We start from the raw sequence: 68,520 nt of genomic DNA on the forward strand, positions 1-68,520 counted from the left end.
GAATTAGCTTCTTTGGTAGTTTTTTCTTCTGCAAAAACCTTGTGGTTAAATCAAACATGTTTTATAGGTCGATGATTTTGAGGTGTTCACATGCATGAATCAACAATAAGTGTGTTGCCTCTTTCTTTCTTAACACCCAGCAGGCTTCTCCATTCATAGCCGTTAGCACTGGACAGTTTGGTGTTTGATTCTGAAAAGGCTGCCAGGAAATAAAAATTGTTGGCTCTTACAATAAACTCCAACTAATATACATAGCAAGACAACTTTTTATGAGTTGTTGCCATATTAATCATATATTGTGCGTTTTTTTTAATTAAATAAAAATTATAATTCATTTACTCTTAGATGTCGGCACAGATAGCAAGTAAATATTTAATTTGAATTAACTACCACATAGGTACATGATATACATAATCTTTTCTTACATTTATATAGCATTTTTTTTTTATTTTTTTTTCAAGGCGGTTTTAAAAACACTACTACCTAGCATAGTTGTAGTCTAAAATGCAGGCGGAGACCACTCAGCATGAAAAGTGGAAGGAGGTGAGCGGGGGGCAACACGGTAATTCACTAAAAAATGGGCCTCGATTCATGGGCCAGCCGGAATTGGTGTGTGTGACTCCTTAACAATATTTATCGAACGATGTGTCGAACAGAGAGCCGCCCGTGTTTGTTTCTTTCGTCCACTTGCGGTGTGTTTAATACTGCTTCTGCTCTTGGTTTCAGATGATTCTTGGAAGTGTTTTTTTATTAATATTAAATTAATAATTTTTAAATAATTTTGATATGCCAATATTAATAATTTAATATATTTTAAAATGGAAAACTAATTTAAAAAGCTTTTTAAATAGATTGTTTAATGTTTTAGCAGACATTTTCTATGTAGTACATTATTTTAAATGTTAATTTGAACGGTTTCCCTGCTCTGTCTCTATTGAGTACAGATACCCATGCTGCTTCCGTACAGAAAGTGACACCAAATTTAGCAGAATTTTGTGCAACTTGCTTTTCCTTCCTGAATCCTGATCATATCATCCTCTACTACTTGACCACACCTTTTTTTATTCCTTCAAATTTTTGTTTTCTATTGCAACGCCGAAGATATAAAAAAATGGGGACTTTTTTATTTTTATTTTTTACTGTTTAGATTGGTTGTGCCAGGCTTTTGTTATGAGCAAAAGGGTGGTAATTATCCTGTAGATTTTGTTTTTTTTAATATTTTTTTATTTAAAAATACATTTAAAAAAAAATGATTGGATGGTCATACTCCTCACTCCTCAGTATCACTGCTGGGATTTTTTTGTCAAGAGAGTGCTTTGAATAATATAGCCCCTATCTAAGCTGTTGCTCATATCTATCAGGTTAAAAAGCACTTTAAAATGTATCACGGGGGTTTCTTCATGCTGTACAGCTATGCTTCTTAAGAATTTTCAGTTTTTTTTGTTTTAAATTAAGTATTTCTGTGTTTTGTTATTGTTAAATCAAAAATAAATTTTAAAATATAAAAAAAATATTATTTTTATATTATTTTCAATCGAAAACCATAATATCACAACGTTTAGATAAAATAAAATGGATTTATATGTTAAAAAACAGAAGCAGTAAACCTGTTTGTTTTAATATTATGTTTTCAGAATATTTTAATGTGTTTATATTAAAAATAATTTAAAAATATATATTATTTTAATATATTTTCAAATAATTTTTTAAAAAAAGAATAACTATCCTAAATAAAAATAAAAATAAAAGGAGGCTGAGAAGGGAAAGAAAATCAAACAATTCCTCAATCATTTGCCGTTTTGTTTTTTAATAAATTTTGGATCATGCACCAAAGGCTAGCCTTTTAGATCGACATGTATACATTCCTGTACTCTCTCCGCAATTTTGATGGATAGTTACGTCTTTGTTGACATTCAAGGGGACTTGATTAGCTTGAATAAGTAGTAGCTAGGGTTCCTAATTATCCATGGGTGGCACGTACTTATGAAACAGACCAGTCATGACCATGACAGCTTGAACATGGACGTGTTTTCATGGCATGGAAGCTAGCCAGCGGCAGTACACGTACGACTTGAATAGAAAAGATCACAGAAAAACAATAGAATTGTCTTACATATACCAGAGTATCAACCCTTTTAGAACAGGCTTTAGCTACGGAAACACAACACTTAAATCAATTAATTAAATGTTTAGTGGTGAGTGTCTGAGTGGTATCCCTTTTACCTAGCATTGCTAATGTTGTCAAGAAGAGATTATCATGCATACCCGTTTCGTTTCATTTGTTAATTAATGATATCATGCTTATATAAACTAAGTATGAAAATACATAATATACATGACAATTAACAAAAACAATATTATAAAAGCAATAATAATAAAAATAATTCTTGAATATAAAAATAACACAACATAATAATACTTTTGAGCCTATCTATATCATCTGCAACGATGAGTGGATGGACAAGCTTCATCAATATCACAACTTCCACCTGTCTTTGTGGTCTCATCCTTTGAGACAACATCTAAGCTCAAACTCTCTCATAATAAGTCAAGTGTAGTATAACATGTCTCGAACCAAGAAGATACATAATAACGAGCATATTCTTCACCATCGCCGAGATCATGAAGATCAACAACAACATATCGACCATCATGTAGTAACTGTTCAACCTAATATAAAGCAAATAGAAATTATTTATCCATAAATAAAATACAATGTTTTTTGTCAAAACCTATAAAAAAAAACAAATATTTACAACATTTTGAATCTGACGTGCATGTGGCTTATGCTCCATCTCCTTGCGTGGAGGAACTTACGCTGAGTAAGGTGTAATGATGTGACGTATTCTACTCAAGTACCAGCTCATGTATTCCTTCTCATAAATTGTAGGATGCACTTCTCTAAAAATAAAATTTCTCCGTGCATCCTCTCATTTTTTTTTTGGCGTGTCTTTTCGTTTAGTAAACCCATCGGTGAAACTATTGCCGGCAAATCACAAATTACCAACAATCATTTTTTATAGTGATTTCTCTTATCATTTTTTACTGTGATTAAATGGTGACTCAAACCATATCTTAGAGATCCTTCCAAGTCAATGGCGCACCATCTCCGAGATGCAAATTCAAATGCAATCTTCGAGCCTCACAATAGCGAAAAATTCCATATCATGAGTATTAATGTTGGTTGGTGGTTTTGATTATTAAGAGCAAGAAAGGACATCCTAACAAGTTGTTGAACAAGTCAAGGAGCACTGTGACCTAGATATGCACTTGTTCCTATTTCAAACTATTATTACATAATCATAAAAGTTTATGAAACTTGAGAGTTCGATAGGGATTGTGTTTCTTCTTTTGTTTTGCCATCCTGCTTGATGCAACCTTCTAGATAATGCCTTTCAGTTCCATTGATTTGTCTTGAAGGACACAAGATTATTCTTAATTCCACCAACAAATCAGTTTGTCAACGAGGTCCATTGATTTCTACAACGAAGCGCAGTAATTCATTAGGGCGTGTGTACAACATTCAAATTGGCACTCCATACTATAGTATAGTTGTTAGACTCCATGCGGTTTGGAGTTTAAATTAATTAAATCATTAGATTATATGTGTTTATTTGCGTGATTAAATATAGATTAAGCATTCATTAATTGGAGCATTATTGACAGGACCCATAACCTGCCTTATGGTCGTAGCAGAGAAAACCACTTGCTCTTGTCTTTCAACGTATACTATATGCTTTCCCTCTGGTCAAAAACTGCTGTTGAAGTGTACTTCGTCCACTCGGTGAGCCTAAATTGAACTTGAGCCAGCTCCCTGTGGCAGAAGTGTGGTTCCCCGCTGTATCATCATTTTTTTTTTTTAATTTCTTGTTAAATTATTTATTTACACTTGTTAATCCATTATTCTTTTATTCGTTTTTTTAAGTGCGCTTACCGAAATAAAAAGAAAATGGTTTTGGTGGAGAGGCTTGACCACGGGGCGTGGTCCTGTTTCGGAAATCGAAGACAGCCGATGACCGTTTGAGACATGGAATTAGTGGGCCCAACTAGGAACTCGCCGTTTTCAAACGGCATCATACATGAATATCAAGACAATTTTTTTATAGATTTTTTTTTTTAATTTTTTACTTCAATAAATTAAAATTATAGAAAAATATTTTATTAAAATCAAACAGAATTCTAAAAGCATCCCCGAACATACCATAGTGTTGTAGCGGATAGGCACTACTATTAAAGGAAGAAACTTTACAGTTAAAAGCCGTAGCTATACCAAAAAGATCTGAATCTCTCAATCAATTCTCATATGGATGTTTATCTTCCTACTAATGCATTAATGGAAATTCTCTATATAGAGCAACCTTTTTACGATCTAGAATTGAATTGACGGGAATAGAAGTAAAATTACTTAATTGCCACCTAATTTAAAACTTAAACCCATAAGGTAATATTGAGATATTACTAGTGAGTTTATAGCCCAACCGACACCTGCGTAATCCTCCTCTTCAAGAGGTCTTAAATTGGTTCAAAAATGCCTCATTTGTAAATAGAAAAAAAAAGGGTGTTAATTAAATATATTTTATTTATAATATGCAAACAGATCAGACGTTGTTGCCCAAGTATACAAGATTCATAGAAGGAAAAGGGGAGGGAAAGGGTGGAGAGACCTTTTGTTCTTATATACATAGACTTTCTAAAGCGGTGGTTGTTGCAAGCTAAATGTTGGATTAATGTAGTTGAAAGCGGGTGCCAAGCCCTCAGATTTAGGGTTTAGGTAGCCATAAAAAACAAGAGGGGCAAATAAACTAATAAAGGAAGTTCTAGTTCATCACAATTGTGACGGGGTTAGGTGTAAGTTTTGAATGCCCACTACCATCATTATTATTATTATTATTATTATTATTATTAATAATAGAGAGTACCTTTTTTGGATGCCCCCTAATCAATGCATCATTATTTCTGTGTTCTTCGATTTGTTTGTTTTTAGTTTTAAAAAAAAAATTAAAAATTTTTTTTATTTAAAATTAATTTTTTTATTTGTATTTTAAGATCGCTTTGATGTGCTGATATCAAAAATAACTTTTTAAAAATAAAAAATATTATTTTGATGCATTTCCGAACAAAAAATACTTTGAAAAACAAGCGCTACTACACTCTCAAGCACCACAATTAATTCTCCTTACTTGTTAGGCACAGTTTTCTTCTCGCTATGAATACAAGTTAAGCATCAATGGTGGTGCAAGATCAATGCAACTTGAGAGTCTAAGTTGCTCTCAAAGGTACGTATGTGTGGCAGCGGTGGAATTGGGGACGTCTTAATTAACTCTTCGTTACAAAATGTTGGCTACAAATATAAGTAGCAGACCTCCATTTCCTTGCTCTTATCTTAAAATGAAAGGACTTGCTCTCCTCTCCTTCCATAAATTAGCAGTCAAATTAATAGCATTGATGGCACCCCATCATCTTGATTTCAATGCACAGCAATGTGTTAGGCGTTATGTTAATTAAACCCAAGCACAGCCCCGAAAGGCCACAAAGAGCGAATGTTTCAGAGCACGTACTCTTTAATTTTAGAAATAAAATCATGGATATTTATGTGATTAGAGAGCAAGGGAATAGGAATAATCTGATACTGATTTTTAATCCTGAACCAGAGGTGATGATATCTAGATTAGCATTAATACAGAGATTCCATCTCGCTCTGATCGATCGAGGGCAATAATTTGAAAGAATTGTTAATGATAATAAAGTCAACGAAACGTACATGCATGCCACCCAAGCACACAACCTCTGAAGGTCACAACCAGCAGAAGGTTTCAGCTAGCGAGAGTTCTTAAGAAGGGAAATAATAGATATTCAGTGAATGATTAGAAAGAGAGTGAGGAATGATCATTTTGTTGCATAATGGGTTTGTTAATACTAAAACTCAATCAGTCTCTTACACTTCCAGCTCAGCAACTGCTTTGCAAACATGTGGCGACTCGACAATGGCCACATCATCCACTACTGAGATATTGAGTGGGGGTCAGCTTGTTCTTGTCATTCTCGTCTCCGGTTGAGACAAACCCTAATTAAGCAGATGAAACGGTGATTAGTTTAGGGGTTTGGGTACCCTTAATTTAGGACGCTAATTAAGCTGACTTTCCAGCTCGTGTGCACGACTCCTTTGCCGGGACTTAAATTTGAATTCTTTTTCATTCATTATTAGGGTTTACACGTGCATGCAATTCTCAAATCGGAAAAGATCACCTGTGTGTGTGTGTGTGTGTTAACTTGATTAATTAAATACTCCAAATACAATGATTCTAGACATGATGAAAACACAGGGGTCACAGTGCCCGGTGAAAATACAACTAATTAAGTGAATAGGAAGTTGAAGTCGACATATATTTGTTGCATTCAAATGGAATAAAAGGCATGGACTTCTCTTGTGTTTAATTCATTTGGGGGGTTGATATTTGTGTTTAATTCATTTGGGGGGTTGATATTGATATGTTCCATGTGCAGTTACCTAGCAGATATATATATATATAGTTTTATCTGCTTGTCTTATTTTTTTATAATTATAGAAAGAAAAAAGTGGATGAAACAACCAACAGATGTGGTATTTATTTAATGGAAATCAGCGGTTGGATTTTAATTAATTATCAGCGGTTGGATTTTAAATATATAATTTATTTGCTTAAGATGACCACGATAGGAAGGGCCAAAGATAAGCTGCTACTCTAATATACACCAGTGTTGCAAGATATCAAGTTGAAGTGTATATGGGTCTGGAAAAATATCAAGTTGTCAGTGAGGGAAGTTTATTAACTTCTAGTTCCTAAAATTCTCTATAAAAAGAGACTGAAGAATAATGTTTAAGGTTGTAAATTCTGCATTGTATTGACAATCTTCTTCACCTTATTTTCCAACATTTTTTTTTTGTTTTAAACCTCTGTTTTCTCTCTAAATTTCCTTTTAATTTAAAGCTTAGGTTTATTGAGTATTATTTTCTTAATTCGTTATACTTTATCTAGGAGTGAACCTAAGCAAATTGTGTTGTTGGAATTCCGGGAAGTTTAGTGAAGAAAGTCATGTTGGACCAAGTGAGGAGTAAGAAAACTTTAAGAATAAAAACATGATCATTGATAACAACAAAACTTGATAAATTTTAAAGTATTTCAACAAATAAGTGTATTTTTTTCATTTATGTTTTAACATATATAAAAATATATTGTATGATTAGTATGCTTGTTAGAAGTTTTTTTATATCAATTACAAGTTTGATATATGTTTAATGTGCATGATAGAATATATATAGTTTTTTTTTTTTCATGATTGCAAGTTACTATATTCTAATTAAATTGCATATTTATAGACTAAATATATTTTTATCACTTTTCCAGTTTTATTTGTCAATCTTGAACAACAATTAATTGCTCACAAATGAATCAACCAGGCATTGTGAGCTTGTGTCGTGTTGTCCTCGTTATTCATGTGATGAGGCTCTAAGTGGTTAGGCTTTCAGTTTGTTTCATGCTGTCGTTTCGGGTTGGCCCAGAAACGTTTTAGTTCGGCATCTGCTTGTAGTAACTTGGATACAGATATTGCTAGTGTCCCAAAGTGTTGACTGTCGAATGCATGCTTTATTGCTTTCGTGTTCTTTCTGCCAAAATCTTTCTTTCTTCTCTTTCCTCTCCCTTCCTGATTCGAAGCAAGAACAACTTTTGAAATATAGCATTATTTGTTCCTTGGGAGTCTCTCCCTCCTACAGACCTGGTCTAGGCAACATTTTATTAACCCCATATGGTTAGCCCTGTACCAGTGGTAAGAGCCTATTAGTTTGCTCATCATAATCTGAAGCTTCGGAGTTAAGGCCCAGGTCCAGGGACAAAGAGCCTGTCTTGCCTGCAGGTTCTGCTACCCAAACCACGAAACACGCAGCCAGCAGCCAGCAGCCAGTTGCTTTATTGATTTTGTTGATGCCTTTTGCCCTTGGTCAGATTGTCTGTAAATAGTAAATACCCTAGATCCTTCTCTCTTTCGCGTGTTCTTTTCTTGTTCTTCTTTTTCTGGCATTTTCCTTTTTATATTAAAATAAAAAGGAAATCTTTACTGAATTTTTCCAAAACCTGTTTTTAGTAAACAAGAATCTTCTCCGATTCCCATGCAAAGAATAATCATGATGCATTTTAAGAATTTATTGCTGCAAGTTCAAAAGCAACCCTGTTCCCGGACTTCAACATTTCCGGTAATGGAAGAAGGAAAACAAGGACTGCAATCACTCGTGTGATGCAGGTGTGCCATGGCGGATGAGGTTCATCCTCCAAGTGGTCTCTGAACATGGTTTTGAAAATAGGGATGTAAGGTTGACACTGTAGGATATTTAAGACATTTTCTTCAAAGTTCTAAAGACAATTTCTCATACAAACAATTAAAGCAGCAAATGTATATCAGGATGGGCAGTAATCAATCCTCTCCCTTTTGGTCCACTCATAAGAGGCACAGATCACACTTCTTCATTATACATGATAATTTAAAGACCAAAGGCACTGGGAAAGAAGCCCTCCCTATCACACACATGGCAGCACATTAACCCATTGCATACTTCTGGGTCCAGCTCCTTGCAGTTGTCTCGTATTTGCTCCTATCAGTCTTGTACATGTGGGCAATCTCAGGCACCAGAGGGTCATCAGGATTTGGGTCCGTCAATAAAGAACAAATCGAAAGCAACACCTGAAAACATATGAATGAGAAACTTTCTCCTTTTGCATAGCATAAGCAAATCAACCACAACTCGCAGAAAATGAATACAGCAGCACATCAGCGAATGATTTCAAGAGATTATGAATTATGATGCCATCAGGCCGTGCACTGACTGCTCCAATGTCCCAAGCAAATATCTAAAACTATAGAAAGAAAACAAGGAATTGGAGAAAGAATCCGCAACCATGATGGAATCATCTACAGAACTGAAGACCACAAACTTCAGGGAAACCCTTCTTGCATTTGACAAGTGTGCACAACGAGCAGATTTTAGAACTTTTATTTCAACTTAAAAATGGGAATAACAGCTAGTAAAAATCTCTTACATCTGCCTGTTTGTTCGCCGGAAAGTAGTTTTTTATGGAAAATGAATTCCTGGAAAGCATATTATTTTCTGATATTTGGCAGTATCATGAAAAATAATTTGGAATTAACTATGCCATAGAAAATAAACTGAAAAATAACTAATAAATATTTTAATTTTTTTTTTGAAGTTTATCTAATATATATATCTATACCATTGAATCTAACTATCTGACCACTTACAATAAAAAAAAGAGATATAAAAAGTATAATTATGGGGAAAAAAAGAATTTATTATATCATATATTTATATATAGCTTATTTTATAAAATATAAATATACATATAATATAAATATTTTAAATATAATATTATAGACATATAACCTTGTTAAATATTTTTTAAGTAAATTTCATTTTTAAAACCTCAAAATATTTTTTTTTTAAATTAATGAAAAAGCCAAATTAGTTAATATTATTGCTTGAGAGTTAGATATTTGGGTTTTTTTAGTACGAAAACAAGGAAAGTGAGATTTGTGTAAGGTGTTATGTGTGTAAAGACAAGGAAAGTGTTTTCCGGAATTAAAAAGAGAAAAACACTTTCCTTGTGGGAAAGGGTTATTTTTGCTTTTGTTGGTAAACTACTTTCCTGGAAAGTAGTTTCTTAGAGCTCACCAAATATGGGAAAGCTTGGAAACTTGAAACAAGGCCTTAAAATTTTAAAATTTTTATAATGTGTTCAGACTCTCATGCAAATCAAATGACTATATCACTCCTCTGCACTCTAGATAACATTTAAAGACAAAAAAGAATCACGAATGAGACCTCAAATAGATTGGAGTCTAACAGCAGACTTTGTAGCATGTGATCAATTTCATGACTACATAAATTATTTTCTGGTGGTGCATTTATATAGGACGTGACAATCAAAACATAAACACAAGCAAGTAAAACAAATTTTCCATGTAAATGCAGCAAAACTCAGAAGTGTATTTTTCCTTATTTTGCTCAGTATATCTTTTTTTAAGCACAAAAGTATTAGGCATTATTATATCAGACAGCCTATCTGCAAAATAACAACCTTGGATATGGTAAGGGCAGGGCTCCACTGCTCTTTCAAGATATCAAGGCAAATGCTACCGTTGCTGTTGATATTCGGATGAAAGACCTTTGTCCTGAATGCAACCTGCAAGAACATCCAAGAGAATGGCAACACAGTGAGTAAAATAGAACTGTAAGAAAATAAACTCACCCGTTTTATGAAAGCTTCTCAAAATGTAAAACCAAACGATGATAACCAATGAAGCCATTTCAAAGACAGATCAAAGAAGAATGAGAAACCTCTCGCTGGTTATTAGAATTTGATACCAGGAGATTCCAAATTTGATGAGGTGAAGCACAAAGTGCCCACAAATGCACTGATTGTTTGCTCTTCAAAGGGATATAATAGTATCCTTCTATTCGTCTGCATTGAGCACTGCTCACAGATATTAGGACTAACAAGAATGATATCTACCTTGAATTCCCAATAAAAAAAAGAATAAAAATCTTCCAATAACAATTTTTTTAGAAATCTAGAACATGTTCCAGACTGTGGACATGACTCTCTCTCCAGGCAGAAGTTCTCGAGCTCCTATTATCTGTTTTGGCACTGGTTTCACTATGGGCCTCAGTGAAAAGAAAATACTCATCTCCAAAGGAAAGGCAGCAGCTTGGTTGGGGCAGACAAGAGAAAAATCCTTCAAACTAAACCCTTGTTTTGATGCCAGCAGATGCTCTTCATAAATCCACAGTTTAAATCTTATGGAACCGATAAGCAGAAATTCCACAAAATGGTATTCTTGAGGTCCGCATGAATACAGCTTAGCTATGAACGTTCCCAACAATCAAAGAGCACCAGTTAATGCAATTGCAGTCACAACTCTAAACCATAACCACCAGTTTTAAGTTGGGTATGATGTCTATGCAGAGCGCTTCAGCAACAGGCGTATCAGCTTACACATAACATTTCAAGATGAACTCCAGTTATGTTTTCCTAGAAGGAAAACAAAATCCTGCCATCTTTCTTAATGACTCAGGTATAATGTTCATGCAATATACCCAAAATATGAAGCTACCATAATTTGGAGTGTCTAATCAAATGATGGTAGTGTTGAAAGGAAATGACAAACTAGGGAAGAACAAATGAATAAGACATGTGATGACGACATTGTTAAAGTGAATCAAGTACCTTGGGAGGTTTAAATGGATAGTCTGGAGGAAAATGAATTGTGACTAGAAAGACTCCTCCTGCATACGGACTATCAGGAGGACCCATAATCGTAGCTTGCCAATGGAACATGTCTTCAGCAACAGGGCCTGAAGATGCATATCAACCAAAGCAGAGAAAATAAGAACTATTTTGTTCTAAAACTAGCAAAAAAACACCGGTTTGGAAGTTATTCATAATAAACCAGAAACAAAGACAAGCAAAAGAAGCAGATAGAAGTGCAGTGTTCGCAACATAAAAAGAATTGATGTGCGTTTCCAATCAGAAGTTTTCCAATAGAATGGAAAAAAATGACTATTACGTTTGTGGGCAGAGCTTTTTACTTGCCCTTATAGCTACTCCATGCATTTCGAACGAAGAATTATCATAGGTCCCGAAAGAAAAATTCTTTAATTTTGAGATTTAACAAGATTTAGTACCATAAAAAATTAAAGGAAACAGTAGAAGAAACACTGCAGATTGAGGCTCGGCCAAAAAAAGAAAGAGGAAGACAATGGTCCCTGATTCATATTGCTCGGTATATAGGTATAGAGCTTAGAACATCCTTATCTTATTAGCACAAACATATAGACCGATTTCGTCTCAAGCTAAAACACCATTTAAACAAAATAACCAAACGATCACAACTCTCGAAAAATAAATAACCTTTTTTCTTTCAAAACCAGGATACATCATACATGTAAACAAAAACTTATGAGACCTTATTTTATCAGAAGAAAAAACACTAAATCTTTCCATAAATTCCAAAAATCAAAACATTTGCATATAAAGTCAGCTCCTTTCTTACACAAATGAAAACGAAAACCAAAACCCAGAAATAAAAAGCGATTAGATCTCGATTTGAACCTGCGCTGCAAGAAGTAGGAGGGTCTTTCTGGAGATCCTTGAGTTCTTTCAAGATCCGCTTCGATGCCATCACTCAACAAAATCTCCCTGTAAATTCACACCAGATCTTTCAATCAATCAAAACTTAAAAATACCATACCACAGTTGCATGTGATCAGAGATAGAACGCGGAGTACCTGGGAGATCCTCCTTGTTATTATTCTTGACCGGAGATTCTTCGCAATGGGAAAACGAAATGAGAGAGAGAGAGAGAGATTTCAGTTTTATATGACCAGAGAGTTATTGGATGATGGTGTTGATGTTAGTGTGTATTGTCTTGCTTGTGATTGGTTGATTCCCTTATGTGGGACCGAGTGATTTTTTGAGATAGACTCTTTTAAATCCTTGGTGTTCATGTAAATTACACGCGTGTCTCTCAAGTTTTTTCTTTTCTTTTTTCTGTCCTTTTTCCTTTCCTTTTTGTTTTAATCCCTTTACTTGAATTCTGGGCACCCTTTACCCTTACAAGTATTAATAATAATATGATAAAAGAAATAAAACAATTACAAAGAAGAGAAAAAAAATATTTATAAATTCAACGGTCCCTTTATTTGCTAACTTAGGTGACTAGTGAGTTGGTAGATAAAAAATCACACAATAATTTGAAGGGTGAAGGGCGGCGATAGCCATTTCCAAAACTAGACTATAAGGATTAAAATGCTAGAAGGAACAAAATTGAGGGACGAGAATGTAATTCACTAAACGCGGTTTCAATGGTTGATGTGTCTTTTCCACGCGTTTAATGTTTCGAAGTTCAAGTGGTCGAGGTCGGGGACGGGGAACTTATTAAACGACGTCATCTGCTTGTTTCTGATAGCATGCATTGTGTAAGTAACAAGTAATGATTGCTATCATATCACATCCTGATTTCTTTTATTGATGATAATTGTGGACTTTTTACAATTAATTAAATTGAATTCAAACTAAAAGAAAGAAAAAAAAAAACTAGAAGAGGGGTGGTTCAATCATGAGTATAATAGGATAACTTAACTTGATTTAAGTAATTTTTTTTTTTTTTTGATATTTTAAAAATTTATTTTTCAACACTGAGTTAATTGGAGATTAAACTTCATGATTTGTTTTTTATTGGGTTATCATGATCTCATGATCCAAGTTACGTGTTTGGCAAGTTAACTCGGGTTATTTTTTTTTTGTTTTTTTAATTGATTTTTTTTTAATTTCATCGTTCAACATTAAATTTAAATTGGGCTTTATTATTTGTTTTGATTTATTTTTTATGAGGATATTATGGTCTTATAACACGACATGCAGATTGATATGTTAACCTAAAATAATCACAATTGATCCAATATGTTATAGTTTTAATATTTATATAAAACAAATATCATCTTGAATATTTATTTCGATTCAAACTATATTTTTACCAGTTATTTGAGTTGTATTTAGACTCGTTAAGTTGATTGATCCACATCGAGTTAATCCATAACAGTTTAAATTTTTTACCCACAAAAAAATAATATTAAGAACACCTAAATATTGTTTTTACATAGAAAAAAAAAAGATACAACTCGCAGTGTAATGAAGCCAACAATCTAGTTTATCCTCTGTAACTGGTTGTGTTTTCTTGTAAATGTGGGCTAAAAGGGAGAAAAATAGAAAGAGTAACCGTAAAGGTGCTGAGGATAATTGAGGAAAAGGTAACGGTTCGCCGAATGCAATGATTGGAATTAGAGAATGATTAGATATTTTTTTTGGTTACAGGTTGCGGGTAAGATATTTTTTAAAAATAAAAAATTTATATATATATATAGTTTTTTCAATATACTTTTATAATTAAATAAATCAGAAACCATATGTGTTAATAAAAAAATAAAAATAAAAAAATCAAGAAATAGATATAAATCAAAATATTTAATCTTGCAAGTCGGGACATTTACTTTGTTGTATTTTCTAAAATTGTTTATTAAGATAATTTTTTTATTCAAGCAAACAATAATAAAAATAAAAACACAAATTAAATTGATTGAATAAAATAAAAGAAAAAAACAATATTATGCAAGGCTGCATATATTACAAATAATTTTTGAAAATATTTTTTTTTGCTTTTAAGAATAAAGTTCTTCTATACAAAAGATAAAAACAAATTAATCTATATAACTCTTCAAAATTAATAATAGAAAGACTCTTCAAAATTTAAATATATAACAAAAAAATAATAATTGTCATTTAAAAGAGGTTTTCTAAACAAAATAAAAAAGAAAATGGGTATTAATCTAAATATAAATAAAACAATTAGAGAAAAAAACTATCTATAAAAAAAAAGCATTAATTTTAAAAAATAATTAGAAAAAAAATAGAGAAAAAAACAATGGTTGGGCGTTGTTGGGTCTAGTAAGCCAAGCCAGCCCACCTGACCCATTTTGTTAGGGTTCACGCGACTGAGCCTTTATTTTGTTGAATTGCAACTGAGGTGTATAGCATTTTGTCCTCCCTAATTTTTTTCATAAACAAAAGGAATCAGAAGATGCATCGTCTGATTTGCCTATAAAATGGTTAGAAAATCAAGGTTTTTGTTTTTTAACCCAAAACTTGTTTTTCAACTTTTTTTTTTACCAAAAACACCTTAGTAACCGTGATAAATCTATCATTGTCTTAAACCAAAAAATCATCCCAAAAAACAAAATCAACTCACAACTAAAAATCAAATTGATCTCATATCTGATTTTCACGAACTTTAAAGGTAAAAAAACACTTAATATGAACCCCCCTTATCAAATAGAACCATTTGACACGAATATTGATAATTATGGTAGCTTGAATTAGTGTTAATGATATTTGTTTCTCTCTATTACTAGAATCTGGTGACCTCTCTCTCTCCTCTTTCAATCAGGGGTTAAAAATAACAAAAATAATTTTTTATACTAAAATTGAACTTGGAAGAAATTGAGGCACCAAAATTATATAATTTGTGTTATTTTTAAAGTTAGAGGACCAAAATATATATTTCTTAAAACTTTTGGCACATCATCAATGTTTGACACCTTTTTAATTTTGGTTCCTATTCTTTCAATTTTACTATTGTCTAAAAAATCAAAATCAATGGGCCTTCAATCAGGATGAAATCGTCCAAAATAAAACTTTTAATACCAAAATAATTTTTTTTAAATGAACAAGTCCATCCACAATGTTATATTCATTAAAAAACAAATCATGTAGTCCAAGTCAACTACAATCACTCTATTTTATTTGTATCTCTACTTTATGGAAGATGATCCTTTTCATTTTAAATCTTTAATTTTTTCTTATTTATTTGATATTTCATTATATTATTTAACTTTTAGTTATTTTGATCCCCCGTTTCCTTTTCTTATTATCTCATTACCTAATCTTTATGTGGGTGTGTGTATATAATTTTATAAAAACATGTAATACAATAACAAACTACGCGGAGGTGTAGAAATTATGAAACAATCACAAATTGATTGATTTGCATTAAAAGGTTTTTTTATAAATTTTTGTTTTTCTAAAATATATTAAAAAATGAAGGTCAAAATGGGTTATCACGGTTGGTATGCTTGTGTGATGCTTTTTAAAATATATTTTTATTTAATTTTATAGTAATTAAAATAAATATTTATAAGAAACTTGAATATTTAAATTCTAAAGGAAAATGTATCTTTTCTTAGTCAAAAATCATCTTTCCTATTCGCATATTCTTTTTTATTTTGATTAATCATGTCTTTTTTTACCATCAAAATTGTTTTTTAAATAAGAACGTAAAGCAACTAAAATAAATACTTTAGAAATAATAATGTTTTAAGTTAAATATAAAAAATACATTTATTTAATAAATACCCTTTTATTTTATAACAAAACAAAATAAAATGAGAATGCTATAACTTATAAAAAGAAAAAAAATTAGAAGCTCAGTTACCAGCAAATTAAACGCCGATGGTTAAATTGATAAAAAAAATCAATTTCAAAAAAGGATAAAAAAATTTAACTCAAGTTAGCATGTCAAATTCATGACCGGTTATGAGATTGGGATAAACCATACAAAAAAAATTGAATGAAACAACAGAGGTTAACCCTTAAGCAAATTAAATAATGAAAGGCGAAACATAAAAAAATAGATAAAAAAAATGCTGGAAAAAAATCTGGAGTTGACTAGGTTAACTTGACAAACCTATGATTCATGATATAAGAATAAGATAACTCCATTTAAAGGATGAAACCAGAAGATAATAATTTAAAAAAAAAAACTAAAAAAAAGATCGAAGTAAAATCAAGTTAATTTTTAAAACCTCATAACCTGGATCACGAAATCGGATTACCCCATATAAGGCAAGTCCAAAAAAATCACGAAACAAATTTCTCAATCATCCAAAAATAAAAAAGAAAATCAAATAACAACCAAAAGACTAAGAACCAAATCTGATATAAAAAATAAATGAAATAAAACATCGAGGGATAAAATTAAAAAATAAAATAAATCAAGAAAAAAAATAGCAATCAGACGAATAAGAACCAAATTTGGTATCAAAATTAAAAAAAAAAAGGATTGAATTGAAAAGGAAAATAAATCAAGGTAAGGACAAAATACAAAAAAAAAATAGCAATAAAAATAATAGGAACCAAATATGATAAATGAAAAAAATTAAAGGAGGATGAAATTAACAAAAAAATAATTTCATGAATTATTTCAAATAAAAAAAATAATAATCAAAAGAATAGAGAACAAAATTGAAAGAAAAACAAATTGAAGAGCTGTTTTGAGAAAAATACAAGGGCTATCATGGAAAGCGTGAGGAAGAGAAAAAAAAAAGTTATTGATGCGATTATAGAGGTTTTTAGGCCACATGTGCTGTTCTGGGACGGAGAAGTTGACGAGAGGAATTGAATGATGCCTTGGAAGCCACTATTGGGTCATTCTAAGAGGCAGAACGTCATTTACACATTAGCACACGCATGCGGTATATACTTTTTCCTTTAAGATAATATTTTATATTTATAAAAACACTAAATTTCCCATTCTTTCATTTTAATATATATAAAACAAGGTGAAAAGGAAAAAAAAAAATACTGCGTTTAATGATTTTTTCTTTCAAATGTAATCTTGCTATTTTAGTGTCCTTAAGAAAAAAATGAATAAGCCACTAAGATTAGTTTTTTTTATTGCTTTTAAGATAATGAAGTAATTTTACTATATTAACAAAATAAAAAGAAATAAAAAGATAAAATCTAACTCAATCAAGTTGATAATCATTAATGTATCGTGTGAAAGAAGATGATTTGATTTTTCTCTGAACCGCAAAGCCATGGTTTTTTTTTTTTTGTAGAGAAAAGCAAAAACATAAATACATTATTCTAATCAATAATATTGTGTCCTGAGTCTTTGGTGTTTTCCTCAGTTTTTTTAGTTTTTGATAATATTATAAATTAAAAAAAAATAGCAGCCACCGCACCCTTTTATCCTAGCCGGAATCCGGCAACCCAAACCCAACAAACCAAAACAGTAGCACAACAGACCCACACAGATCCATCACTAGCCTTTAGCACAACGTCCTCACCACTGGACAACCCCCCCTTTCTCCTCCACGCCACCATCGCAAACCTAATCAACGTTGACCAAAACGAACCCAACCACTATTCCTGGATAGCCCCCCTTTCTCCTCCATGCCACCACCTCAAACCACCATGACACAGAAACTAATCCAGACCGACCGGACCCATCTCTTCTGTCCCTCTCTTTTCAATCGGCCACTAGTCACTATGCCAACCACCACTATCAATTCCTTATCTCATTGTGACTCATAATAACCCAGTCCACTATCCCCCGATCAACAACCAAACCATAGATCCAAGATAAACCACTAGTACAAGTCAAGGAGCAAAAACCCATCTCTCACAAATATTTTTTTGCAAAAATGTTCGCCTTTTCTCTTTTCATTACTCTCCAGACCTGAGAAACCCCCCCCCCCCCCCCTCCCTCTCTTTCAGTACTCTTTTTGCAAAACCCCTAGTGCAATCTCCCTACACATTCCTGCAAGAATCGTTGCACTTGTTCTTGAAGTTGTCGTTAGGGTGTAAAAACAATCATCATCTGCTAAAACTAATAATAATAATAATAATGACGAGGCGCAATCTTTCTGTGATCTGGACGATATGGGAGAGAAGATGAAAAATAAAAGCTAAAAACAAAGAATGAACGTGTCCTCTTCTTAATTTATTCAACTAAAAAAGAGAGTATTGATCTTTTCTATCATTTTGGCTTAGGGGAGGAGGAGGAGGTGGCCAGTGATGCTAACTGAATTATAGACTCGCTTCGCTTCCCCCTTCTAGTTCTACCACATTACACTTTGTTTTTCACCGAAAATAAATAAATACAACTCTAAGCTTGGAAGGACATGAGACCCTAGCAAAAAATAATGGCTAGGGTTTCAAGTTGACAGAAGAAAGGCATTTGCGTGAAATTCACTAGTAATTAATGCAGCTTCAATCTTTATTTTTTAAATGAAAAATGACTTTTTTTTTATGTTATTATCACACATCTACTTGGTTGAGGCTGGTCTGTGAAGACCTTGATGGTGGGCTGGCTTTGCAAAAAGAAGCCTATAGCTATGGAACCTGAGCCTCATAATTGTTGCAGGCGAAAGCAAAGAGATGCAACCAGATGATCAATTCTGCCAGTACAGGAAACTTGGTAAACAAATCAACAGTTACACTCTCAGAATATCAGTTTTTAGCACCAAAGCAAACTGGTTTTCAGACGATCAATCACAGTGGGGCATCAATATTTGCCCTGCGAAGTAATAATTCATGAAATATGCAACTAGCATGATTTTGCATTCAATCAATCATATCAGTTGAGAGAGAATGTTTTAACATTTACATGGATCAATAAGCTGCTGATGTACAGAACCACTTTCTCGGGCGTCAACAGTCCACTGATATGCTGATTTGACCTACCTCACCTCTCTAGGTTCTAGATGATAAAAGTTTCATCGGAATTATTTATTGGAACAGTTCGGAAAAATTGAGATGATGATAAACATTACACTCCCAGAATATCAGTTTTTAGCACCAAAGCAAACTGGTTTTCAGACGATCAATCACAGTGGGGCATCAATATTTGCCCTGCGAAGTAATAATTCATGAAATATGCAACTAGCATGATTTTGCATTCAATCAATCATATCAGTTGAGAGAGAATGTTTTAACATTTACATGGATCAATAAGCTGCTGATGTACAGAACCACTTTCTCGGGCGTCAACAGTCCACTGATATGCTGATTTGACCTACCTCACCTCTCTAGATTCTAGATGATAAAAGTTTCATCGGAATTAGTTCATTGGAACAGTTCGGAAAAATTGAGATGATGATAAACAACCAGACTGGAGAAAATAATAATAAAAAGATTTAAAAAATAAAGAAAAAGGCAGACCCGGTGGCTCAGCTTGCTCTTACTGAGATTCAGGATTCTCTTTCAATCACCAGAGGTGGTGGTGTAGAACTTTCAGATCTGTTTTGAGGAGATTGGTGATTCTCAGTGTCCATCTGTCGGACATTCTCTATCATTCTCACCACATCCGTCATTTTAGGTCTTTTATCTGGCATCCTCGCCACGCAGGACATTGCTATCTGCAACATCTCCACCATCTCTTCTTCGATATTAGGATACCTCATCAGCTCAACGTCAAACACTTCAGCTGTCCACTCCTCTCTAACAACAGAATGAACCCACCTGACTAAGTGGATAATCTCATCACCACCCGTGGTATGAATTGGGGACTTCCCAGTAAGAAGCTCCAATAACACCACTCCAAAGCTGTAGACATCAGAAGGCTGCGCAGCTTTCCGGGTGTCTGCTACTTCAGGGGCACGATAACCAGCAGCGCGAGCAATAGGTGGGGCTAATGGGCTTGTTATAGTCGCTAAACCAAGATCAGATACACATCCATACTGCTGAGAATTAAGAAAGATGTTTGAGGATTTGATGTTTCCATGGACAAATTTCCCGCCATTCTCTGCATGGATACAGGCAATGCCTCTTGCTGCACCTATCGCAATTCTCATTCTGGTGTCCCAATCAAGTGGGACTCGCTCACCTCCTCTTTTTCCTGCAAAAGTTACCTATGCATCAGAGGATACATGCAACTCTCAAGTCATTAACCAATTTACACACGATGAAAATAGGATGGAGGAGATCAACAAGCATCCACCACAGAGTGTGTCCTACTAGAAAATTCTCAAGGTCGAGGAAAAGCCATACTTGATCGCAAGTTTGGACTGTTCCACAATCAGAAAACCACGCTAGAAAGTTGTATGCAGTTCAATGATGGCTTATATGACTAACCAACCTTCACCTGCACTTAGATGAATCTTCATGTGACAAGTACTCAACTAAAGAGCAAAGCAACCTATAATGGAAGTATTGTAGTGTTTTAGAAAATTAAATTGTATTAGAACTTATATGTCATAGTTTTTCAGTCATGTTTCACATTGATCTCGCCACTAAAATGATACTAACAGATATCGTGGATTTTCTGTTAATTATACATCCTCTAACCGCATAGTGTTCACATATGGGAAGAAGAAAAATCAACATACTTCAGAAAATCATGCCTCCTACATTATCTCAACAAGTCCATCTAACCTCTGAAAAAAAGTATGAAAATCTATTTCCTTTTCAAGAATCTCAGTACTCAATTCAACCACAAGCTTAACTACAGTTTAGGAAAGGATTCCCCTTTTGATTGCACTCAAGGGCCACAGTTTCTGTTAAATCTTACAGCTTTGCCAAATTATCCCTAATTAGGACATAGCATATACTTCACTGTCACTATTACTTGCAGACGTTCTTTTGGCAAGTAAGAGTCACAATCCATAGAGGATGAAACGACAACTCCATATGTACTTCTCCAAAGTACACTACGCTTAGCAAGGCCAGCAGGACATATCAAGCATGAACTGAAGCCCATTTCAAAATAGCAACAGAAGTAGGCCACCTTGCCCTTGAGTTGTGGTCCTAATGGAGATGTGTTTCAACAAGCATATATCATATATTAAGCAAATATGTATTAGAGTATTAACCCATCTAGAGGATGAGAGTAGTGAATTTCCTCCAGTTAAGTTAAATCAGAATTCTCATATGAATAATCACAGCCATGTCAATAACTCAAACAGAACCTGCATGCATGCTGAATGAATAGGATTTGAAAGCATCTGCTTCCCAAAGTGAAGATTAAAAATATTGGCATTTTTAATTTTGCTGTTTTAGAAATGGCAAGCATAATTGAACTCCTAGCATATAAGAGAACAAAGAATATTGGAAAAGGCAACGTACCATGTAGCATGGAAGAAATGCTCCCCTGATTGTAATAATCATACACCATCAGCTTCTCATCTTTGGAATAGTAATAAGCTTTCAGTTCAACCACATTCTCCTGCCGAATACTTCCAACAACCTCCATCTGCTGCTCGAAGTCCCTCTTGCCAACACTCACTTCCTTCAACCTCTTCACGACCACCGTGGTTGCATCCTCCAGAATCGCCTTGTAAGCCATACCAAATGTACCCTTTCCCAATACCTCTGCAGAAGCCCTCAACAAATCCTCCAAATCAAATGCATAGTTACACCCCTCAAAGAAAGTCAATCTATTATTAGCATCCTGACTCCTTGACACCATTTTCTCCGGTGACATTCCTCCTTTAAGCAACTTCCCTGGAAACTGAGCCTCGCCCTTCTTTCTCGAGCAACAAACAGCTATGAAGAAAACAAATGCTAAAAGCCCCAAAACACAAGAAGCAACTATAATCCCTAGCAAAGTTTTTTCACCAAGTCCCCTCTTATTCCTAGATCTTGGATAAGGTGTGTCAGATGGAGTAACAACCGGCGAAGCATGAGGAGGAAAAGTTTCAAATGGAATATTGTTACCAGAAAACACTGAGTTAGGGAATCTTCTAAGTGACCTTGGTACACTCCCACTAAGATTATTATTAGACAAGTTTATCTGATGCAGATTTGACAAATTAAAATCAGGGACTTCACCGGAAAGCGAATTGTTTGCGAGATTCAAAGCAGCAAGGTGACTCAAGTTCGAAAACGAATATGGAATACTACCATTAAACCGATTATTGGACAGATTAACAATTGTAAGATTAGGCCAAAGTGAGAAATCAACTGGCAGTGACCCAGATAAATTATTATATTGAAGATAAAGAAAAGACAAGTTCTTTAAATTAGAGATATCGAAAGGAAACTCCCCACTAATACCATTGGATCTAAGGCTCAAAATCTGCAATGCTGAGAGACGACTAAGAGTGTTTGGTGGAATTGGGCCATGAAATCCAACACCAGGCAATCTGACAGCAATCACACGAGTCCCATCTCCACTGCAAATGACTCCAGTCCAGTTATTGCAAACAGGAGAGCTCTCATTCCAGTTCAAAGACCGAGAATGTGGCAAATTGTTCACAAAATCAAGCAATGCCTGCTTATCCTCAACTGGGTCTGAATTTACTTGAAAGAAAACAAACTCCACCAGTAAAATGAGACACAAAATGTGCGTAGCTTCCATGGAAGCAAAAAACGAGCTGTTTCTTGCTTTTACTTTGGAGGGTTTTGTTTCACTTTCTTTCTCTCTTTCCCTGCAAAAATGGTATATATGGTTTCAAGCCAAGAAAAAAATAACCAAAGAAAATCCCAAAAAATAAAATAAAAAAGTCACGAAATTTTAAAAATTGAACACACAACGTGGATAAACGAGGGAAAAAGAGAAAAAAATCCAGACTCCAAGATAATTGTCTAAAAAAGTAGAGATGAACTCTGGGTTGTTTTAAACATTAAAGAATGAAACTTTTGCAGGCTTTGAATAATGGGTTTTGGTCAAAAAGCGGATTCATTTCATTTTTTAAGGCAAAAAATTCTTCACCAGATTCAATGCTCTTCTCTTTTTGTTCTTTGCTTTCCCAACTTCTTAGCTCCATTTCTCAAAACCCCAAAAACACACATCACAAAACCCAACATAAGGTAAGCCACCACAACCATACTCACAACCACATCGCACACACACTTAACGCACACCTTAATTTGTCAGATCCGTAACAAAGCACCCTCAAGCCGAACCCTGTTGAAACACCAACAAAACAAACTAGTCACATACTAAGAAAATGCATTGCAATGAATGACACGTTGCATGACAAAGATGAAATAGATAGAAAAGGAAAAAAAAATGAACAAAAGAAATGTGAAAATGTACAAGCTATGATTTCTTTGAAGGGTAAAGCAGCATGACAACAATAGTGCTCTCAGTTCTGAAAAAGTACTCTTAGAGAAAATCTGTCAAGATTTTCCATGATAAAAAAATATAAATACATGGAGAGAAAGCTGAAAAATGCGAGAGAAATAAATTGACAACGGCTCTGTTTCATAGTTTTTTTCAGTAACCGAAAGTAGAAATATGTGAGTTTCTGGCTTAAAATTATTATGGTTCTTCAATTTTTTATTTTTAGTCAAATCAAGTCCTTCACTTTAAATTTTTTCAAATGAACACTTATATTTCAAATTCAAATCGGTTTATCCTATACTAGCCCATTGGCAAGCGTACTGCATGCCAAACTAAATTTTTTCAAATGAAAAAAAACATATGACGATTTTTTGCATTACTATTAAAAATCTATCTAACACAAGTTTTTAACAAAACTATATAACAACTAACTCGATGTAAATTGATTTATTTAATAAATTCAAAGAAAATCTAGATGACTAGTTTTTATTTTAAAAAATTAATATTAAACGATAAAATAAAAAAAAACAATAAGTCAAAAAATAAAAGAGAATATTGAGTCACATAAACTTTTAAAACTAGTAACCCAGATTATTAGACTGAAAATATCATATATGAAAAAACGATGAAACTCAATCTCCAACAACAAATCTAATATTGAATGATGAATTATCACTATTATTACTATCATTATTGTTATTTTCATCTTCATTATTATCATTGTAACTAATATTACTATCATTACAACTATTATTAATACTACTATAATAATAATAACAATAATAACAATAATAATAATAATAATTATTATTATTATGCTAAATAAGTTTTAGGAAACTCTGTATCGTCCAAAGAGATAAATATGATCTTAAAAGAGTCTCATGATATTAATCTTTTTAAACCACCTGATTCCCCATCAATCATGTTTGATGTCCAACACATCAAAGGTTTAAAACAACATGCTCCTCACCCCTTCATGTTTGACATCCAACATATCATAGGTTTAAAGCAACATATTGAGCTCCCAGATTCCTTACCCCTGATACGTGATAAAAAAGATGAAGATAATCCTAATTTACATCCAAACTATATATATTAAAGTTTTAAATAGTATTTATTCCAATCCACACCCTCAATCATATAGTTTTCATAGTTACAAACCTAAGAATCTTGTAGATCTTCTTCCTATGTCTCCTTACTCTAAAATATCTGATTCAATTGAGTCTTTTATACGTAGAGTTTATAATTTGCATGTTAAGATTATAGAAAAAAAATTCAAGCAAGTAATGAACAATATAAATTTTGAGTTAATTTACATAAGTATCATGATTTACTTAATGTTGAAGATTATTTCGTGATATAGATTAGATCTAAATGGTGTCCTTTAAAAAACCAGTTATAAATTGCAAATAAATAGTGCTAGACTATTCAAAGTGTTGCAAGTGATTGAATTAAATAATTATGTCATTAAATTATCACTAAACTTTAATATTAGTTCCACTTTTGACATGAAGGATCTTGTTATATATAAAACACAACAATCTTTTCTTGATGATCATTTTGAAACTTTTGCCCCATTATCCTTATCTTTGGCAAAGAAACATATTAATGTTACTTTAGATGCACAAGTTGTTTTTACTAGGGATGAGAAACTTCAATAAATCCCAGTAAATAAGCTAGACGACCATATTCATACTATACTTGGATTATCATATAGACATCACATCAATTTGATCAAGATCTTTGAGAGTATTATTGGAGCCGTCTTGAACTACACTCGAAGGGGTCGAGTTTTTCTAACCCCAAGAGAGTTGGTGGGAACACCGGACCCGAGATATTATTTACGTATTCGTATGATCATAAATGATAGAGGATATCAAAAACCATTGAGACATTGAGCTTTAATTTATATTTTATTTTAATTTATTTAAAATTTTAGTTGAAATTTATTAATTAAACTTTATTTATCGAGCTTTATTTAATTATTGTTGAGTATTTTATTTAATGGGCTATAAGCCCTTACTTGTTTCTAGTTAGAGTTTTAATATTTATATCGTATTTTTTCTAAATGTTAGAAAATTGATGATTAATAAAGTTGTAGACTTTTCTATTCCATATTCTTTTTTTTTTCTTTGATTTCTTCTTCTTAACTTATTACTTTATCTTCAAATTTCTTTTACCTAGCATCACTAATTTACCTTAAATGAGGAATATAATATTGTTTTGTAATTTTGAGACTTGCTTTTTATCATGGCAAGCAATTTTCCATGACATCTGATGACAAGTGACAATAGACTGCTTTGCTTAAAAAGAATTTACTTCAGTAAATGTGAATCCTTTGCTCAAATCCTTTCCTTTTCTTTCTTCGACCCTCTTCTTTTAAAAAAGTCTTGAATTCAAAATTTTCATTAGGGCAAAAAAAAATTCTCTAAATATTGGCATGCTTCTGTCAAAGGACCCATGCCCTAAAAATTTATTGCGAAATTACAATTATCCTCCTCTTCACATAACAATTTTTGTGGTCTTTACAAACAATAACCACTTAAGCACGGGCTATATTTGATTTTCTGAGTAATGTATAGTAGAGTGGTATCAAGAAGATCTTAACTCACCTTCTCAAAAAAAAAAAAAAAAAAAAAAAAAAAACAAGAAGAAGAAGAAGAAGATGTTGACTTGAATATCAACAGATTCACTTTATATATATGTATATAGATTTTTTGCAGGAAAAGTCACGATGATGCAGAATAAGAATTAAGCAATCTAACTTAGATTACAATATCTCAACTAATTTCCTATGAAATTATAAACCTTGGAATTGATGAACCAAATAAAGTGAAAGGGAGAATTAAAGAAATCCCTCTTCATTTTCAATTCTTGTCCAAACCAAACCATTGCGGGAAAAAAATTTGATTTCGATGAGCTTTTCCACATTGAAGATGTGACCTAATTTAATAGTATAAAAAAACCCAGTTAGGTTTTCACTTTTCACTTCGTGTTCCTCTCATTTTCACTAGCAACCTACTACATTAAGTAGTGCATGTCTCCATCTTTGTTCAACCAATTCTTAACCACCTCTTCAGGGTTTCTGGCTCTTGTCCCAAAATCTCTTAGATCATCGGCCTACCTTGTTGTCAACATGGTTTGATCAAACGTTACAAAATTGTGCACAGGTTGCTTGTCAAGGTCAAACAAGCTTAAGCTACTCATGCCATGACAAGTGTCTCAAAACCCTTTGGGCAACACTGTTCATTCTTGATGAGAAGCATCCAAGATTCCAAATGGGATTATTATGAATTCAAGAAGAAGAACAGAAGAGCATCCAATTATTAAAGTTGTTCGAATAAAAAGTTGCAAATGGATCTTTCCATGGCTCCTTATTGGCTGGACCAATGCCCTTGTACATGAGTGAAAGAAAGGAGGATTTTATTAGTACTGTGTGTTCAATCGGGGGAAGAACACATGCATCATGACACGGTCTACCGATTGCAAAAGCAATAATTCAATTTTGATTTGGTAAAAACTTGGCCTCATCTGTTATAGGCGGGGGATATTGAAGTAGGCTTGATGTAGCAAGTATTAGCACCCTCTGTTTTCTTAGATTGAAGTATTATTTTTATGTTTTTTAAGAAAATAATTTTTTTTATTTCAAATTAATTTTTTTTTTATGTTTTCAAAAAATAAAATTTTAAAAAGAAAAAAAATATTATTTAAATATATATTTAAACAAAATCTACTTTAAAAAAACAAAAACAACTATAACCGTTACAATACCCGAACATTATCCTTAACAATAGCTCCTTTTTTCGGCTCTATCTTGATGTCCATTGTGTATTATTATGAAATGCAATCTATTAAATTATTTTGGGCTTTCGGTACACATCGTAGCCTAATTAGGTGAAGGGTATCTGTCTAGGCCACAGCCCACAAGGAAAAATCTACTGGTTGCTGTTGCGTTAAGATTACCATTTCCCAGGAGCTGAAATATTACATTTAGCTTTGTTTAAATACAACCTGCAAAACAAAGTGTACAGTGGATCAGAGTGGCGCAGCGGAAGCGTGGTGGGCCCATAACCCACAGGTCCCAGGATCGAAACCTGGCTCTGATAACAGAGTAGCTTCTTTGGCCATTAATTTTCTTTGACTTGACACAGGGGGATTTATTTTTTCACCCCTGTAAATTTAAAATGTTTCACTTCGAGCACTGAAGTTTAGCATTTCTTAATTTCAACGTTAAAGCTAAAGCTTCCGTGCCCGTTAAATAAATGTATTAATTAACCAATATTAGATAGTGTCAAATGTATGTAAAAACTTTTGATAATATTAACTACTATACTAAAAGAATTGTATAGTTGTCACTGTTCATAGTGAAACTGTCTCAATTATTTTGGTAACTTTTTAAGGATACATACTTATTTTTGTTTAATTGAATCATTTTGTGAGCTAATTTCATAAGATAAAGTTTTAAATTATGACAAAAAGAAAAAATTAAAAGAGAAAGGACCACAATGTAAAACATGGAGAAAAAACGTGAACAATCTCAAATTCATGAAAAAAGAGCTTTTCATTCCATTTATTTTTTATCTTAAAGTTTATTTTGTAATCTCTATATTTGAGAGATAAGAGAGAAACTTGTTAAAAAATAAAGAAGAAGAGAGAAAGTTGTTAGTTGATCACTACATTACGATAACAAAAAAAAAATCAATCTTAGTTTCAACGAGTTCCATTTAAAGAAAGAATACATATTTATTTTGTTTAATTGAATCACTCTGTGACCTAATTTTATAAGATAAATTTTTAAATCACAATAAAATTATAAAATTAAAAGAGAGATGACCACAATATAAAATACGGTGAAAACACGTGATCAATCTCAAATTAAAAAGTGCTTTTCAATCCATATATTCTCCTTTCTCCTGCAATTTAGTTCCTTAAGTTTTTGAAATCTTAATTTTGATCTTAAAATTTATTTTGTTTATTTTTTAGCTCCTATGTTTGAGAGGAGGGGGAGAAACTAGTAGAAGAATGATGAAGGAGATAAAATGTTGTTGGTTGGCCTATATATTTTAGTGTTTTTGTTAATTTAAATCAACATCTCTTTCTAATATTTATTTGTGTATATAATTCTTAATTTATTTGATTAAATACATGTCTATATTTTGGTTCACAATAAAAAGAAGTTCTATAAGCTAGAAAATGCTTTGGTATTTTTTTATATATATTAAAAGACAACTTTTAATTTGACCCACAACGAAGAATTAATAAGTTTTTTTTTATATGAAATACTAGAGTTTTATTAATCAATTGTTTAAGTCAATAAAAATATGGCTTAAATGAAAAGAAGAATACAAAATTACAAATTGTTCAAAAAATATACTCACAACAAATAATCTCAAAACAAATTCATACTAAAATAGACTTTGGATAAATGCTATAATCATGCAACAAAATCAACTTCCATCAAAACTCCTTACTTTGTTAAATGATCCATAACATGATTCTTCTCTCTAAGAACACGCTCAAAAAACTAAATAATGAAGCAAATTACATGCATTGAAGATATCATTAAATTCACCTTGCAAACGCCATAGTCGCATGATGTTTTAACCTTTAATCCAAATAGCCATAAAAAGATATCTTCTGTTTCTTAAATAAAACATTAGTTAAAACTATAATCCAAATCATAAAGTATTTTTTTAACGTGCTTACATTATCTACACATTGTTTTTTATAAAAGAAAATAATGCGGAAACATGGGATAGTCGGGGCCACGTCTAGATTCATTCTGTATCTTATTTGGATGCCAATATATAGCTTAATTACATAAACCATCCTTTATTTTTGCTTAGTGAAACATCATGCACAAATGAGAAAAATCACAAAGAAATTAATTAATTAATTTAACAAACACACCACTAAAAAAAGAAAATCCAGGGAAGTAACCAAACAATCTTGTAATTAAGTATATACAATTCTTGGGGGTACATATGTTTGATGCACTTCATTTTTTGGTAATTGCTACAATGGAGAAACAATAAAACAAATATCTCCACTCAGACTACCAGCCACCACACCAGAAATTAGTGACTATGGGTTTTATTTTCTGCACAAGAACTACAGAATGAAATAAATATTTGTATAATCGTACGGGCCAGCATGCAAATATTAAGTGGCTTATTTGTATAATATGCCTTTCATCAACGATTTTAATTTCAAGTGGGTAGCAACTTCATCATCCTGAATGCACAACAGAGAGCTCTAGCCTGCCTGTCCACTCCTCACCTGGCTTCAATGTAATTTGCTTCTCAATTGCTGCCCCATCAACACAAAGCATCTGTTTGTACTCTTCATCTCCAAAATCTACCATGGACTTGGATTTCTTCTCCCATGGATTCCAAACCACTATTCATAAGCAGAGGCAAGTGATCAAAAGTGGCTCAATCCCTCAATACAGAACGAAACGTGTAGTGTCATAGAATCATTACTAATCGTGAGAAAGAAAATGAGAAATTGCCATGAACACACTATTATTGTTGATCTGAAGGTTGGAAAATAAACTTACCAACATCTGGAAGTCCTTCCTTTCGTATGGTGAATGTCCTCTTTTGCTCATGATCAAAAACAGCAATCACATCTGAAGAACTAAGGTAAACCCGGTCCACCTGCAAATCAGGAAATACTTTTCTCAGCTCAGCCAAGAAGTTGTGAGGAACTCAGATGGCTGTGTAGAAGATGTATTACCTCAGATTCAAATGTCAAGGCATCTCCTTGTTCTGTGAAGCGTTCTCTTTGGAAAAGGTTGTCAAGATAGTCAAGAGTTTCCAACCCCTCTACTCTTACTTCACTGTTAACTCAATATTGTCATTTAGCATGAAAAGGCAATTGAAAACACATACACTTGTTTGACTCCAATGAAGCTGATAAACATTGAACTATGGCACTACTCAGGTTAAAGCTGATAAGTATACATAATGAACCTAGCGAGTACAAGCCACAATGATAAATTCCTAGAAGCTCAGAAAGTTCTTGTCTGTAAAATTGAATTTTGAGGAGAACGGGAAAAGGGAAGCATTCTGAGGTGGTTTAGTGAAGTAAACGAACTACTAGGTACATAGAACTTGGGGATAAAAGAGTTTAGAAGGACAGGAGCCTTTCTTTGAAGAATAGAAGTTTGTATTTCTTGAGTCTTAAACAGTTTTCACAAGGCATTTCAATATGCAGAACATGTCTAATTCCACGACAACCACATACGAAAAAACCAACCACTGAAGTTTTCATGTACCTGATATCTGAGATGGAGAAATATGTATGGAAAGCAATTGAGAAACTAAATGGCTTGCAATTGATATTCCTGATGCGCGATATCATGGTTAGATTCCCTTCTACCGTCAAACACACCCTTAGCCGAAACTCGAAACTGAAAAGAGTAGGCCACAGAAAAGTCAATTAACCTTGTGCAATGACAAGATTGATGTCAAATTATGCAGATATCTGGTGCAGGTATTTGACCCTTCTGTTGATTAATTAATAACATGTAAATGAACTGAAGGGATATACCAAATTAAAAAACAAAAAAACAAACTTCAGCAGTCCAGTTGAATATTATCCAAGGATGGCTTTGCCATCTTATGATCTGATCTGGGATTATCAATAGGATATGCAGTTGTTAAAGGGCATACCTATGTGGCCAGATCTTTAGATCCTCTTCAGATGGCTTAAGTAGTAGATCAGTATAGACTTTGTCGTTGGAATCATTGTGTTGTAAAAATGGTGGTGGATTTTGGTCAATCACCCAAATTTTCTTCCTTGCAAACCCATGCTGCTCCAGCGATCCGCAGTTTCCAAACTTAACACACAAATCGAAGCAACTTATTAGTCAGAGATCTCCAAGAATGGCATGTCATTGATTGACATGACATAACCTCAAAATACCTGAGGAAAGCAAATGGGGATTCCTCCTCTCACTGGATTTGGTGGCTTGAAAATTGCCTGCAGTAAACAAAAATAAAACAATTATCACGCGATCAAAGAAAAACCACCAGTAACGGAGAAATTAAGGACACAGATTAAACATTACTATAACCTTAGCAGCCAAATAAAACCCTACGATTTTACCTTACTGCTAGTGAATAACAACTCTTCACCCTGGTCAGTCCTCCATGAGAGAACTTGTCCTCCATACAAGCTAACCTGAATACATATTCACACAATAAATCAAGATCCACTCAAGAAAGATAGTTTCCATCTGACTGTATCATTGCAGTCATTTCTCAGCTTAGACAAATTAAATTAACCAATAAACAAGAGCATGAGGCAGTTGGACTGACCCGAGCTGAAGCCCCTCGCCGGTTTCGAAGCACAACCTGATCGACTCCATTTCTATCCTTTGTAACTTCGAAAGCTGTTGCTGCTCTCAGGTCGGCTGTCCCAGAACGATTCATAATGTAAAAACAAAATTAAGGATGCAAAATTGAAGAAACAACAACACAATATTGTCTCTCAATCTCTCTTTCTCTCTGGTCAAATACCCAAACCAATAGTGATTAAGTACTTGATAAAGAAGCTCAGCAGTTACTGAAGTAGTTGAAGATCTGAACAGGCTTCTTGTGAAAAAACCTTATCTCCCGTGAATGGAAAGCAAAATCACAACAAACCCTAACTAGTTTCCACTTTCCACCATTAGAATTGTGGACAACATGAAATCCTCTCAACTGATCAAAAAATAAATTAGATATAGACCAATAACTCAAAATTGCATCAAACTCTTTTCAAAAAGACAACAATAAGACAAAGTTGAATTCCAAAAAAACAGAACGCCGCCCCAGATGACCAAACTGTCTAATTTTTCAACCGAAAAAGGTTCAAAAAATGATAACCTTCCAACAACCAGCAAAAGTCCAAAGTTTGAACTGAAACGTTTTTTTTTTCTATTGGCCAGTTTCAAAGGAAAAAACATTTAATGGTACTATGGAACAACAGTTCAGTATTTAATGCCGAACAGCTTGTAAAGGGTCAAGACTCAAGAATGGATCACAACTTCTTGAAGGAAACACACACACACACACAAAAGAAAAGGGACTGGTTTGGTATGACCTCGTCTTTGTATTAAAGAAACCTTGAAGGGCTGTAGACAAAAGAATCCTCGTCAGATAATAAAATACAGAAGGAATCAAGATGATATAAAAAAGAAAAAGTCTAAAAGAGTGTGTAAAGGAGGACTTAGCAACCATGTGTTTCTAGCGTGGAGATGATGTGTTAGTTCTGTTGGGATTCGAAACTTTTGATGTGGACTCGAGTTGAAACAACAGACCATGAACATGTATATATACCTGAATTAACGAATAACTAACCATTCGAAAGATTTTGTGGAATATTCAAACTTTTGGCCTCCTGGACTAGACTTCTAGGATTCTTCTCTTCTTCCCTTAAATAATATTCTGTTTTTAAATTTTCATTTTCAACCGCAACGGAGTAAAAATAATGCAATAAATTAATATGACAAAATAAAACTCTATTAGAGAAGAAGCCAAGCAACTCCACTCGTTAAAGCTGGCCATAGAATAAAATTATCATTGAGAATTGTCCTTTACGATCTGTGGCTGTCAATGCCTCTGCCATTTTCCCTGTTCAAATCAACTCATAACAACAAACATTTAATATAATGTCATTACAGCAACAGCCCACAGCAATGCCTAAGAACAAGTTGATTAGCTCCACAATTTTTCCTTGCAAGCTTATCCACAATGACCACTGTATTTATTACAAGCACAAAATTATAATTATTATTTTTTGTTTATATATATAAAGAAGGCCCAGCCAAGGTTTTTGAGTTTTAGAACAAAATGCACTATCTTTTTAAACAAATGTAACCCTTTTAAAGGGAAATCAATCCGATGCCTAAGAGTACAAGTTAACAGACATGGATCTTGAGGTTGGAGAAGGTAGATATACCATGTTACACGCTCAAACAGGGACCCACGGAAGGAAGATGAGACCCTCAAAGAAGGTTGCAGCTGCTACTGAATTTCAAAGGTGGACAAAGTCTAGCCAGTTCTCCGCGTTTTTCTTTCCTGGAAGTGCTGTTGGAAATGTCTCGGACATGGTAATGGTTGTGTTGTCTTTTTCATGTCATACATAAGAAATACAATGCATCTCTCTTTGTTAGCCTTCGTTTCACTTTCAAGATTTGCTTCGTGCGGGATCTCTCTAGTTTTTCTTCTTTGGTTGGTGTACCTCAGAACCAGACCAGTTATTAAATCTCTGACCATGAGGAAATATCCCAGAACCCTTTAAAAGGCAATGTGTGAATCAAACCTTGGACATGGAAGCAAATCGTGCCACCACTCTAAAGTCAAACAAACCTCCGGGTAGAAAGATTCCACACTCAATACAAGACCTTGAAAGGCAAAATGTTGGCCAAATTCGGCAATTAACATAATGTAATTAAAATAAATGGTGAATTGTGAAATAGCACACGTTTACATGCTACATGCTGTTGTCGAAAACCACTCCATTTAAATGATATCGTGTTTTACAACTATCATATTTAAATTAATATTATAGTTGAGAAGTGTAATAAAATTTTACTTAATATTGTAATTAAACCATAATATCAATTATATTTTTATATGAACTAGTCGACCAGATAATATAATTAGCTGGACAAATTGTTTTTTAAAATGTATTATTCTATCAAAATTTAAAAATAATTGTGCTAATTTTACACAAAAAAAAATCCCAAAATGTTGCGTGTTCCACCTAGTGAAAATGCACTTGGGAATTACGGTTCTGAACTGTGATAGAAATCCCTTCAACAAAGCATATAATTAGATATAAAACCCATTTATACTGCAGCGACAGATCAACAAATTTGATTCCAACTCCATTTCAAAGTGTCTTTAGGCTCACCAAATCAATTTCCATTTTCAATTGAGACCATCTTTCTTGCTGTCCCAATTGTGTTTTTCCCAGCTACAACTCATGTAGCAGTGATTATGGAACAAGGAAAAGCCTTTCCTCTAATTTTAACATAAAACGTTTTCAGAAGCCAGCTCATGAACATTCTTACTATGGATGATAAACCAGTTAATACAGGTGACGACGGAAAAAAATAAGCACAGTTCTAATTTCCTAAATACGAAACGAATCTGCTTCTCAGTAAAAAAATCCAAAAGAGTCTCTTTAATAGGCTGGAGGATAACTGTCAACTTGATAAAAAAAAATAAAAAATGGACTTGGATTACATGGCTATTACAAGACATCTCCGAAAAAACATACCCTGCAGCATACAAAATCTTCATGAATTCTATATATGGCTCACGTCCAAAGGTTTGAACAACCCTAAACTAGCTTTTTATACGCAGATGTTATTGTCAATACCTCTTCTATCAACAATTTCACAATTTTGATGCTATCAGGATCAACTCTCACCAGATGCATTGCATGAAAGTTCTTGCGTCTGTCATTGGGAACCAGAAAGACTGGAAGAGGGTGCATGAAAAGAGAAAAGGGAAACCTTCCTTGATACATGTTGAACGCGGCCTTCTTTGTTATATATTAGATTCAGGTAGAATGCTAACAAGGCAGATCCAATCACACAGCTGCACATATTGACCCTGAATTTGAAATATGAAAGAGAATTAATAAAAAATAAGTCAATACGCTCAACAATTCCCTTTATGTAACTAAATTTTCAAAGTTTCCCCTGGCATTTATAGTTAATATGGCCCTTTTCTTGCTCCTCCATCAAATAAATTCGTTTGTACACACACAAACAGAGACAATCACACGGAGAGAGAAACCTGTGGACCATGAGGAGCAGCAAAATTTTGATTCATCAACATGCTTTACTTGAAGCCCAATGAACCATGATCCAGTACTGACATCATCATGGGCATATTTACGGAAAATGGACCTGTAAAAACAAAATAAGTGGTTGACTCATTGAAGCCATACACGGTCTTTTATCAAGAGCATTAGCTAAGAAGTGAGAAATAAACCACCTGTTAACTGGAATAAAGTGAGCCAAAGCACGTGAAATGGCGTAGATCTCACCATAAAGAAATGGCAGTGCATGCTTTATCTGCAGCATATTTATTATCCTGACTTTGAAGAACTAATCATTTAAATATATCTGGCGGGACAAAGTTCAGAAAGTACAGCAGACACTGATGAAGAACCACTATGGGATTTATGAAAGCCATAACAGAGGAGGTATTTTTCTACCAAGACCAGAACAAACCATCAGAAGGCAAGCTTACCTTGACATGCAAATAAGCAGACTATAAAGAGCATAAATATAATCAATCACGAGGAATAAGGCAAAACCAACGTTGTATTACTTACAATTTCACATCACCGAATTCCCACCAGTCTGGATCATACAATTTGTGGGTCCTGTCAAATGCATATAATATCAGGGTTCCAGGTAATATACATTTATGAAACATTATTCTCTCGGCCAATAAATAAGTTATTGTTGGATATTTTTTTTTTATCAAACTCACGGCTCAGAAAAACTTCACCAGATTTCATACACCCGATATAAGCACCAGGTTTATCCAAGTGGGTTGAGAAAAGGGTTGCTCCCAGGGCATCTGTACAGAAAATTATAGGCTGTTTATAGGCTGCCATGCTTTATTTCTTGTTTCTATTTTCAACATTCCAACCATTTGTGATTCAATTGTTCACATGAATAAACCTTCTATAATAACCTATAAGGTCCTTTTCTTTTCCTAATAGCAACCCTATTCTTCTTTCGACCAATCATTGTAATAATACCATTAACAGCTAAAATCCTTTTCTTAGAATGCTCATCACCCTTCTCGACCAATTTCTTTGAAACAAAATCCGCTTGCCTTGCTGCAGCCAATTCCATCTCAACTGCTGATAACTCCTAAACAACACAAATTTAACTAACTCTGTCTCTGATCACATTCATTGCCACTGCATTTCCTCAAGTCAGACCCATCAAATGCACAAGATTAACAAAAATAAATTTAACATAATTTACCTGCAAGCTATAATTTTTAATTGTTTTTCATTTCTTTTCTTATTTGAATCTTGTTTTTAATTTCATTCCTTAATATTTTATTTTAAATTATTTTTATATCAAATTTAACACCTATTCTTTTTATTTTTATTTCTTTTGATTTGAGTATTTTCATTGCTTTTTTTTTTCGATTTCAACCCTAAAAATTGTTAATTTAAATTTTTGCAGCATTAGTTTTTAGGGTAACATGGATTAACTTTAGTGTTTTTTTAGATTATGTTTTTTTTTTAATTCTTGTCTTCATATTTTTTTTTCACTTTTTTTTCAACGAGGTTATCCTAATCATATGCCCAAGGTTGCAGGGTTAGCGAGTTACCCTAGGTTGACTCATATTTTTTTCACTGTTTTTTTTTTGTTTGCCTTTCAACATTGGGTTGTTTGATGATTGAGTTTAATGATGTTATTCAATTTGCTTTCGATAAGCTTCATAGTTTTTTTTATGCTATCAATTTTTTTCTTGTTTTATTTATTGTCGTTGTATTTTTTATTATTATTTAAATTAGCCGAGTTTATTAAATCCAATTGAGTCAACCATCGAAGTCTCATATTTATTTTTTAGGAATGTTTGTGTCGCCTTAGCATCTATTTCATGCTGGAAAAAATTTAGACCGGCTTACAGTGTAGCGTATCCTCTATTTAGTGTTTTTTTCTATTTTCTCTTTTAAAAATATATAATTTATTTTAAAATATAATAAAGATAAATTTATTATACTAAAACACTAACAAGTTATCTGGAAGCAATTCTATTTTGTAACTGAATTAAATTATAGTATTTGATTTGAATTCAATTGATAAATAAATTGAAATCACATGTTTAAAAGAAATTGAATTGAATTCTTTTTGTTTCTTATATTAATTTTATTAAATTTATCTTATTTTTTCAAATATATTTTTTAAAAAAGGCTAAATATGTATTTTTAGGAAGTTAGTTTCAACATTAAATTTCTTATATTTAAAATTGTAAATAAAAAGGTTAATTTACAATTTATTTTTATAGTATTTTTAATAATTAAAATTCATTTGAAATTTACTTTTTAATATTTAAAGAATATTCTAAAACATAAATTATATTAAAATTATTTAATTGAATTCAATTGAGATGGTTAAAAAAAAATGGTGTAAACTACACTAAACATATAGAAGAATTTACATTTTCATCTTATTAAAAACATAAGGGCAGAAAAGTAATTACAAGAAAACAAGTGAAAAACCCTTGCAACATCTCTCCCACGATCTGTTCTCCACAACCTTTGCAAACCTCGGAAGTCGAAACCAAAGTTTGCAGCTACGAAGATAAACTTTAAGCTCAAAACCTCCCTTTTTAACCCCATAAATAGCTCAGTTAAATTCTCGCTACTCTATCTTTATTGTGTTGTCAATTTATGTGACTTGTGGTATTCAGTGATGAAAGATTAGATCTTTTCCATCGAAGACGGGCTAAAATTGTGTTCCATTACTCTAAATTTTGGTATTAAATATACCTCCATTTCGTTTATCTGTTGGTCTTTGTAGAGATTTAGAGGCTTATGAATGGCTTGCAGAGCGGCTGGCAAAAGGGTAAGAGGATATGCTTTACCTTATTGTTCTATTCCTTGCTGTATTTTTTCCTCAAGGATTTGTTTCAAGTTAAATTTGAATGTTGAGGATTGTGATAGTCAACAGCCTTTACAAAGGTATAGAGGAATACCTCTTGTCTCGAGTTGAAAATGATCACGCCATGTATATCATCTTAAGGTTTGATCTATGGCTTGCCTCGTTTTTGCTTGGTTAGCTTAATTGTCTTCCAATGTTGTAATCTTATACCCGCTTTTAACCGGCATTGTTTAATTTGGGTTATTCTGGTCTCCTCATTTGCATCTTCTGCCTAGAAATTCCCCTTTCTTTGTTTCCCTTTGCCAACATAAAACTGAGAACTTTTACACATATTTCGAAGGAGTGACTTTAGTTACATGAAAACCATATTGAATTGCTTATGTGTAGGATGTTTTACCTGACTTCTTTTTGCAGGGTATTGATGTTGGTCTCACAAGAGTTTTGACTTCACCATCGCTAGGGCATGCTGTGGGGTTAACTTCAAGAACTAGTCTTGATGGTGCTTCAGTCAGATATATACCTGGTAATTCAAAACTGCATTCATGCTTTTCATCAGCTTACATTAGATATTTTCTGTTAAGTTTTATTCAACTGAGCCATCTTCACAGGGTGCTTTTTGTAGTTTACTTAGCATTCCTTCAGCTTATAGAATTCTTATTTCATCCTTTCTTCTTTTCCTCGAGCTGCAATACCTTTTCACCCCTTAGTTCAGTTAAGAAAGCAGCTTCCAAATATCTGCATTTCAAACCATCAATATTCCATCCCTTTCACCAAGCCTGTTCAGTACTCTGTTCCTACTGCTTTTGCTAGTTGTGCAGGGAATTGGAAAAAAATGGAATGAGATAATTTTACATTCCCTGAAAGATTGATTTTAATATCATCATTTACTTATCCAATCTTGTGCTGCAGAGTCTTCTTTCAGCTCATTTCTACAAGGGTCTGGTCATCACGCTACAAAAGAATCATCTATCAGGTTTTATTCATATCTTTCTTTCTTGCTTCGAGGATTGCTGTTTTTAATTACTGTCTACATTGCTGCTTTTCTGTTACCTCATCACTAGAAAATTGCACTTCACAACAGATATCATGTGGTAGAAATACATATGTTGATTGTAACAACCATTTCTTTTTCACTTTTCTTTTATTTACGGTTGGGCTTGACCAGGTTAAGGGTAGGCTTACCTATTTAACAGTTCAAGGGCATGCTTCCCCTATTTAGCATTGAAGTGTGATTTGAGGTTAAGTTTGGTGCGCTTCTATGGCTATTTTATGTAGTCAGGTGATAAAACCTTATGGCATCACGATCCACAGCCTAAGTTGAACCCTGCCTTAATCTGACCTGGGGCTAAAATTATCCAAAGAAAAAAAGAAAAGGAGAAATTTGTGGTCAAGGTGTAGCTTAACCTTAGCCAGCACTTATGTTCTAAATAGGATGTCCCATGTTCAAATGCTCCTTCATAAAAGCTTTTAAGTTCTGAGAAAACAAGGGAAGAAAGGAGTTTATAGTTGCATGAAATAAATAACTTCACACCTAAGTTCTATCCTGCTTCGTGGAAGAAAAAACTTGATCTTTTCCATTGATTGTATGCTTTTCTCTTGCTTCATTTTCCATCTTTTTTGTCGAGTATGCTAAGGGAGAGCGCGTGTGAGAGAGCGTGTGAGAGAGCGATTGGGGTTTTTATTGCAATTGGAAGACAATCTGTGAAGTTTATTGCTCTGGAATACCTGAATGTTCTGCTTAAATTTACTGAATGGTAGGATTGTGTCATGGCTCTATATCTCACTTAGGTGCTTTCACGCTAGTCGAGAACTGTGGGCCAGAAGAAAAAATGATAACCAAGGAGTTGATTTGAAGACGCAAAAGAAAGGGAAGTTTGCTAAAAGGATCAAAAAACCTCCAGTTGATGCTCCATATGTGCCTCCTAAACTGAAAAGAATTACCAAGTCCTTGCAAGATAAAACAATTGACATATTTGAAGGCATGACCACTGTTGAGCTTGCCAAGCGCACTGGTCAGTCAGTTATAACTCTGCAGGAATTTCTTGTTAATCTTGGGGAAAAGGTTGTCTCAGAATTTGACCCACTCAAGATCGATGTTGCGGAGCTGGTTGTAATGGTATTTCCCTTCCCCAAGTCCCGATAATTGTATGGATCATTTCGTGTTTAATTAACATCAAGAGTTGTATGGAGTTTTTCATGTCCAATTGCTATCAAGACTCATTTCAACTGACAGGAACTTTCACTTCTCATTTTCACCCAAAAGCAGTTATATGTGTGCATGCCTGCATATGTACATGGCAGTGTAGTACCAAAGGATTTCAACTAACTTGTATGCTGTTTTTATTCGTTAGCTTTAGTTTCTGGCATCACCTGGCATTACAGTATTGGCAACATGTATTTGAAATCTGCCTTGCTCGTGATATATACTAAATTATGCTTTGATTTTTCTTTTTCCCCCTTTATTACTTTGTTTCTTTTTTAGCATTTAAACTGCTCTTTTGGCTTCCCACCTTCCTTCCCCCCCTCCATTTCTAAGTCAACCATGTTTGGTTGATTTTTGAGGTGGGTGCTTTGGAAAATTGAGTTTCACTCACTGACTGTTTGTCATTTCACTTTTGCAGGAAGTTGGGGCCAATGTCAGGAGGCAACACTCCAATGAAGGTTCAGAAATTCTTCCCCGACCAGTGGTTGTAACAGTCATGGGTCATGTTGACCATGGTAAAACTTCTCTTTTGGATGCTCTACGTCAAACATCAGTGGCAGCAAAGGAAGCTGGAGGCATAACTCAGCATCTGGGTGCTTTTGTTGTGCGCATGCCTTCAGGGGCATCAATCACATTCCTTGACACTCCTGGTCATGCTGCTTTTAGTGCAATGCGAGCAAGAGGTGCAGCAGTCACCGATCTAGTTGTGCTCGTTGTTGCAGCTGATGATGGGGTGATGCCTCAAACTCTTGAAGCCATATCTCATGCAAAATCAGCTAATGTACCAGTTGTAGTTGCAATTAATAAATGTGATAAACCGAGTGCAAACCCTGAGAGAGTCAAACTCCAGCTTGCGTCTGAAGGATTTTTGCTTGAGGAAATGGGTGGAGATATTCAGGTAGTTGAAGTTTCAGCTGTTACAAAAACTGGATTGGATAACCTGGAGGAGGCTATACTTCTTCAGGCGGAGATGATGGAATTAAAAGCACGTGTTGATGGTCATGCTCAAGCTTATGTAGTAGAGGCAAAACTTGACAAAGGACGGGGTCCTTTGGCTACTGCTATAGTGAAGGCGGGGACTTTAGTTTGTGGGCAGCACGTGGTTGTTGGCTCAGAGTGGGGAAGAATAAGGGCTATTAGGGATATGTCAGGGAAGCTGACTGAGCGGGCAAGACCAGCAATGCCAGTTGTTATTGAAGGGCTGAAGGGGCTTCCTATGGCTGGTGATGATGTTACTGTTGTGGAAACTGAGGAGCGAGCTAGAATGCTAAGTGCAGGGAGGAGAAGGAAATATGAAAAAGACAGGCTTAGGCAGATCATGGAGCAAAGGACAGAAACTAACGAACCATCAGAAGATGACTCTGTTGTGCCTGAGAGGACTGAAATGCCATTAATAGTAAAAGCAGATGTGCAAGGAACTGTCCAAGCTGTCACAGATGCCTTGAGGACTTTAAACAGCCCTCAGGTAGACCAAAATAGTTTAGCCATATGCCTGACATAATGCATAATATTGTTTTTATGATTCTCTTTCTGATTTGCAACTTCTTGCTACGGTTTAGTGATAGTTGTTGCAGCTTTAAAGGAAGTAGTTTCCTTAACGTGATTGACTGGTTCTTTCTAAAATGTATCCTGAAAATGCTATGCTTATTGCTTATGGTCTTCTCACACGTTGCTAACTAATATGTCCATTATTTGCACTGCCAGGTTTTTGTGAATGTGGTCCATGTTGGTGTTGGGCCTATTTCTCAGTCTGATGTGGACTTGGCACAAGCCTGTGGTGCATATATAGTTGGGTTCAATGTGAAGAGTCCACCTAGTTCTATTAGCCAGGCTGCAATCCAAGCTGGTACAAAGGTACTTCGGTTGCTATCCTTAATCATTTATGTTATTTTTAACCAGCCCGAGAATATGAGAGTAATCCTTGGGTATGGGTGGTTGATATTTTACAGAACAATATGATGGCATATACCGCAAACTAGGATAGCTTATTTATTTTCCACTGTTTCTTTGGTTGGCTGTAGATTATGCAACACCAAGTGATCTATCACCTTTTGGATGAAGTTGGCAATTTGATAGTAGACAAAGCCCCTGGGACACTCGAGACCCAGGTAGCTGGGGAGGCTGAAGTGCTGAACATCTTTGAGCTAAGAGGAAGGAGCAAGTCTGCAGGAGGTGATATAAAGATTGCTGGCTGCAGAGTGATGGGTGGCCATTTTAGCAAATCATCGACCATGAGGCTTCTAAGGAGTGGGGAAGAAGTGTTTGAAGGACCTTGTGCATCTCTAAAGACTAACAAGCATGATGTGGAATTGGTGGAGAAAGGAAATGAATGTGGACTTGTGATCCTTGGCTGTAATGATTTTCAGATTGGAGACGTCATCCAGTGCTTGGAGCAAGTAGTTAGGAAGCCCAAGTTGATCATATCAGACAATGGTATTGCTCGAATTGAGTGCTATTAGTGCCTTTAATAGCGATAATTCTTCAAGACAGGTTCAATTCTCCAGTCCAGGTACACACCCCAGTGGATTCTGCAACTGATTGTTCTGGACCCTAATCATTGCATGGCACAAGTTTAATAAACTCTGCAAATTTTGAGATCAAAGTAGGGAGTTGATGCAAGTTTTGCTGTTCAATCGAGGCATTTACTAATTATTGAACCAAAAAAACAAAAAAAAACAGATTTCTTTACTGATTTATTCTTCGAAGAACTCAGAATAACATAGCTTATTCTTTAAAGAACACATGACTAACATATCTGCATAATGCTCTCTCCCTAGTAGCTTTATTCAATCCAAAAGCTTTGAATAACTCTTGTTGATGATGAAAATGATTGTGTTAGCGTGCCGTGCCTCTTATTGATGTTAACACTTGCAGATGTTTCCAGTTGGTGTTGAGTGATGGCTTCAGCTGTTGAGGTAGTTGTTAAGCATAACAAGGTTGCGTAAATGATAACAGAAACAGCTCTTCAACTGAGGCTAACACTCATCGGGTCCAAGTGTAGTGTGGGAATTCAGTAATAGCTTGGCATTTGCGAGTCTCCTTGTTGAAAGATCCTCCCTGTGTTCACCTGGCCATTACACAAGGTCATTTAAAAAATCACTTTTGAAATCTTTTTTGGCGATCCCTGATGTAGAGCTGAATTTGAAGGCAAATAATATGAGCTGATGACAGAAGGCATGGTAGAATCGTAGACTTATCAACAGAACCTCGAACCAGTTATAGATTTAACAAAAGAGCAATATAAAAAAAATGTGATTTTGGATATCGGGGTCGGGTTTTGACCCATAATTATATCCAATTTAACTTTTAATATTTTATAAAATATAAATTTGATTTATTCAATTTTTTTTTGGACCTGAACGGGTTGGATATATTATGTTGGACTAAATTTTTTATGGATATTATAGATATTTACAAGTTGGGCATATTAATTCTCTTATTCTTCAATAATTCTACAATAAATATTGGGTTGCAACTAGTAGAACTAGATAAGACATAAAATGCATGTTTTAGAAACGATTAAAACTATTATAATTTCCACATAAAAAATAAAATACAAATCACAATCAAATATTTTATCAAATAGTTATGATGCCATATGATACAGAGGCTAGTAGATAAAAACTATAAAGTGCTTTTTTATTTGTGATTGGCTAAGAAAATAGAAGTTTAATATGGATTTTTTTAAAAAAAATTTGTGTTCTCATTGTCTTTTGGTTACCAAATAGAAAAGATTGTAAAATGCATTGAAATTTTACTATATTAAACTTCAAAATAAACCAATATAATTTATGTGAAATTATGGAATAAAGAAGGAAAAATATTAAAAGAATGCGAGGTGGTTGTGAGTGTGATGATGAAAAAAAAAATGAAGAGAGTAGGAAAATATTATTGATGCTAAGAACTAATGTTATTTACATTGAGTTATATGGATTGGGTCGGGTTGAGCGGGTTTTAAAAACTCTAACCTATACCCAACCTGTGATATCTATTTATTAGGTTTTTTTTTTTTATCTATAATCATTTGTAATATTTATACTATTCGACTTTGACATGATTAGTCGGGTCAGCTAATAGAAATATTACAAATAAACTTATAAGTATTCAGTTTTTCACTATATATCAAGACACGTGTTATTGCGGATTGAAATAGTAAAATGATTATTTTTCTATTAAAAAAAAAAAACAATGAACTTGTTATTAGAGATAAAATGATTTTTTTCCCATGACCCATTAATCATTTTTGAATTGATGGAGGGCAAAAGGTTTTTTTACATTTTTTTAGGTAAATAAAATGACTTAATTATTCTTAAAAACAAAAAAAATATTTAACTTTCTTTCAGGGTTTAATTTTTGTATTTTTCAATTTGTTTTTTTTAATTATAATCAATTTGGCTAAGAAATAATTTTATGCTCTCATAAATATATGATATAATTTTAAAAACAAAAATGGCTAGCGCCACATTTTTCACGCTTCATCTTATGGTCAAACATTGTCTTCCACAGTAATGTTGGAAGCATATCAGCGTGGTCTTCTCGATGGTCTGGTGTGTGTGAATGGTGGTGCAACGGTTGGGCTCTAATGTATTTTTTTTCTTCTCCTCCCTTTTCTCTCTCTTCTCTCTCTCTCTCTGCCAAAATATAAAGGTGTCCTCTAATTTGTTTTTTGTAACCAATTTGAATCTCATTCTTTTGATTATTATTTGTTTTTTTTTATTGATTCTTCAATTTCATCTGTTATCATTTGGTTTTATTTAATTTCAATATCAAATTTGCTTCTTATTTTTATTGATTTTTTTTTTTATCATTTTAGTAATTTAATTTTGTTTTCAATTTCATCTCATAACATTTGATTTTCATTTATTTTTATATTAGATTTGGTCTCATTCTTTTTATTGTTATTTGTTTTGGAACCTTCTATCATTATTTTTTTTTCCAATTTCATTCCTCAATATTTTGTTAATCGAGAATTTTACTTCGTTATTTTTTAGAGCTTGCTTTTTATGAGATTAATCTTAGGCTTATGACCAGTGTCACGAGTTTCAAAGGTTAATACAAGTTAACTTTGATTCTTTTTTAAATTATTATTTTTCTCAATTTCATCATTTGAAGTTTGATTTATTGGAGATTGGTCCTTGTACTTTTTTTTTCTATTTTTTTTTCTACGAGGTTATCCTAATCTTATGTTCATAGTCATAGGATTAGCAAGTTAACTCGGATTGACTCAAATCTTTTTTTCACTGTTCTTTTCTTAAATTAAATTATTTTAGTTTTGCCCTTCAACATTGAATTGTTTGATAATTGAACTTCATAGTTTTATTCAATTTATTTTTGATGGGTTACCTCGATATCATGACCAAGTTGCAGATTCTGCATGCTGAACCAGATGGGCTAATGTTAGGTTTTTTTGACCTTTTTTGAATTATATGTTTCTTTAATTTCATTTGGCAACATTTTATTTGCTTGAAATTGAGCTTCATATTTTTTTCGTTTTTTTTATGAGGTTATTGCATTCTCATTTAATTTTTGCTTTATTACTAAATAAGATCCTTCAACATTTGATTTTTTTTAATTGATTTTTTTTTCAATTTCATCATCTAGCATTTGATTGATTGAGAATTTATTTTTGTGGGTTTTCTTATTTTTTTTTCTCTAGAGTTATTTCAATCTTATGCCCATGGTTGCGGGGTTAGCGGATTAACATTATTTGACTTGGTCTTTTTTTTTGTTACTTTTTTTAAAATTAATCCTTTTTTCAATTTTTTTTAACATTGAGTTATTTGGTAATTGAATTTCTTAGTTTTATTAGGTTTTTTTTTCGACAGGATTACCCCGGTATCATGATCAGGTCGCAGATTTGACATGCTAATTCGGTGTACGCGAGTCATTTTTTTATTTTTTTTCATTATCAATTTTTTTTGTTAATTTATTCATTTTCATTGCTTTTTTATTTATATCATTTAAATTAATCCAACGTATTAAATCGGGTCAAATCAATAACTGAAATCTTGAATTTTTTAAAAATACTTAGGATGTTTTGAAAAAAATAGTCCTGCCAGCTGCGTACCACATGTCATGTCAACAGCCTAGTGGTAGATATTTTGTTAACAAACGTTGTGAGGCAGCATTTATGAAGGGGCCATAGAAACAAAGTTGTAGAATAATGAACATAAATGCTAATTAATTCCACAATGTCTTTGCCACCTCAATCCTTCAAGTTGGAAAACACTGTACCAAATTCTTTCCTTCTTTCGAGGCGGCTGGAAATGCAATTCTCCATGCTTTTTCATGTTAATAAATTTTCTTCGACAAAAATGTCCTCCCATGTCTTGTCAGTTTAATTATATCATGTGTGTCTCTCTCTCTATATATATATATATATATATATATATATATATATAACAATATTCTAGAAGCTGTGGCGAATTATTTTTTTTTTGATTTTTTTTAATATTAAACTGGTTAAAAAATTAATTTTAGCTTTTTCCATATATTTTTTTATATTTTTTATTTTTTTTTAAATTGTCGTTTTTGTGTGTTTTTTTCAGAATTATTTTTGTCGATTTTATTTTTTTAATATTGAGCTGGTTGAGAATTTAGCTTTGTAGTTTTTTCTTTAAAACACTGTTGATTGTTACAGTGTTTTCTCATATGATTTTTTTTCTTTGTTTTTTTTTCCAGAATTGTTTTTGTCAATTTAAGTTTTTTTTTTTTTTTTCATATTGAGCTGGTTAATAATTTAGCTTTATAGTTTTTTCCTTGAAATAAAACATTGTGGATAAAGGTGATCATTTTCGGTTCGGTTCGGTTTTTATAAAAAAAAAGTAACCAAACCGAATTTTTTTATACAAAAAACCGAAACCGGTTCAAACCGGCCGGTTTTGGTTTGGTTTTTTAGGACAAAAACCGGTTCAAACCGGCTTGACTCGGTTTTTTCGGTTTGGCTCGGTTTTTTTCCGGTTTGGCTCATTTGTTTTCCGGTTTGGGTTCGGTTCGGTTTTTTCAGTTTTAGGCTTATAAAACCGAAACCGAACCGAACCGGTCGGTTTTTTCAAAATTTTAATCGGTTTTTTTTCACGGTTTGGTTTTTTCTGTTATTTTTTTCCGGTTTTCTCGGGTTTTCGGTTTTTTTGCTCACTTCTAATTGTGGATTGCTACAGTGTTTCCCCACATGATTTTTTCTTGCTACAGTGTTTCCCCACATGTTTTTTTATCGATTTTTTTCCAAAATTATCTTTGTCGAATTTATTTTTTCAATATTGAGCTGGTTGGAAATTTAGCTTTGTAATTTTTTTCTTTAAAACACCGTTGATTGAAAATTACAACTGTAGTTTTTTTCATGATTTTTTTTGTTATAATTTTTTTCAAAATTGTCTTTATCAATTTTATTATTTTTAATATTGAGCTGGTTGAAAATTATAATTGTAGATTTTCTCATGAAACACTATAGATTGCTACAGTGTTTTCATGCATAGTTTTTTTTTTCCTTTTGTTTTTTTTTATGATTTTTTCTAAAATTATCTTTATTGATTTTATTGTTTTTAATATTGAGTTGGTTAGAGAATTACAATTGTATATTTCCTCACAAAACACTATAGATTGCAGTGTTTCCCTACATGATTTTTTTCTTTTGTTTTTTTATGATTTTTTTTTTCAAAATTATCTTTGTTTATTTTTTTTAATATTAAGCTGATTGATAATTTAGCTTTGTAGTTTAATTTTTCTTGAAAACATTGTGGATTGTAATAGTGTTTCTCTATATAATTTTTTTTTAAAAAAATTTATGATATTTTTTATAAATCCATGATAATGCACAAGCATGCCATAAACCCGCGGCAACGCGCGGGCAAAGCAACTAGTATATATATATTCTCTATTATTTTTCCTTCTCTTTTACGGCGGCTCTTTTCTGAAATTTTTTCTTGTTAGTTATCTATTAAATTTTATTTTTAAAAAAATATTATACTCATCATATAATAATAATATCTTCACCTAAAGTTCTTTCTACTTCTTATATCTATTTCTTTAATAAATAAATAAATCATATAATATAACTAATAGAGTGCAGCTATAAGCCACTACAAAATTTCCTTTTCATTTCCTTCTCCATGCTCCACCCACCATTCATCAACAGCAGCAACTCCATCAACACCAGCAGCGCCTCAATCACCACCGCCAAGAACAGTCACAACACCAGCAACGCTTACTGGAAAATTCTCTCATGAAAATGGCTGATGTTGACCAAAGTGGAATCTATCAAGGAATGAGCTACTGCTCATAATCTTAGAGCTATTGACAATTAATTTCCTTTTGCCTTTCATTTTTATTGCTTCTTTTCAGAATTTTCATGATATGGGTTTTTCATAAATTTATTGCATGTTCTTAAGAAAAAGGTTTCTTTCTAGATTTAAATGTGTTTTAATAGAAAATCAAATTTTATTATCATTATTTTGTTGATAGATCCATGCCAAATTGCGTAAGCTTCTTTCTCTTACAGATCTTAGTACGTACATTCACATAGCTTATTTATTAGAAAAAAAATCAAACTTTTTTATTATTCTCCTCTTTTTGGAGCATTTTATTAATTTCGTTGACAGATCGTGAAGTCACCACTGACATCATGAACTGATAGAGATCTTGCATACCCCTTTCTTTTTATATTTCTATTATTCTCCTCTAAGAGCCCGTTTGTTTACGCAGTAGCTTTTACTTTTAAAGCAAACCGCCCTCAGCATGCGACCATGAAAGAACGATTTGTAGCATGTTGCGCACGTCTATTAAAAAGTATCTTGTCAAATGTCAACTACTAGTTCTATTAGAATATAGTCATTGAGATTGTGTGCACTCAAGTTCGAAACATACATATTTTACGATAAAAACAACACTAGTGAGTCAATATCAGTTTTTTTTTTTTTTTTTTAATATCAACAACATTATAAAGAATCTAGAAAATATTTTAAGAGTTTAGATATGATAATCATGACAGACCTAAGCATTTTGAATTTAATAATCATTGTTATGTCCAAGTGCTTTGAGTCTGATAGTCATACCACGTCTGATGTAGGTGCCAAACCCAAGACTCTTGGGCCTGAAATGATTGGCAAACCTAAGACACTTGACCCTGATATTTTGCCAGATCTAAGTAGCGTGGATCTGACATGGTTGTCAGACTCAAGGCGGTTGGATATGACAAAAATACTAGACGCAAGCTATTTTTTTGTTTTTTCTGAGCCTAAAAGCGTTATTGTATTGTACATAGAAATTGAAAAAATCTGAAATACTCTTTTCCGACAGCTTATCCTTTATTTTATCTTGGAGGCAAAGAAGTATTTTTATTGTTATGACTATTGTGAAAAGCCAAGAAAGCCTTTGGTCAATAGTTCTAATTTTTGTTGACTCTACATGTAAAAAAGTACTTTAACTGTGTTAGAAATTAGAAAAGACGCATACACTCCCAAACAATCTTCTAATGACAACTGAGCAAGGTGAAAATACTCAAATACCCCTAACCCGAAGGCTTAAATTTAAGTTACTAAAGGGTAAAAGGGTAAGGTCTGGTAGCCATGTTAGACACCAGAGCCTTGGGTCTGGCAGTCATGCGAGACCCAAGCAAACAACAGACAATGAGAAGACAATTATGCACTTTAGTTGTAAAGAGAGAAAAGAAAGAAAAAACGGCAGATGACCAAATTTGGCCACCAAAAAGCGTCTCACGTGCCTCCTTAATGGCGCGAGCGTCGCCCACTCACTGGACGTTTGGAACATGCGCCAACAACTTTTCGATTAAAAAATTAAAAATACAATGTGAAAAATACTAAAACGCTCTCATGATCCTCTTAATTACATAACATATCCATATAATTTCACTATCGTGATCCACCGTAATCTATATCTCAAGTTACAATATAATCCCCATGTCATTTAGCTTTCTTTATAATAAATAAATTCCCAGTCCCCTCAATTATCAGTCAAGATATAATTAGATGTAATTAGTTTCTTGAAGAAACATGAATACTTAATCAGGTTCTTCTATTAACTAAAATTAGATTTTCATTGACTGATAATTGAGGGGAATGGGAATTTATTTAACTTACACATTTTACACATGGATTGATAGTACTTCCGGTTATTGATAGACTTCATTTTCAGGCCACTCTGAAAAGCAAACAGGACGTCCTTTCTAGCAAACTATATTGTCATAAATGTCAACAAAGCAATAGATGCGTGTCCCTCCAGTTAATTAATGAATGCAAAACATGAATGCAATTATTACAATTTAGACGGAACCAGAATGCTTAGAAACATCAAATACTGCTACACCTGTGTATTCTCCCTAACTCCGCTATGGGTTAGAATTTTTTTAAAAAAAATTTAAAAAATATTAAGAGCATAAAATTTTTTCTCCTAATATCATTAAATTCAATTAAATATTTTAATTTTAAAATTTATCAACTCGACTCTTTATTTAGCTCGAGTTTTAAATTAAACCGCGTGAGAGATGATTCAAAGTGAATAATTCAATATATTGTGTTAAAAAACAACTTAAATGACCGGTAAAAACATGACATAACTTTTAAAAAAAACTTTAAGATGATAATTTTCTTTTTAATATTGAGACGATGCCAAATTGGATCGACCGCGGTCACTTTGTGACTTGGATCATGAACTTCAATGAGTTTAATAACTTTGTTGTTTTTGTAAATTACTCTTATTTAATTTTATGATAAAATTAGATGCTTGCAAAATCGAGCATCAACCCTAAAAAAAGATGTTTATTTGAGATCATGATAACCCTATAAAAAGTATAAAAAAATAAATCATGAATTTCATTTCCCAACCAATCCAATATTGAAGAAGAATAAAAAACAATTAGAAAAACTAAAAGACCACAAACTAAAAAAAAAATACATTAAGTTTGATAGGTAAACTCGCTAAATCCGTGAATCAGCTAACTAGGGTCATCAAACCCGCAAACCGGTTAATGGACTCCATTGGGATTAATAAGTTTTTTTTCCTAAACTATTTTTTATTATACTATTTGATAACAAAAATAGACGATTGCACAATCGAGAGTTAAACTAATATCGAGATTTTTTTTAAGACCATGATAACCTCATAAAAAGTAAAACGAAACAAATTATGAAACTCAATTTTCAATCAGCTCAATATCAAAAGATGAAATAATTTTTTTTTAAAAAAATGAAAGCTAAACTCGCCAATCCTATAATAGGCCCATGGATACTACTCTAAACTGTAATTCACAGAATCACAGTACTTGGGTGTGTTTGGGAGTGTGGTAGCGGTTGCTTTTCAAAGTGCTTTTCACTCAGAAATGAATTAAAATAATATATTTTTTATTTTTTAAAAATTATTTTTCATATCAGCGCATCAAAATGATCCAAAAACACTAAAAAAAATTATTAATTTTAAGTAAAAAAATATTTCAATTCTTTTAGGAATACAGGTTGAACTGCGTTCCTAAACGGTCCCAGTAGATGCCGGAAAACCGTGTTACCCCCTGTAATTTTTAGGTTTATATTTAGAGTGTGTTTGTTTTTGAGGTAGTTTTTATTTTTATAGTTATGGTTTTAAAAAAGTAAGTTTGAAAAAAGTACGGTTAGCTGTGGTTAGTTGGATTTAGATACGTGCTTGGTAAAAATTATGGTTGAAGTTTATGTGTAGCGAAAAACATGTATAAAATGTTTGGTGAAAGTGTGGTTGCGGTTACTTTTCAAAGTGTTTTTTACTTGGAAATGCATCAAAATAATATTTTTTTTTATTTTTTAAAAATTATTTTTGATATCAGCGCATCAAAATGATATGAAAACACAAAACAATATATCAATTTGAAGCAAAGAAAAAAATAAAATAAATTTAAATTTTTTCAAAAGTACTTTTGAAATGTAAAAACAACATCGTTTTACGAAACTCAGTTAAAAAAACATATGAAAATTGCTTCATAAAAACTACGTTTTACAGTTAATTTTTTAGTGGATCTCGCATTACAAAACATAGTTTGATTTGTTATCAAACATTTTACTGTATTTGTTTCATCACAAACATAAAAACTGGTGAAAAACAAACGCAGCCTTAGTGTGTATGTGTGTGTGTAGTTTTTGGTGTCAACTAAACTGATAGTAGTTTTTTGTATTTGTTTTTTAGTTTGGTAAGTTGTTTTCCTAAGATATTGAGATGTTTGGCAAGACGATTAATGTTGGGGTAATAATTTAGAACATAATTAAATCCTTCTAGCATATCATAATTATGGTGCTTGCTAACAGGCAAAAATATGTTTTAAAACAAGATTTTGAATATTTTTTTATAATTTTTTTTTACAGATTTGTAATCCGCATGTAAAAGGAATTTTTTAATATGCTAGAAGGACTTGTAGCTATCCATCACAACTACATTTTCCTGGAGGCAAGTCAAATGGTGACCTGGTGCTCCTGGAATGCATGTATGATCACACGATGGCCCACAATCGTTCTTGTTTAATAGCAAGTGCTTGGAGGGAGAGGGAGAGGGAGAGAGAGAGAAAAAAGGTTAAAAAAAAGGAAGAAAAAATAAATAATGAATAAAAAAAGTTGAGTGGTTGGTTAGTGTTGGTGTTCCTCGCTATATTAAATGAAGGGCTCAAGTTTTTTATTTTGATAAAAAATAGCCCAAGGTCTTTGTCCTCTTTTTGTATAAAGTTCAGATCTTTTGTAAAGTTCATATCTTTTGTCCTGACTCCTGAGCTTCTCCCAGACAAAAAAAAAAAAGTTCATATGTGTTTCATGCACGCTGTAGTGATAGTAATGGCTATGGCGGAGCCTTAATATATTTGTATTTATTGACCGTCCTTTAAAATTACTGGAATTAGTTGTATTTCAAGTACAATCAGTGAGCGTATCATACTGGTATTCCGTTTCTTTTGTCTGGGAGAAGCTCAGGAAAGAGGACATTAATGATTCTATGTGATGGGCCCTAGTTTAAACACTGGATAAACACTTTATTTTGGTCTTCCATGAAGAATATGATGTCAATGGCATCTGGGTTAATCAACAGGAGAGCAAGAACCAACAGCCAAGGTCTAGAGGTAAGGGTGATACTCTGCATTTCTTGAAACTAAAATATGTTTGAACTGGTTTCTTTGATGCAAAAATATTGTTAAGCATCTGCACTGAGAGATCTTGCTCAGGATGAGATTAAGAAAGACTATACTAGAAGCCAAAAATATGTGTCTCTTGATGGTACTGTATTTTTAGTTTCCAGCTATGTATGTGCAGTTTTTGCCGCCATCTTGTTCTTTTTCTTTTTCTGTATAGCACTTTTTTTCCCAAACTAAGAACATTACTTTAAGGTAGTGGTAAAGTGCATTTTACTGATTTTGTCCTTTTTTGGTTCATTTTGTATGACACTGGGGTGTATCCTAATGCCTAAGATAGTTAGATTGCAGGCATCTGACTACAATAGGCTATTCAGAATTTTGGATATCAGTTCTCTGTGTCTTGTTTCATAGTCACAAATATTATTTCATCTTATCCTTCTATGTTACACACACACACACACATATTATCCATATATGCAAAGCTTGAATCAGTAGCCTTTTTGTGCTTGAATTCATGTTCTATAGAAACAAATCTGTCAAATTCCAGATAACAAGAATATATCGATTTAGACATATAAGATAGCGATGTTAGAAGTACCAAAGCTTGAATCAGTGGCCTTTTTTCCTTGTTTGCAGATCTAACAAATTAACGAGAAACAATATGAAGGAAGGTCCCTGGACAGTCTTCTGTGATGATTCTGAAAGTTCGTGCAATGCTGCGAAGAAATGCATTTCAAGCTTAATCAGCCCATATTCATGCAGCCATCACATTTTGATCATTTCTGTTGACATTCTGCTTTTGTTGATTGTCTTATCTATCTTCATTTGTAAATCAGTCTCAAGGAAGATTGCTGCTCAATCGCAGTCTCAACCTCCCTCTCCGGTCATAAATGTCTCAGCCATTTTTAATGGCATTTTGGGTTTGGTATACTTAGGCTGGGGAATATGGATGATTTCTGAGAAACTTGGTAGAGATCAAACCATTTTACCACTTCATGGGTGGCTGGTAATACTATTCCAGGGATTCACATGGTTGCTAGTAAATTTATTGGTAAGCCTGAAAAAAGTACCGTCTCCCCAAATCGCAGCAGTGAAGTTCTGTTTAATTATCACATTTTTGTTTTCTGGATTTCTCTGTTTTTCATCAATCTGGGGAGCGATTTCAGACAAAACTTTGTCAGTTCCGATGCTTTTGGATATCTTATCCTTTCCCGGGGCATTTCTTTTCCTCTTCTGTGGTTTCAAGCGACAAAGTTATGAAAGCACTGATTTAGACATCAGCGACGGTGCATCCTATGAACCTTTGCCAGGTGAGGAAGACAATGCCAACGGTGAAATCAGTTCAAACCACAATATCACTCCTTTTGCCAATGCCGGGTTTTTCAGTCAAATGTCATTTTGGTGGTTGAATCCATTAATGAAGAAAGGTAAGGAGAAAATCCTCGAGGATGGAGATATTCCACAGTTAAGAGAGGCAGATCGAGCAAAGACTTGCTACTTAATGTATATGGGGCAGCTGGGAACACGAAAACAAAATGGATTGTCTGATTCCATTTCTATGCTTTCAGTAATCATTTCCTGGCACTGGAAAGAAATTTTAATTTCTGGGTTTTTTGCGCTGATCAAGGTACTATCCTTGGCTACTGGCCCGTTGTTTTTAAAAGCCTTCATTGATGTTGCAGAAGGCAAAGCAGCATTCGAATATGAGGGTTATGTGCTAACAGCAGGGCTGTTTTTAGCAAAAGTCTTAGAGTCTCTGTCAGAGAGGCATTGGCGCTTTCGAACAAGACTGATTGGGATCCAAGTGAGATCCATGTTATCTGCAGCTATCTATCAAAAGCAACTACGGCTTTCAAACGCTGCTAAAATGATTCATTCTTCTGGTGAAATAGTGAGCTATGTCACTGTAGATGCCTATCGAATTGGTGAGTTCCCATTTTGGTTTCATCAAATATGGGCAACAAGCATTCAATTGTGTCTTGCCTTGGCTATTGTTTACTATTCCATTGGGCTGGCAACTCTTGCAGCTCTAGTGACTGTCATATTGCTTGTGCTTTCAAGTTACCCATTAATCAAATTACAGCACAAGTATCTGACAAAGCTCATGGTGGCACAAGATAGGAGACTGAAGGCCATTACAGAGGCACTTGCAAATATGAAAATCTTGAAGTTGTATGCCTGGGAAACACATTTCAAGAATGTTGTAGATGGATTAAGGAAAGAAGAATTCCAGTGGATATCAGGAGTTCTATGGCAAAAAGGGTACCATATGGTTTTATTTTGGTCATCTCCTGTTATGGTGCCAGCCATAACTTTCTGGGCATGCTACCTTCTTGGAATTCCAGTTTCTGCCAGTAGTGTATTCACATTTCTGGCATGTTTGCGCATTGTTCAGGAACCAATTAGGTTGATTCCAGATGTTGCAGGAGTCTTCATTGAAGCAAAGGTCTCACTAGATAGAATTGTGAAGTTTCTTGAAGCTCCAGAATTGCGGAACAGTATTACAAGGCAAAAGCTTAATGGCAAAGAGCTTGATCAGTCTATTTTAATCAGAACCACAGAAATCTCATGGGGCATTGATTCCTCATCGAAGGCTACATTAAGAAACATAAATGTGGTGGTTAAACCAGGTGAAAAGGTTGCAATTTGTGGCGAGGTTGGCTCAGGAAAATCAACTCTTTTGGCAGCAGTTCTTGGAGAAGTTCCAAAAATTACTGGAATAGTAAGTAATAATGATACATCTAGTGTATGCTACACTTCTACAGATCCTTCTCAAGCTTTACTAAAAGCTCACGTTTCTATATTTTCCAGGTCCATGTTTTTGGAAAGATAGCATATGTTTCTCAGACTGCATGGATTCAAACAGGGACAATACAGGAAAATATTCTGTTTGGGGCTGCAATGGAACCAATAAGATATCAAGAGGTGCTTGAGAGGTGTTCTCTAGTAAAGGACATTGAGATTTTACCATTCGGAGACCTCACTGAGATCGGAGAGAGAGGTGTCAATCTGAGTGGTGGACAGAAACAACGGGTTCAACTTGCACGTGCACTATATCAGGACGCGGATGTATATCTCTTGGACGATCCCTTCAGTGCTGTTGATGCACATACAGCAACAATCCTTTTCAATGTAATTTTCATCTCTATGGAATCTTGAATTGTTAAGTTCCGAATGTTTTAGTTAAAGCTAGTGTGGCTTGTTGCAGGATTATGTGATTGGAGCTTTGTCTGGCAAGACAGTCTTACTTGTGACCCACCAAATCGACTTCCTTCCAGCTTTCAATTCTATTTTGGTTAGATACTTCTAATCCTGATGCCAATTTCTCCATTATCCTATTTAACTATTTAAGTATCATCCCAATTTGTTAATATGAGATGCAAACTATCATTTTATTTGACTACTTGACAGTTGATGTCTGGTGGAGAAATCATAAGATCTGATACTTACAGTCAGTTGATGGCTTCCAGCCAAGAATTCCAAGACCTTGTCAATGCACACAAGAACACAGCTGGTTCTGACACACAAGTTGAGTATGATTCCAGCAAAAGAGCTGAAACTTCCAAAACGGAAGAAATCCAGAAAGTTCATTCTAAAGAAAAGTTAAGAGCACCTTCAGGGGATCAACTGATTAAGCGAGAAGAAAGAGAATCTGGAGACACTGGTTTTAAGCCTTACATACAGTACTTGAGTCAGAGAAAGGGCTTCCTGTATTTTTCTTTGGCAATTATAACCCACATCATATTCATTGTTGGTCAAGTGATACAAAGCTATTGGTTAGCTGCTAACATCCAGAATTCTCATGTAAGCAGAGTAACCATGTTCACAGTTTACTCAGTGATCGGTTGTAGCTTGGCGGTATTTTTACTCCTTCGATCATTCTTCATAGTTCAATTAGGCTGTGGGGCTTCGGAATCTATTTTCTCCACACTATTGACTTCTCTTTTTCGAGCACCAATGTCCTTCTATGATTCAACACCTCTGGGTAGAATACTGAGTCGAGTAAGGTTTTCATAACTATAAACTTTTTTTTCCATGGACTGAAAAGCTTCTCCAAACTGATATGGTGTTTATATTTGTAGGTATCATCTGATTTGAGCGTGACTGACCTTGAAGTGGCTTTCAGATTGACCATTGCAATAGGATCAACCATGAATACATACTTCAACTTTGCAGTGTTGGCTTTCCTTACCTGGCCAGTCCTTTTTGTCATCATTCCCATGATTTATCTGAATATTGTGTTGCAGGTATTTAACAATACGTACACATAGCTAGTTTCATTTGTGTTCAGAATTGCCACAGCTTTTGTTAGCTTTCTCGTAAGAGGGATTGAATGCAACCACATTATCCTGCTGCATGTTTCTTTGAAGAAAATATCTGGATACCACGCCAATTTCACTAAGCAACTGCATTATCTCACCTTAGATTCTGATAATAAAAGGTCATTACCAAGTTATATTCTCATCAACGTGGGATCCTGAGAAGGAAAGCCTGAAAGTGGTCCCTTAACATTTTTGCTGGAAATGCCGGCTCTAGAGCCTCAAACTTGCAACCATTTTACAGAAGCTTGAGACTTGAAATGGTTTCCCTAGAATTTCTAATTGTTGTGTTCCTATAAAAAATTTGGAGACATGGTTCCTAATGTTAATATAAAAATGACTGTACATACTTGGAAACACGTTGTATAGGTGATAAATATACAAAAAAATGAAACCAATTTTGCACCGTGTGTTTCTTGTAATGATTTCTTAGTATCACACTTTTTGATGAGACAATTTTAAATGCTCTTTTGTCTTTCATTCAACAAATAGAGGTATTATTTCGCTTCTGCAAAAGAGTTGATGCGAATCAATGGCACAAGCAAGTCCTCGGTTGCAAGCCATCTTGCTGAATCAATTGCAGGAGCCATGACAATCAGAGCTTTTGGGGAGGAAGCTCGATTTTTTTCGAAGAATCTCGACCTCATCGACCGAAATGCAAGCCCATACTTTCACACTTTTACTGCAGATGAGTGGCTGATCCAACGGCTGGAATTACTATGTGCAATTGTTCTTTCATCGTCAACTCTTACCATGATATTGCTTCATCTTACAGCTTCTGCATCTGGTTAGTAGTCATAAATTAAAATTTCCAACTACTTCTCGTACAGAGAAATTATAGTTTTTTTGTACTTCAAGGTTGCAGTAATTCATGGATATATGCCTTCCTACTATCTCTTGAGCCTCCATCAGGAATCTGAACAATACATTCTGTTGTGCATGCTTTAAAATGTAACTGATGTTCAGAAACACAGATTTCTATAGCATTGTTGTCTACTAACAAAGATTTTTGTTAATGTCATGACAGGGTTTATTGGAATGGAACTGTCATATGGCCTTTCATTAAACGTATTCCTCGTCTTCTCCGCCCAATATCAATGCTCAGTATCAAATTCAATCATTTCAGTAGAAAGACTGGAACAATACATGCATATTCCTAGTGAAGCTCCAGAAGTAATAGAGACCAACCGACCTAGCACCAACTGGCCTGCTGTTGGTAAAGTGGAAATATTCAATTTGAAGGTAAAGATCGAAAGCATATTCAATTTCTATTCAAGAACTGATATCTATGATTACTTACACCAAATGACATCAAGCAGGTTAGATATCGGCCAAATGCTCCACTAGTTCTTCAGGGAATAACTTGCACAATTGAAGGAAGGCACAAAATTGGGATAGTTGGCCGGACTGGAAGTGGAAAGACAACTTTCATAAGCGCCTTGTTCCGTTTAGTGGAGCCTACTGAGGGAAAAATAGTTATAGATGGCCTCGACATCTCCACAATCGGGCTCCATGATCTAAGATCTCATTTTGCAGTCATCCCACAAGATCCAACACTTTTTGTCGGATCTGTCAGATACAATCTGGACCCCTTATCGAAGCATACAGATCAAGAGATATGGGAGGTAAAAAGTTTCTCCTGACATGTTATTGAATGATAGAAATTCTTTTACAGTTTCTTCCATATGGCTGACTGCTTTTGTGTTGCGCCATTGTTACACAACGAAAGGCATATCAAATGTCTGCACACATAAACATAATGGGCTCCTGAAATGCGGTTTTTTTCTTTAAAAAAAAAATCCATCACATAAATAATATCCCATCCATGTAGTTCGTGTAACCCATTTATTCGCATGAATGTGTGGAAGGTTCTTGAAAAGTGTCATCTTCGAGAAGCCATTCAAGAGAAAGAAGAGGGCCTGAATTCTTTAGGTAAGAATCTTAGTACGAACGTGTATTTTCCTTTCATTTGAATTGTCTGGCATTAACTTTCTCGAATATTGTAGTTGCACAAGATGGATCAAACTGGAGCATGGGACAACGCCAACTATTTTGTTTAGGACGTGCATTGTTAAAGAGAAGCAGGATACTAGTGCTTGACGAAGCCACTGCATCAATTGACAACGCAACAGACTCTCTTCTCCAGAAAACTATTAGAGCTGAATTTGCAGACTGCACTGTAATAACCGTGGCGCACAGGATACCGACTGTGATGGACTGCACTATGGTTCTTGCGATCAGTGATGGTGAGTTGCATATCCTAAACTATCAATGCCAAGAACGATACTTTCCATTTCAACTTAAAAGCATTGTGTGCATTTGCATTGACAGGGAAATTGGTAGAGTATGATGAGCCATTGAAGCTGATGAACAAGGAAGGATCACTATTTGGGCAGCTTGTTAAAGAATACTGGTCTCGTACCGCAAACAGCCGTGACTGATAATGCTAGCTTATGAATAAATGCTTACATAAGTAAGATTAGTGAGGCTTTCTTTTAATTTCATGTTTATTTAATGACCTAGAAAACCTAGAACAATTAAAATAAATATTCGCTTTTAATTGATAAGAAAAAAAATATTTATTTAGATAACACCCTATTTTTTTATTTATATTTTAATTTTCTAGAAAAACATGTCTTTATTTTTTACAATAAAAACCTGGAATCATATGAGAAATAAATTTCATTTAAAAAAAATAAAAATATTGCGACAATTATAACGTAGAAGTATAAAACTTAATTTGAGAAAATTATATATATAAAAAAACTATTCTCATTAAATACTAATGATAAATTAAAAAAATGATGTATATTATATTTATATAACTTTTTTATATTAATTGATAATATTACCATAAAAAATTCAGGATTTATTTCAAAAGTAAAACATAATAAATGATGACACTTCATCTGCTTTGATAGACAACCTATTGTTACCTCGTTCAAGCTTTGACCACCTTTGATGATCGAGAAATCAAGTTCTAATGTATTTGGATTTTAAAAACTTAATTTTTTAAATATTTTCACCTAAAAATCATCCTTTGAAGCTTAATAACCCCACTACCAACCCTAAAACACCCTCTAATATGCCTTACACTCAAAATCAAACTGAAGAAAAAACATTTTTCTAGCTCACATCTAATTTTTTAGCTTTATTAATTAATTCATCTTTTAAAGTTGAATCTATAAATACCAAAATCAAAGTTGTTGACAGTTAGAATTCGATGATTTAATAGTTTTTTTTCTCATATCTTAGATTTAAATGACTGAAACGTGACAAAAATAAAGTTTAAAATCAAAATATAATTATTTTTTTAGAATAAAAACTAAAAATAAAAAAATAAAACTTGAGGGATCAAATAGAGATTTTGCATGTCTTTTGTGAAAAGGGCCTATATTTCTTTTCTTGTGTCAATTTTGATAATCTATCTCACAATTTGTTTTTAATTGAAGCCAAACTCTTTTATAAAATTAGTGATTAATTTAATATTAGAACATTTAATAACACATCAGGTAAGCTAGAGAAAATAGATCAAGATATATTTAAGCGCATAAACTAATGGACACATAACTTTAAAAGATGAAATTGTAAAAAATAAAATCTAGAAAATCAAAATGAAAAAAAATGACAAAATGTACAGTGAATGAACAATAATTTGCAAGTATGTACACAGTGGATTCCGATATATTTTAGTTGTTTTGTGTTAATAATTGGGGAAAGCGTATCGGGAGCAACCACTTCGATAAATTTGGTCAATGTTTGTGATATATATAACCATTTAATTTATAATTTTTAAATGCAAAAAGCTGCTAGCCAGTGTCTATATGCCAGCGCATGGGAGACACCGTGCACTATGGACGGTGCATACGGCGTCTCCCGGTAGTGTAAAATAATCTTTTGTCGTCTTATTTGGTTCTTCTTGGTGTCCTCTTTCTTTATTTTTGACGCGTGACATCTAAAGATGGTCGATTTGTCATTAATGACCTTTTTTTTTTCCTTTAATTTCTCTCTCCTACCCTAGAAAATCAACTCCGATCCTTATTGTTGTTGATGTTTCAGATTTAGTCCTTTTAGTTTTTATTTTTTATTTTTGTTATTTTTCATTTTGTTCAAGTTTTATTTGTTTTCAATTTAATCATTCAATTCTAATTTGTAAATGTAAGTTTTTCAATTCGGTCTTTCTACTTGTGATTCCTTATTTTTTTCCTTTGCTTTTTTGTCAAAGTTTTTATAGTTTTCAATTTTATCTCTCATATCATGTTTTTGATTTTTTTTCAATAAGAATAATACTAATTTCAATTTTATCCTTTTTCTTTTGATTTTTTTTCATTTGTCATTTTATCAAAGTTTTTATGGTCTTTATTTTTATCCTTTAAATCATGTTAATGTTTTTTGTTATTTCAGCAGCAGCAACAACAACAATAATAGTAGTAGTAGTAGTAAATCATTCTAAATTCTAATTTATAATAATAAATTCTAAGAAATTCTAAATTACATTTTTAATAAATTCTAAATGAATAAAAATTTGAATTCTATTCAAATAAAATGGAATAAAAAATAAAATATATAAAAATATTATATAAATTAAATTTATTATATAAATCTAAATGTATTAGATATAGTCTATTAATTAAATATAAGAGGTAATGAAATATAATAGGAACATATTAGATAGGTAATAGGAATATAATAGAAATGGTCCTAAAACGAATATCTGGAGTAGCTATTTATAAATAGAATTCAGGTAGTGCGTGTCAATATCAAGATAAAAAAAATTACGAATATAATTGAATGGTGAAATTTTTCTTTGTCCAGGAAAAGTTTCAATAATAATAGTGGTGGTGGTTATACTAGTAGTAGTAGTAGTAATAATAATAGCCTTCAAATTAATTTATATATTTTTTATTTTAATAATATTATTATTATTACCACTATTATTATTATTATTATTATTATTATTATTAGTGATAATAAAAGTAATAATATAGCAAACCATATGAGGAAGTAGTTTTTGTCTTGTATAAAGAATTTGGTGTTATTTGCATGAAACAAGATTCCGTGAGGTAAGAGAGAGATTGTGGATTCCCTGAAACTGAAACACATGTTTGTGTCTTGTTTTTTTCATTAGATCTCTATCTAACTTATCTGATGTCCATGTTTTGATGTCATCACGATGGAATTTGCAGGACTCAATATGGTTGACAGCACATCTTTCATAATAACAAATATAGATATATGATTGGAGCCCTTTTCTTGAACTTTCTTAATTAGGAAAAAAAAAAAACTAAGAGGTAGGGGTGATCATTTTCGGTTCGATTCGGTTTTTAACTACAAAAAACAACCAAACCGGTTTTTTTTTTTTGAAAAAACAAACCGAAACCGAGTCAAACCGACCGGTTTCGGTCCGGTCCGGTTCGGTTCTTGATTTCAAAAAACTGAGAAAACCTATATGCTCATATTTCTTCTCGAACTTGTCAGTAAGATGCCTTTTCAGGGAAACGTGATTAGACACTATGTACAAAGGAAAGAGTCACTATCTTTTTTTTTTTTTTACTACTTTTATCTAGAGGCACGCCTTTATAGTAGTAGATTGTTGGCCCATATTATATTGTAATAAGTTGCAAGTAGGATTAAATTTGTTTTGAATGTAAAAAATATAAAAGGTTTTTTTCTAGTAGGAAAAAAAATTTAAATCATGTGGAGGTTGATCCAGCATAACCTAGTCGACTTGATGAGTTCAAAGGTAGCTTGGACAACCAATAAAAATATAGTTTGACTAAAAAATTTCAAGACAACTCCTTTTAAAAAAAAACTATTAAGACAATGACATATTGAGTTGACCCGAGTCAACTTGGGTTAACTTATTAAATTTGCGACTTAGGTCACAAAACCATAACAAACCCATATAAAGCAAATCAAAACAAAATATGAAGTCTAGTTCCCAATCAATCCAATATTGATTAATGAAATTGAAAAAATATATTTTAAAAAGAACAAAAAAACAATGCTGAAACAACTAGAGTTAATTTGTCAAATCCATAACCCGAGTCATGAAACCAAGATAGCTCCTTAAAAGAGAAATCAAAACAAATTATGAAGCTCAATTCTCAATCAATCTAATATTGAAGGATAAAATTAAAAAAAAATCAATTAAAATAAAGACAAAAAACTCAACTCATCCAAAGTTAACCCTCTAAACTCATGATTTGGATCATGAGATATGGACAACCTTATAGCATAGAAAACAAACCAAAAAAACAACTCGAGTTACCCTGCTAAACTCGCGACTCAAGTCACAAGATTGAGATAACCTCATATAAAACAAATCAAAACAGATTATGAAGCACAATTCCTGATTAACCTACTGCTGAAGAATGAATGTAAACCCCTAGTAAAAAAAATTAGAGGATTAGGTATGTTAATTTGGTTTACCATGGTATGGACTGCAAACCCCAGGAAGAATTTTATTGTGTTAGTAAAAATATCATAAATTAAACTTAATAATGACATGGGTTAATTAAATATTTAAAATGGAAAATATAATAAATCATTGAAAAGAACTTTTTCAATGAATGAATATTTAGATAGATATTTTAAAACGGTGTGAGACATGATTCTGATTAAATGAAAAACACATGAAATAGGTATAAGGGCATTGTGGTCTTTAACCAAACATAAAAGGAAGAGTATTTTTTTTTTATTTCTTTACCAAATTCTTAAGGGGAAAACACAAAAAAAAAAAGTAGATTTAAGGGGTTAAAAGAGATTTTGGGTGGATTAAATGAGAAAAGCCCAAGATTTATAGGTTTTTTAAGGGTGTAAAGTAAGAGTTTTGAAAGGTAAAAAGGGGGAGTGAAGAGTACCGAAGGAGAAACTTGAGTTTCTTTGCAATTTCCCCATTGATTTATCATCGTTGAGAGGTAAAGAACCTTATTTATTAATTGATTGAAGTTGTGATGTGTTTATGAGCATATTATGATGTATACATTATGGAAAGTTGAGTTTAATGTATCGTGTTGTTTGGAATGATATTTTTAACTTAGAATTATGTTTTTGGACGAGAATAAGATTTGTGTCAAGTGAGAATTGTGGAAAATTAGAAAGAAAACATGTCTTTTTTTTTATCAGTGAATTTCAGCCTAGATAAATGGGGAAATAAATTTAATTATTTTAATTGTTATGAAAATTGGATTGAGTTGTGTTACTATCGATATAAAAATGAAGGATAAAAAGTGAATGATATAAAAGTACTCATCTATAGCATAGGTTCAGCCTATGGAATCCTTAAGGGGGGGGGATGAAATTGATTTAAATGTTGCGTGGAATTGTGTATGTGATGAGGTAAAATGATTTATAAAAAGAAAAAGAAATTAAGAAAAACTAAAAAGGAACACATGGTTTCTTAAAATGGAAGGGGGGTGTATTTGGTCAAGGACTTCCATGGTGAATTTCTTTGTGATGGATGAAAGTTCTCATTTAACTATAAATGTGTTGTGTGATGTGTTAAATTAGTTGGAAATATAAAATGAATTGAGAAAGAGGTATTTATTCCATGTATTATATAGAAATAATGAGAATTGTTATTTGGAACCTAGATATGATTCCTAGTTTTATGGAATCGAAAGTAATAAAATTAGTCTTGTGTTAACAGGGGGTATTCTAGCAGCTATACCACATGTCGGAGGAGGTGCAAGATCATCATGTATGACAGGTAGGTGTCTAACACATATTCTTAGTTAACTATTATGCCAATAGAACTGTTAATTTTATTTCTTTATGATTTCTAAATTGGTTTTGAAAAATAAATGAATTGGTGAAAAAAAATGAAAGAAGAATTGATATTTGATTAGTCATCCATGGTATAAAGACTAATGATATTAGTTGGTTTGATATCAACATTGAATTTAAAGGAAAAATAAATGGATGAAAACTTGATTAGTCATACAAAAAATGAAGGCTAATGATGTCAATTATTATAAAGAACTTGATTAGTAGTTCCCAATACGGGAGACTAATGATACCAATAGGTTATATTGACATCGACATTTACATAAACTTAATTAGTAGTTCCCGATACGGGAGATTGATGATACCAATAGGTTATATTGATATCGATATTTACATGAACTTGATTAGTCGTTTCCAATACGGGTGATTAATGACACCAATGAGGTTTATTGGTATTGACATGAACATGAATGAAAAATATAAAAATGAACTTGATTAACCGATCCGAAAAGTGGTAAAGACTAATGATGTCAATGTGTATTAGCATTGGCATGCACTTAAGAATTTGATTAGTTATCCAATAGAATGGAAGCTAATGATAACATGTGGATTGATATCTATATACCCTTCATTAACCATATTTTAGGTGATGATTAATTATATCAAATTAGAATTAATATCGACATTAATTAGTTGACCTGAGTAATGGGTGACTATTGACATTATGATGTTAATGCTGGTAACTAGAGTAAGAAAGAAAATGAAATGATAATGAATACAAGATGAAATGCCTTACTTTTCAATTGGAAATTTATGAAAATAAAAAGGGAATTTCATTATATTCTTTGATATAATAATTGTTTATTAACTTTTCCACTAGTTTATGTTTTGTTTATTGTATTTGATAGGGTCATCACACTCACGTCAGGAATAAATTTATCTTATTTCTTTTGTTCACATAGATTAGATATATCATGTTCATTTTGGGTTATAATATATTTTGTTTTAAGTATGTAGATATTAACACTTAACTTTTATTTGTAGACACATGAAATCACACACACACACACACACACACACACACATATATATATATATATATATATATATATATAAACTTATTCATCTTCATTATGCATGCTAGATTCCATATAAATTCTCAAACCTTATAATTAAAATATTATATAAATTGGATGTTATTTGGATGAATTGAAATTAATGGTAATTAATTGTTGTGGATTATGATACAAAATGATCAAGGAATTGAAAATATGTATAGAAGTGAAACAAATTTAAGTCGATAACTTGGATATTTTGTTACAGGAGAAATTATGCCGGAATTTTGCGACATGGCACATATAAAAAGAATTCTAGTATTTCCAAAATTAAGAATGTATTTGTCCTGGGTATTGCTATTACAATAAGATTGGATAAAAAACTCAATCTAAAAAAAAATACATAATAAAATGACTCGAGTCAACCTGCAAGACTTATAATCCGGGTCTTGAAACCGAGATAACCTAATAGAAAGTAAACCAAAACAAATTATGAACCTTAAATCCTAATCAATCTAATGTTAAAAAATAAAATTAAAAAAAATACAATTAAAAAAAAAACTAAGTCAATCGGGTTAACCCACAGAACGAGTCATGAGACTATAATAATTACATAGAAAACAAACCGCAATAAATTATAAAGTTCAATCTCTAATAAATTAAATGTTGAATAATAAAATTAAAAAAAATATTATTGCAATGAATAATGAATTTATACACAGTAAAAACATCACCTTTTTTTTATAATTAATATTAATGTTAATAAAGAAGAATGAAGGGATGAAAAGCACATGTGGTTCCTCTACTTTAAAACGAATATTATTTTAAAAATTATAAAAAGTTTATGAGCACTTCATATTGTTATTATAATATAATTTGTTGCATACAGTTACTTCACTCGAATCTCATTACAGCAAGAGAAAACAACGTGAGTGATTAACGGATTCCATGAAATAACTACTAATATATACTAAATTTCTACTAGACATTGTGAAACCTTTGGTATTTTCCAGGTTCATGTTTATAGAAAGATAGCATATGTTTCTCAGACTGCATGGATCCGGACGGGGACAATACAGGAAAATATTCTATTTGGGGCTGCAATGGAGCCAGCAAGATATCAAGAGGTGCTTGAGAGGTGTTCTCTTGTAAAAGACATTGAGAGTTTTCCGTTTGGAGACCTCACTGAGATCGGAGAGAGAGGTGTCAATCTGAGTGGTGGACAGAAACAACGGGTTCAACTTGCACGTGCACTCTATCAGGATGCCGATGTATATCTCTTGGACGATCCCTTCAGTGCTGTTGAGGCACATACAGCAACAAGCCTTTTCAATGTAATTTTCATCTCTATGCAATCTTGAATTGTTAAGTTCCGAATGTTTTTAGTTAAAGCTAGTGTGGCTTGTTGCAGATTATGTGATTGGAGCTTTGTCTGGAAAGACAGTCTTACTTGTGACCCACCAAATCGACTTCCTTCCAGCTTTCAATTTTATTTTGGTTAGATACGTCTAATCCTGCTGCCAATTTCTCCATTATCCTATTTAACTATTGAAGTATCATCCCAATTTGTTAATATGAGCTGCAAAATATCATTTTATTCAACTTCTTGACAGTTGATGTCTGGTGAGAAATCATAAGATCTGATACTTACGACCAGTTGATGGCTTCCAGCCAAGAATTCCAAGACCTCGTCAATGCTCACAAGAACACAGCTGGTCCTGATATAAAAGTTGAGTATGCTGCGAGCAAAAGAGCCACAACTTCCCAAGGGGAAGAAATCCAGAAAGTTCATGTTACAGATAAGTTAAGAGCATCTTGGAGGGATCAACTGATCAGGCAAGAAGAACGAGAAACAGGTGACACAGGTTTCAAGCCTTACATACAGCACTTGAGTCAGAGAAAGGGCATCCTTTATTTCTCTGTCAACTATAGCCCACATCATATTCACACTTGGGAAAATTATACAAAGCTACTGGTTGGCTGCCAACATTCAGAATTCTCATGTAAGCAGAGCAGACTTGTTCACAGGTTAC

At 33.1% G+C, this 68,520-nt stretch overlaps 5 protein-coding genes and 1 non-coding gene across 13 annotated transcripts; 3 read left to right on the plus strand and 3 right to left on the minus strand.

Moving 5' to 3' along the window:
* Nucleotides 1–8,362: 8,362 nt before the first annotated feature.
* LOC7479274 (ubiquitin-conjugating enzyme E2-17 kDa) lies at nucleotides 8,363–12,474 on the minus strand. Its single transcript, XM_002299458.4, has 5 exons — nucleotides 12,338–12,474; nucleotides 12,162–12,248; nucleotides 11,277–11,404; nucleotides 10,128–10,232; nucleotides 8,363–8,715 (listed from the first exon to the last, which is right to left on the minus strand). Exons 2-5 carry the CDS (start codon nucleotides 12,229–12,231, stop codon nucleotides 8,572–8,574), a joined length of 447 nt encoding a protein of 148 aa, XP_002299494.1. The 5' UTR covers nucleotides 12,232–12,248; nucleotides 12,338–12,474; the 3' UTR covers nucleotides 8,363–8,571.
* Nucleotides 12,475–18,977: 6,503 nt separating this feature from the next.
* Nucleotides 18,978–23,599, minus strand: LOC7479275 (probable inactive receptor kinase At4g23740). 4 transcript variants are annotated; one of them, XM_002299459.4, is made up of 4 exons: nucleotides 23,425–23,599; nucleotides 23,250–23,292; nucleotides 21,510–22,813; nucleotides 18,978–20,283 (listed from the first exon to the last, which is right to left on the minus strand). In XM_002299459.4, the coding sequence occupies exons 3-4, from the start codon at nucleotides 22,741–22,743 to the stop codon at nucleotides 19,637–19,639; spliced, it is 1,881 nt and encodes a 626-aa protein (XP_002299495.1). In that variant the 5' UTR covers nucleotides 22,744–22,813; nucleotides 23,250–23,292; nucleotides 23,425–23,599; the 3' UTR covers nucleotides 18,978–19,636. The 4 variants fall into 4 exon arrangements, with proteins under 4 accessions (XP_002299495.1, XP_024452498.1, XP_052312431.1 ...); XM_024596730.2 differs by having other exon boundaries at nucleotides 23,220–23,292; XM_052456471.1 differs by lacking the exon at nucleotides 23,425–23,599 and having other exon boundaries at nucleotides 23,250–23,411.
* A 3,886-nt stretch (nucleotides 23,600–27,485) lies between these two features.
* TRNAM-CAU (transfer RNA methionine (anticodon CAU)) lies at nucleotides 27,486–27,557 on the plus strand. Its single transcript has one exon. It is a non-coding gene; the product is annotated as a tRNA-Met (tRNA).
* A 1,830-nt stretch (nucleotides 27,558–29,387) lies between these two features.
* LOC7479276 (putative glucose-6-phosphate 1-epimerase) lies at nucleotides 29,388–32,831 on the minus strand. 2 transcript variants are annotated; one of them, XM_052456480.1, is made up of 9 exons: nucleotides 32,676–32,831; nucleotides 31,776–32,572; nucleotides 31,564–31,638; nucleotides 31,381–31,437; nucleotides 31,128–31,294; nucleotides 30,731–30,865; nucleotides 30,190–30,292; nucleotides 30,011–30,110; nucleotides 29,388–29,850 (listed from the first exon to the last, which is right to left on the minus strand). In XM_052456480.1, the coding sequence occupies exons 2-9, from the start codon at nucleotides 31,887–31,889 to the stop codon at nucleotides 29,681–29,683; spliced, it is 921 nt and encodes a 306-aa protein (XP_052312440.1). In that variant the 5' UTR covers nucleotides 31,890–32,572; nucleotides 32,676–32,831; the 3' UTR covers nucleotides 29,388–29,680. The 2 variants fall into 2 exon arrangements, with proteins under 2 accessions (XP_052312440.1, XP_002299496.1); XM_002299460.4 differs by having other exon boundaries at nucleotides 31,776–32,826.
* A 4,891-nt stretch (nucleotides 32,832–37,722) lies between these two features.
* LOC7479278 (uncharacterized) lies at nucleotides 37,723–43,637 on the plus strand. 4 transcript variants are annotated; one of them, XR_002979537.2, is made up of 8 exons: nucleotides 37,723–38,056; nucleotides 38,507–38,615; nucleotides 39,002–39,065; nucleotides 39,851–40,208; nucleotides 40,714–41,760; nucleotides 42,000–42,149; nucleotides 42,317–42,804; nucleotides 43,170–43,637. XR_002979537.2 is itself a non-coding variant. In XM_002297953.4 (7 exons), the coding sequence occupies exons 1-7, from the start codon at nucleotides 38,030–38,032 to the stop codon at nucleotides 42,752–42,754; spliced, it is 2,193 nt and encodes a 730-aa protein (XP_002297989.4). In that variant the 5' UTR covers nucleotides 37,723–38,029; the 3' UTR covers nucleotides 42,755–43,637. The 4 variants fall into 4 exon arrangements, 1 of the variants encoding a protein (XP_002297989.4); XR_002979540.2 differs by having other exon boundaries at nucleotides 39,881–40,208; XR_002979543.2 differs by having other exon boundaries at nucleotides 39,896–40,208.
* A 9,410-nt stretch (nucleotides 43,638–53,047) lies between these two features.
* Nucleotides 53,048–60,295, plus strand: LOC7472721 (ABC transporter C family member 10). Its single transcript, XM_002297954.4, has 12 exons — nucleotides 53,048–53,373; nucleotides 54,022–56,107; nucleotides 56,197–56,517; nucleotides 56,594–56,680; nucleotides 56,797–57,387; nucleotides 57,468–57,632; nucleotides 58,197–58,491; nucleotides 58,732–58,946; nucleotides 59,024–59,329; nucleotides 59,573–59,636; nucleotides 59,711–59,950; nucleotides 60,036–60,295. The coding sequence occupies exons 2-12, from the start codon at nucleotides 54,047–54,049 to the stop codon at nucleotides 60,143–60,145; spliced, it is 4,455 nt and encodes a 1,484-aa protein (XP_002297990.2). The 5' UTR covers nucleotides 53,048–53,373; nucleotides 54,022–54,046; the 3' UTR covers nucleotides 60,146–60,295.
* Nucleotides 60,296–68,520: the final 8,225 nt, after the last annotated feature.

Source organism: Populus trichocarpa, chromosome 1, assembly GCF_000002775.5.
Source record: "Populus trichocarpa isolate Nisqually-1 chromosome 1, P.trichocarpa_v4.1, whole genome shotgun sequence".
In the NCBI taxonomy this organism is placed as follows: Eukaryota; Viridiplantae; Streptophyta; class Magnoliopsida; order Malpighiales; family Salicaceae; genus Populus; species Populus trichocarpa.

Bases quoted from the DNA above. Each gene is read 5' to 3' on its own strand.
- LOC7479276 (XM_052456480.1), bottom strand. From the start codon at position 31,889: ATGAATCGTTCTGGGACAGCCGACCTGAGAGCAGCAACAGCTTTCGAA. The intron at 31,438-31,563 runs GTAAAATCGTAG...TGTTTACTGCAG, and splicing joins TGTTATTCACTAGCAGTAAG to GCAATTTTCAAGCCACCAAA. The intron at 30,293-30,730 runs GTACATGAAAAC...TTGAGTTAACAG, and splicing joins TTCTCCATCTCAGATATCAG to TGAAGTAAGAGTAGAGGGGT.
- LOC7479274 (XM_002299458.4), bottom strand. From the start codon at position 12,231: ATGGCATCGAAGCGGATCTTGAAAGAACTCAAGGATCTCCAGAAAGAC. The intron at 10,233-11,276 runs GTACTTGATTCA...ATGTTCTTGCAG, and splicing joins ATCCATTTAAACCTCCCAAG to GTTGCATTCAGGACAAAGGT. The intron at 8,716-10,127 runs GTTGTTATTTTG...ATATGTTTTCAG, and splicing joins CTGCCCTTACCATATCCAAG to GTGTTGCTTTCGATTTGTTC.
- LOC7479275 (XM_024596730.2), bottom strand. The intron at 20,284-21,509 runs GTACGTTGCCTT...TAACTTTTGCAG, and splicing joins CATTTCTTCCATGCTACATG to GAAAAAGAGGAGGTGAGCGA.
- LOC7479278 (XM_002297953.4), top strand. From the start codon at position 38,030: ATGGCTTGCAGAGCGGCTGGCAAAAGG. The intron at 39,066-39,850 runs GTTTTATTCATA...ACTGAATGGTAG, and splicing joins ACAAAAGAATCATCTATCAG to GATTGTGTCATGGCTCTATA. The intron at 42,150-42,316 runs GTACTTCGGTTG...GGTTGGCTGTAG, and splicing joins CAATCCAAGCTGGTACAAAG to ATTATGCAACACCAAGTGAT.
- LOC7472721 (XM_002297954.4), top strand. From the start codon at position 54,047: ATGAAGGAAGGTCCCTGGACAGTCTTCTGTGATGATTCTGAAAGTTCG. The intron at 56,518-56,593 runs GTAATTTTCATC...GGCTTGTTGCAG, and splicing joins CAGCAACAATCCTTTTCAAT to GATTATGTGATTGGAGCTTT. The intron at 58,492-58,731 runs GTTAGTAGTCAT...ATGTCATGACAG, and splicing joins TCTTACAGCTTCTGCATCTG to GGTTTATTGGAATGGAACTG.